This window comes from Eleutherodactylus coqui, chromosome 11 (assembly GCF_035609145.1).
Source record: "Eleutherodactylus coqui strain aEleCoq1 chromosome 11, aEleCoq1.hap1, whole genome shotgun sequence".
Classification (NCBI taxonomy): Eukaryota; Metazoa; Chordata; class Amphibia; order Anura; family Eleutherodactylidae; genus Eleutherodactylus; species Eleutherodactylus coqui.
In genome coordinates this window covers 83,021,333-83,082,000 of record NC_089847.1, presented here as the reverse complement: position 1 = coordinate 83,082,000, position 60,668 = coordinate 83,021,333, and the positions used below count along the sequence as shown (strand labels likewise).

General features: G+C 45.9%; 2 protein-coding genes and 1 non-coding gene across 4 annotated transcripts; 2 read left to right on the top strand and 1 right to left on the bottom strand.

The window, feature by feature from the left end:
- Positions 1-10,612: 10,612 nt before the first annotated feature.
- Positions 10,613-10,772, top strand: LOC136582919 (U1 spliceosomal RNA). The gene has a single exon (XR_010787246.1). It is a non-coding gene; the product is annotated as a U1 spliceosomal RNA (small nuclear RNA).
- Positions 10,773-29,768: 18,996 nt separating this feature from the next.
- On the bottom strand, positions 29,769-39,539 carry TTC9C (tetratricopeptide repeat domain 9C). The gene is made up of 4 exons (XM_066582850.1): positions 39,389-39,539; positions 32,368-32,614; positions 32,103-32,285; positions 29,769-29,928 (listed from the first exon to the last, which is right to left on the bottom strand). The coding sequence occupies exons 1-4, from the start codon at positions 39,398-39,400 to the stop codon at positions 29,834-29,836; spliced, it is 537 nt and encodes a 178-aa protein (XP_066438947.1). The 5' UTR covers positions 39,401-39,539; the 3' UTR covers positions 29,769-29,833.
- Positions 39,540-40,044: 505 nt separating this feature from the next.
- On the top strand, positions 40,045-48,215 carry HNRNPUL2 (heterogeneous nuclear ribonucleoprotein U like 2). Of its 2 annotated transcripts, none has more exons than XM_066582849.1 (14): positions 40,045-40,704; positions 41,343-41,466; positions 42,158-42,228; positions 42,474-42,613; positions 43,225-43,315; positions 43,433-43,545; positions 44,277-44,540; positions 45,257-45,379; positions 45,732-45,860; positions 45,945-46,113; positions 46,515-46,700; positions 47,011-47,120; positions 47,377-47,460; positions 47,707-48,215. In XM_066582849.1, the coding sequence occupies exons 1-14, from the start codon at positions 40,266-40,268 to the stop codon at positions 47,767-47,769; spliced, it is 2,106 nt and encodes a 701-aa protein (XP_066438946.1). In that variant the 5' UTR covers positions 40,045-40,265; the 3' UTR covers positions 47,770-48,215. The 2 variants fall into 2 exon arrangements, with proteins under 2 accessions (XP_066438946.1, XP_066438945.1); XM_066582848.1 differs by having other exon boundaries at positions 40,047-40,704; positions 47,704-48,215.
- The last annotated feature ends 12,453 nt before the right edge of the window (positions 48,216-60,668 follow it).

Below are 60,668 nucleotides of genomic sequence, written 5' to 3'. Positions count from 1 at the left end.
CCAATCAATGCAGCGCTCAATGAACAAATCAGAGCCGTCGCTTTCTGGAGGCGGGATTTATGAATCCCGTAACCAAGAAGTGCTCTTCTGAGGACTGCAAGAAGCGCGTTGGAGCTCCGGAGAGCAGTGGGAGGGACCGAGCCTGCTAGGTAAGTATAATAAGACCTATTGCCTCTTTTGGGGCAAAAAATAATATAAGACAGGGTCTTATTTTCAGGCAAATACTGTAGTACCCTGTTGTACTGCCTCTAGCTTGGATGCAAGATGTGATATAGGCGGGCATGGAGGCACACAGGTTCCATATGGTATCCTGCGGCATATGGGTCCACACTTGCTGTAACTGAACTTCTAGATTGTGCAAACTCAAAGGCTGTCGAAGTTGGTGACCGAGATAGCCCCATAAATGTTCTATTGGCAGTAAGTGTGACAATGTTGTGGAGGCTTCCTGTGACCCACCCGTGTGCGTGTGCGCGCGTACGCGTGTGTGTACGCGTGTGTGTGTGTGCGCGTGCGTGTGTGTGCGCGTACGTGCGTGTGCATTATCCTGCTGGAAAATACCTCTTGGAAGCAGTCATGAGAGGAACATGTGGCTGCAGGATGTCCTGAACATATCGCTGAGCTGTCATTGTCCCTTGTACCACTACTAGGGGCGACCGACTGTCATGTGATGGCCCCCCAGACCATCATACCAGCAGCAGGGGCAGTGTGTCACTCCACAGCAAAGGAAGGATTGAGGTGCCCACCCCATGGTCTCCAGTAGAGATAAGCGGGCACCCAAATGCTCGAGTCTGCATTATTCGAGTCGAGCTTTTCGTAAAATTCGAGAGCATTTTTGTATGTGGGACGCTGGGGGCCGAGCCTCCCCCCCTCCTCGGTTCGTTCGCTCTCTCCCCTGCCAGACAAAAAAATTGCCAATGACGTGCACTGTATTGCGGTGGGGAGGGGCCAAAACAGGCATGTCACAGTGGGGAGGAGCCAAAAACTGGGGCGGGGTCGAACACTGCTTGATGCTTGTTCGAGTAACGAACACCATCGAGTACGCTAATGCTCGAATGAGCATCAAGCTCGGCAGAGTATGTTCGCTCAACTCTAGTCTCCAGACACAAATACAGCCGTTGTGAGCGCCCAAACCAAACCTGGATTCATTGACAACCGGATTCCACTCCATAGCAGTCCACTTTTGTCGTTTATGAAACTACTGCAAATGGAGGCGATTGTGGAAGAGAGCCAAAGGGTGCACATGTAGCTGTCGCAGGGTTACAAATGTCCATAAGCAAAGTGCAAAGAAATGGCTCCGACAGTCACAGGAGCCTGTAACAAAACAGTTGAAGCTGCTTGTGTTTATTGGACGATCCTCTCTACTGGTGATCCCTCTGTGTGCCCTCGTGCATCCACTGGACCCTAAACTTCCCAACAGTCTGGTCAAAATGGCCCAGGTGACAGCCAGCTTGTTGATACAACATCTAGCTTCTCGCATTCCAATCATGCGCCCCCTCTCAAACGCTGGTAATTGGATGAAATCTCTTCTCTGCGTCGTAGAGGTGCTAGTGGACAACAAGCTCTACACAAGGGGAAAAAAAGAGGTCCCTGCACATAAGAAGCCTCTGAGCCTTTTACAGAGGGTGAAACCACTTTAAGGGCGCCCACCCACTGGCGATTTTTTTTCCCTGCGAAATTCGCAGCATTTTTTTCTCTGCAGGGGTCTATGGGACTTGTAATGTTAAAATCGCGATTTCGCGCGATCGCGATTTTAACATTACAAGTCCCATAGCCCCCTGCAGAGAAAAAAATGCTGCGAATTTCGCAAGGAAAAAAAATCGCCAGTGGGTGGGCGCCCTAAGGGTGCATTCACACGAATGTATATCGGCTCGGTTTTCACGCCGAGCCGATAGACGTCCTCCTCATCTGAGGGGGGGGGGAGGATGGAAGAGCTAGGAGCAAGAACTGAGCTCCCGCCCCCTCTCCGCCCCTCTGCACTATTTGCAATGGGGAGAGGCAGGACAGGGGCGGGGCTAATTATCGGAACTTAGCCCCGCCTCCTTTCATTGCAAATAGTGCAGAGGGGGCGGGAGCTCAATTCCTGATCCTGGCTCTTCCACCCCCCCCCCCTGCAGATGAGGACGACATATATCGGCTCGGCGTGAAAACCGAGCCGATATACGTTCATGTGAATGCAGCCTAAAGTCCATTTATATGCAAAGATAATCATTCAAAATTCGTCAAACTAAGAGTTTTGAGCAATCCTTTTGCATTAGGTACCAATGGGCTAATCAGCCCATTATTAGCTAACTAGCTTCATTTGCATGTATTTAGAGAACAGTGGGTGGTCTGTTCTCTAAATACATCATTTTTGTTCTCCCATGCGCTGTTAGTTGGATATAATACTAGCAGCGCTGCCTGCGGAGAACACAGCATGCTGTCACTCTTATCAGGGACAACTGATTTAATGCGGAGCTGAACTTTTCCATGCCTGCGACTTACTATGGCTTGCTCGTGTGGATGGCAATCGCAGAATCCGCAATCCAAATTCAGCCGTGTGATCCTGGCCTAAAGCTGGAGGAAGGATTGTTATCTGGTCATGGAGTAACCAAAATGTTAACCCTCAAAATACTCATTTAAAGCTCTGACATGGTAAATATTTAGGTGTCAGGGAAATTTCTGCGTACAGCACCAATCAGGCCCACCCCAATGCCCAGCTGCTGGCGGTAAAGAAGAGACATCACACACGGAGGTCTGGTATAGTTCCTCACACGGGGACATGACTGCGCACTTTATTACAGATTACATGGGGTCTTATACGCTTTGGTCACATCACTAGGAATGGGTAATGGTCTCATTGGCTCAAATTCACCGCATAACCATATATGTGATGTCCGCATTTCCGCCTGAGACAGTGAAAGTTATATACGTAGTTGAACAGTCGTTATCTAGATACGGCACTTCTGGCAAAAAACAGCCAAGCACATGGCCTTCGTATCCGGTTCTTCCTTGCGGTGTTTAAGATACATTTTGTCTTCGCCTTGCAAGGCCTTTGGAATATCTGATGTAAGGCGACAGATTAAGTTTTTGTCATTTTAGCATTGAATAGAACTTGCATAAAGGTATAAAAGCATAAAAAACATATGGCAATATATACATATACCCTCACAAACCCCCCTAAAAACTTAATATGGAGATCAAGCACCAGACCTTGCACTCTTCCTCGGTCGCCTCTCCCTTGCGTCAGGGTTTCCCCACTGCCCGTAAGGCCCTACTCCTAGGAGGGGGGATCCCTACCTCACCTCAGAAGGAGGCCATGGATTCCCTGGGCTAATTTCCAGGCATCCATACCCTCTATCTGTACAAGTTAACACCCCGAAGAGTGTGCCCTCGCCGGAACCTAAGGTCTTCTGCACTATCCCTAGGCAAATGGGAAGTCCACTGACAATCCATCTTAGGAGATCGGGGTAGGCATAGTACTGGTACATTTCTCCATTCTTCTGGTAACGTACGTGGTTGGCATTATCGGAACTGGCTCTTCATCTTTTTCAAACAAGGGAAACGTTGGTGTCACATTGTCTAGTCCCTTACTCATACTCTTTTTGATCAAAGGGATAATACACGTACAGGAAGTTACATACCCCACCTCTTTCTGCTAAAATCATATCCAGGGCCACTCTATTTTCGAACGCCATGGATGCAGTGGGCCCTAACTGGTCAGCTAACCCTTGCAAAGCATCCCTGGTGTAGTTTACAAACCTCTGCTGATTGTAATAGATATATTTCATCCAATCTACATTATTATTAACAGTGACAATAGCAAATAAGGACTCAAAACCTGCTTTAACCTGATCTCTAGAATTAAATTCATCTGGCACCCCCCTTGGCACTCCTATTGCATCTATGTATACATGTGGATCAAAGTTACCACCTGGAGCGTCAACTTCTTTCTTAGCACGATGCAGTGTTGGATTCTCACCCTCAGTGTAGTCTTCATATTGCACATTTGATTGTATTAATTTGTTCTGATCCCTGAAACAGGGGGCTAGTGTACAGTAGTCAAAGGTGTGTGTGGCTATGGATGTTAGAGGAATTGTACCACAATGTCACTGTGACAGCCACTTCCGCCCAGGTCCCCAACCCTGCCCATAGCCTGTAAAGGATATGCAGGATCATGAGTTCTGTGCTCCGGGACCCAGGGCCTTTTTGCAGTGCGAGGTGTGGATCCAAGTGGGCTTTCCTTCGAGCTTGACTGCAGTTGGGGTGGTGAGCAACACCTGGTAGGGACCTTCAAACCGGGTTTCTCTCTCAATTTTTTTCTCATGGACCCTGTCACCTGGTTTCAGATTGTGACACTCATCTGTAGGACCTGGGAGAAAAGCAGAGACTGCAGAATGCGTTATTGACAATTCCTTTGAGAGGCCTATGACAAAATTAACAAGAGAATCATTTCCCAAACTCGGCTACTGTGGCATGTACCCTCCGGAGAAGAAACTAATGGAAGACACTCAATTCAAAATTTGCCTGTTTCCTCCATTGCCCTTTGTGCCTACTTTCCCACTACTCCGCCGATGGTAGGGTGTGTGAAAAGCCTGGAATATACCCAAAGCAGACATGATGTGTTGCATTATTTCAACTGTGAAGTGTGTACCTTTGTTTGACTCAATCACTTCCGGTACCCCATATTTGCAGATTACCTCATTCATGAGCTTCTGTGCGGTTACCTGCTTATTTACTTTGGTAACAGGGTAGGTCTCCAACCTGAAAAACATCAACAACAACAAGCACATATTCATACTTCCCAACAAGTGGGAGCTGAGTGTAGCCAATTTGCAATCCCTGAAATGGGTAGAGTGGTCCCGGCAAGTGTTATGTGGCAAATTTACTTCTGCCCTGTTGCTTACGGCAAAGATCATGCAAAATTGGACAAATGATGCAGCAGCTACAGAAATCCCAGGAGCCACCCATCCTTGTTCAAGCGTTGACATCATTGCTGCTTTGAGAGGTGCGTCTTTCTGTGCATCAGCTGGGCCATCATGGGGCACAGGGACCGTGGTAGGCAAGTTCTGTTGACTTTTCGCCATACACCGTCCCTTTTTAGTCCATTTTTCCTTTTCTTCCTTTCTGGCTTGTCACTGTAAAGTCTTTAGCATATCAAAGTCCAAAGTTTTTAGTCAAAGTCCAAAGTTATTGTCAAAGTCCAAAGTTATTGTCAAAGTCCAAAGTTATTAAATTCTTCTTTTCTTCCACGGCTTCAGGGCCGCTGCCTTTGCTATGTGGCCTGTGATGGCGTTGTCTCTTGTTTCTCCGGTGTAGGAATTGGTGTGAGCTCTCCACATTGTCAGGTAGAAGTGTGGTCTCCATGAGACTCTGCACCGCTGCACCATTCTTAATTGGCTGTCCTGCTGAGGTAAAAAACTGTCTGGCCTTCCATGTTGGGCCGTAATCATGAGCTATGCCAAATGCATACCGGGAGTCAGTGTAAAGGTTTGCCGTCTTACCTGTGGCCACTCTACACGCCTCAGTGAGGGCCTTTTAGTTCCGCTTCTTGTACTGCGACATGCGGAGGCATTCTGCTTTTAGGACATCTTGTTGTGTGACCACTGCATATCCAGTGTGGAGTCGTCAATCACCCTGGTACCATCTATAAAAAACAACTCAAAATATGCATTGTTAACAAGGGCTTTCAGTAACTTTTTAAAACTTAAATTTTCTTGTTGCATCAATGCTAGACAATCATGCTGATATTCTATTTCAAAAAGATCAGAATCTTGTTGCAAAACATTTAAAAATGGCTGATTTGCAATACCTAGATCACCTATGCCTTCTCCTCCCCCCCCCCCCCCTTTGAACCAGGGTACTCAATTGGAAGAAGAGTAGCTGGGTTCAATGTAGTACAACATTGGAAAAAAATTTGATGGATGCAGATAAGGCTTGTAAGATGTTAGCACCAATAACAGAGACATGAGTTGCATCAGGGCAGAATAATCGACAAACACCTATTAATATTTGAAATGTGATATCCTTTAAGCAAATTCATTATTAATCTGATCCTGCCTGCAATGTCTTATCAAATGTGTGGGGAAAAAAAAACTTTTACTGGCCGCTCAAGATTCTCACCCCCTCCTTTCTGGACAAAAGAAGGATGATCCATTACGCACTTTTACATCATCTAGCTCCACCACCTCGATACTGGCCACTTGCGTCTATTTTCATACCTTCATTCAAACTCCACAGTCTGCCCATCCACATCACAAGCAAGCAAAGTCTTATGCATGGCGGGGAACTTTTATCCCCAGTCAATACCTGCATCACACATTTTCACATTCATCACAGTCTGAACACGGGTCATTAACTCTCATCCATCCATGCGCTCAAGTCTGCCCCGTCACCCTCCATTGAAGGTGTACCAGTACATACAGATGCACAGACAAAAAGTGTGACATACATGCATCAGTTGAAAAACATTGAGGTGAGTGCTATAATGTTATAAAGTACATGATTCTATTGAGATGAGACTGTGAATGAGCGCTATCTTTGACAAATTATGTGAAAAAGTTTGCTGAGTGACTGAGACATTCTCTATTTCTTATTTACTGAAGCTATTATATGATTTATTAAATGCTGATATATCTTAGAATGCGTGGGTATCTTTCAGCCCCCCTTGTGACCCTGAGCTTAGAGTGAAGTCTGAAAGCCCCCACCTTTGCAAAATAACTGTTATCTCTCTGCGAATATGCATTCACCGACTGAACAAAGTTGTTTTAGTTTAACTATTCCCTGCATTTGAACTCATTATTAACACATATGCTGGGACCTTCTGACAGCGCAACATGTTCTTCATTTTCAACCCCTGTATTCTTAAAAGCCCCCACAGGATGTGAGTGGGGTATAACACTGAATACATATGAATTCATGAATGGGTGTGAGTCAGACCTGTCTCTGATTGGCTCAGCACTGAGCCAATCAGGGGGCAGGTCTGACTCACACCCCCTTCACACCCACTGCAGGCCGGCCGCGTGGAACTCCAGCTGCCGGGAGCAGGTGAGTATATATATATTTTTTTTATTTTAACACTTTTCTGGATGAATTGCAGGGAAGGGCTTATATATTTAAGCCCTTCCCGACAATTCATCCCACACTTGCCCGCAGCCCATTGCTTTCAATGGAGCCGGCTGTATTGCCGGCTCCATTGAATGCAATGCGCTGGACAGCTCCGGCCCGTTTCTAATGAAACGCGGCTAGGAGCAGATTTTCGGGCACCGGTCACACGATTTGCGGATGCGCATCCGTCATGCGATCCGCAAATCGCACGAAAAAACGCCCGTCTGACTAAGGCCTAAATAAGGATGCTGCAGGAATATTTGGCTCCAGTGAAGATTTCTTTGAAATCTCCTCCACATGGCTTGTATGCTGTGTGTATGCAGCCTTATACATAGTATGTTAGGCTGAATGAAGACAATGTCCATCTAGTTGAGCCTGTTTTAACCTCCCCTTGTTGGTCCAGAGGAAGGCAAAAAAAAAAAAAAGCAAGCCAATTAGCTCTTATGGAGGAAAAAATTCCTTCCCGACTCCATTATGGCAGCCAGAGTAATCCCTGGATCAACATTTGAGATCAACAACCCCGCTGGTCACCTAATGTCTATATCCTGTAATATCCTTCTGCTCGAGAAAGACATCTAGTCCCCTCTTAAACTCCCCTATGGATTTTGCCATCACCACGTCCTCAGGCAGAGAGTTCCACAGTCTTACTGCTCTTACAGTAAAGAACCCCCTTCTGTGTTGGTGATGAAACCTGCTTTCTTCTAGATGCAGCGGATGCCCTCTTGTTACCGTTGCAGTCCTGGGTATAAACAGATCATGGGAGAGATCCTTGTATTGCCCCCTCATGTATTTATACATAGTTATTTGAGCGCCCCTGTCTTTTCTTCCAGGGTAAATAATTCCAATTTTGATAGCTTCTCTCGGTATTCCAGTCCTCTAATTTAGTTTATTAACGCCTTAGTGACCAATCCTGTTTGCACATTAATGACTAGGCTAAATTTTAGAAATCTGAATGTGTCACTTTAACATAGAATAACGCCGTAAAGGTTTTGCATATCCAAGTGAGTCTGACACTGTTTTTTCACCAAACATTTTACTTCATTTAGGCCTAATTCCCACGGGCGGGTTGCCACGCAGCTATTAGGTTCTATTGAACCTATTAGCACAATGCTCATGGTGCGGAATTCCACTGTAGAATTCCGCCTGGTGAATTCACCTGTAATCACCCGCGGCATGTTCTATGTGCCGCGAGCGTACGCGCGGACGGCTTCCATTGCAGTCATGCGCATGCACGCCGGAGCGTCCTGTGGGACGTCGGGCGGCGGATCTGGAGGTAAGTATGGGGTCTCTGGGGGGGGGGGGGGGGGAATTCCGCTTGCGGAGCCCGTCACGGCCGTGGGCACTAGGCCTTAGGTGGTAAAAATAGACCCATAGAATTTGTGTATATTTATTAAAAGCGTCAAAATTGGGAGCATTTTGAAAAAAAAAAAAAAATGTCATTTTTTTCCCATTTCCAACTGCAATATCTCATAATATAGAAATTTTGAATAAGATATATATTTTCATCTGTTTACTTTATTCTGGCGCACATTTGAAAAAGTTACGTTTTTTTTTAACCATGTAGGAGACATATAAATTGAACATGGATTATCAACATTTTGAGGAACATTTTGTTTTCCTGCACCAAGCCAAGATTGCAAAGGCACATAGGAGTCAGAATGATGGATACCCCCACAAATGACCCCATTTTAAAAACTACACCCCTTAATGTATTCACTGTGGGGGGTCATGAGTATTTTGACGATACAGTTTCTTTTCAGGAATTAATGCAGTTTAGAGGAGAAAAAATATGTCATTTTAAGACAGGATTTTTTTTCTATAGTGCACATGAAAATGAGGATTTGAACCCCAAAATGAATACCCCCGTTCAGAAACATACCCATTGTGGCCCTAATATTATGTCTGGCTGCACAACTGGGCCCAAACCGAACAGAGCATCAAACTTTACATGTCTTTTACATGATCGCCATTACCCATTGAACAACGGCAATCACATGACCGGTGACCGCTTACTGCAGCCCTCAGTTACTGCTCCAGGCTCTTGGCTACCTTTAGTACCTAGGAGCAAGGAGATTTTAAATTACCTAGGCCCTCCTCAGCTTCTGCACTTGTGTCCGCCATTTTGGCAACGGGCGCATACGCCAAAGCTGGGGAAAGGTCCACGAATAAGGATCCCAACGGGGAACATCACCGGAGGCCTTAGGTAAGTAATTTTACCTCCCCTCACGGATTAGATCCGTGATGAGAGGTGAAACTTTAGCTTTTTTTTACTTTTACGTGATCGCCGTTATCCATTGGATAACAGCAATCACGTGACCAAGAAACATGTACTGCGGCCCGCCATGCAATCTCCAGGATCTCGACTACATTTAGTAGCCAGGTGTCGGGAGATTTTAAATTACCCCAGCAATCTATGGCTTTTGCGATGGGTGTGTGCGCAGAAGCTGGGGTAGGGCCTGCAGATAAATCCGCGGGCCTTGGGTACCTAATTTCATCTCCCCTCACGGTTATGATCCATGAGGGGAGATAAAAAAAAAAAAAGAGAAAATTTGTTTCAACTTTTACATGATTGCTGTTATCCATTGGATTACAGCAATCATGTGACGGAGAACCGCATACAGCGGTGCCCGGTGACAGCTCCCTGCTCTCGACTACTCATACTAGCCAGGAGCAGGCAGTTTTTAAATTTTCAGAGCCTCCCAGCCCTCTGCTCGTGACGTAATGCTGTCAGGCACGCAGACGCCGGCGTCAGGTCCTGGACCAATCTATAAGGGAAGCTGAAACTTTAACTTTTATTTATTTTACACTGACTTTAACACGATCACAGGTATCCGGTGGATACCGGCAATCATGTGACTGGGGAAGGGGTCCTGCGGCCCGGCATGACAGCTCCAGCATGTCAGCTACCCTACCTCCCGTATCAGACAGCATGGAGCTGTCACGTCCAGAGCCTGCAAGGATTTTTATTCCCAGAGGAAGCATGTTTTTACGTCCTCTGGGAATAAAGCCCAGCAGGCCAGGACTGAAAAGGCAATGGGCTGGTCACTAAGGGGTTAATTTAGTTGCCCTTCTTTGAACCCCTTCAAGCACTGTAACATCTTTCCTGAGCACCGGTGTCCAGAACTGTACGCAGCATTCCATGTGGGGCCTGACAAGTGCCTTATATAGTGGAAGAATAATGTTCTCGCCCCAATACCCCTTTTAATGCACCCCAAGACTTTATTAGCCTTTGTAGCAGCTGACTAGCATTGGTTACTCCAGTTTAGTCTACAGTCCACTAGTACCCCCATGTCTTTTTCCATATCACTTTTCCCTAGCATTACCCCATTTACTGTATATTGGTGACATCCGTTTCTCCTGCCCATGTGCATAACCTTACATTTATCAATATTAAACTTCATTTGCCATTTTGTACCCAAGCCCCCAGCTTATCCAGGTCCGTTTGTAGCCGCACATTGTCCTCCGTTGTATTAATTATCTTGTATCATCTGCAAATATTGATATTTTACTGTTCAGTCCTTCTATCAGGTCATTGATAAAGGGAGATACCATGATCACTAAGGCGGTTCTCCCAGGGTGAGGCTCATCCATTGCACTCCGGGTGTGCTGACCCCTGCGATTTCCCCAAATGCGGGAAATTCGACTGCATAATTTGTGGTAGTGGGGGACTGCGTTCACGCTTTGCCCTGAAAAAAAAAATGCTGAACAGAATGGGGCCTTGTACTGAACCTTGTGGCACCCCACTAGCGACGGTGGCTCAACCATTTATTGCCACCTTCTGCTTTCTATCTCTGAGCTAGTTTTTTACCCAGATACACACATTTTCACCCAGTCCGAGCTGTCTCATTTTATATATCAGCCTATTATACGGCACGATGTTAAATGCTTTAGAAAAATCCATAGATACAAGATCAATAGACTCTCCCCGGTCCAGCCTAGAAGTTACTTCATTGTAGAAGCTGATCAAATTGGTCTGACATGATGAACCCCTCATGAACCCATGTTGATAAGGAGTTATACCGTTGTTTTCCTTGAGATATTCTAGGATGGCGTCTCTCAGAAACCCCTTGGATAGTTTTCCAATTATTTAAGTGAGACTTACCGGACTGTAGTTACCAGGGTCTCTTTTAGACCCCTTTTTCTAAATTGGAACCACATTGGCAATGCGCCAATCCAGCTGTACAACCCCAGTCCCATAAATATAAGAAATAGCAGTCTAGCTCTCATGTCACATAGTTCCCAGGCCTGGCGATTTATCAATTTTGATCCTCTAGCTGGTTCTGCACTTCCTCCTGTGTTAGGCATGCAATATTTAGCTGGTGGTTCATTTTATTTCCCTGGATGTGGCATTTCATTTTCATTCGTGAATACACGCAAAAAAAACAACTATTTAATAGATTTGCCTTCCTCCCATAGTCTATGGTTTCTCTTGCATTATTTGTTAAAGGGCCACTGCTCTCAGTGCAAATCCTTTTGTTTATATAATTGAAGAATAGTTTAGGGTTATTTTTGCTCTCTTTGGCAATCAGTCTCTCTGCCTCCTCCTTAGCAATTTTGATCTTTTCTTTACATGATTTGTTTTTTTCCTTGTATGATTTTAGCGCTTCTTCGCTGCCTTCTTGTTTTAGTAGTTTAAACGCTTTCTTTTTTCATTTATTGCCCCCCTTACAGTCTTGTCGAGCCACATTGGTTTCCTTCTACTTGTAGCTCTTTTTTTTTTTTTTTAAACTCGTTTTATTGACAGGTTAACATATAAGGTACTGTGAGGGTATATATATATATTGCCATATGTGTTTTTTATGCTTTTATACCTATATGCAAGTTTTATTCAATTCCAAATGAGAAAAAACTTAAATGTCGCCTTACATCAGATATCCCAAGGCTTTGCAAGAAGATGTTCTAGAAATTCAGAGAAGATACCGAACCAGACGCAAGGACGCATGTACTTGGCTGTTTTCCCAGAAGCCCATATCAAGACGTTCAACCATGTACATAATTTTCACTGTCTCAGTCCGCAAATCCGGACTGCCCATATATGGTTATGAGCCCATCACCCCCTAGTGGTGAGAGGGCAGAGGGTATAAGATCTCATGTAATCTGTAATAAAGTGCGCAGTTTTTTCTCCCGTGTGAGGAGCTAGACCAGACTCCTGTGTGTGGTGTCTCTTCTTACGGCCGGCAACGGGGCAAGTGGGGTGGGCCGGATTGGTGTTGCACTTAGAATTTTAACCCTCATAAATGGCGCCCGAACGTGCGGCGGTAAAATCGGAGCTTACATCGCAATTCACCCGGATCCACGCTACTGAGAAACCGTCCTGCTGCAAACCGAGCCTGATCAACTCACTTAGAACTCCAGGTAAGACAAGCATATATTTATGTTGTGTTTTACACTGCGAGTCTTGCAGCAGGACTGACTATCTGTGGTTTGTGACCGGACGGGTTGGGTTAAGAGTTCTACACGGTAACTCGTGTGGGCTCCAGGTTTGCCGTCATGGACCACTGACCGTGATATGCGCACCAATGGCTCACCCAGAAACTAGTCTGTAGTTTATTTGTACTTTGAAGTCCGTAACGTTTTAGCGATAGTGGAGATTGTTTGATTGTTTGTTGTATCTGCAGAATTTTTTTTTTTCCTCTTACTTTTCATTTTGTCTCACAGACGAAGGAACCCTCCGTTTGAGTTTATTTAGTTGTTAATGGTTTAGAGGAGAGGGAAGCACTCTGTAAGACAGGTCCCATTGACGAAGGAACCCTCCGTTTTAGTGTAGTTTAGTTGTTGATGGTTTAGCTGAGGAGAGGGATGTACTCTTTGGGACTGGTTCCATAAGAAGAAGATGCCTTCGGTTGTATTGCCATATATAAGGGGCTGACAATTCGGGTCAGAAGGATTCACTCTATGGAGCGTGTTATTTTTGTTGTTGTAATATGCGTAAGATCTTATTAAAGAAGATAGAGCCCCTCAAGGGCTGCCGCCGTGTGGATGAATCTGTAAAATATAAGAAAACTCTAATGAAAATGTGTGACACCGACCCGCATGGCAGATTACAAAATGGTGTCTGGGAGGAGGTCTTTAGGACCGAGAGGTGCCTTGGAAGATCAAGGTTTGCTAAAGAGAGAGAGACAGTCAGAGAAAGTATATACACATTATTTGTTTAAGAAAGTGTCCGTAAGTGAAATGTTGAAAAGTACAGTAAGTGATCAAGAGGGCGTCAGGAGAGTGTCTATTGAAGGTTATATTGGCAGTTAGGTAGGGGAGAGAAGTACAATGCACGTGATTTGTTGGTAAAGAGATGGAAATGTGTATAATACAAGATAGATAATAGATAATATGTATAATCCATACTAGGTGGATGTATATGTGTATATATATATACTGTATGTGCAAATAGTTAACTGCGATTGCTTGTAGGGGAGAAGAGTCTGTTGACATATAGCTGCGACTCTGTGTAGCCTTCCAAGGTCAGGAAGATAACAGCGAGAGAGAAAATGTAATAACATCCTTGGTTAATATCTTGGCTTGCTTGCAATGAATTGAAATGAATTTAATTAGTTATACTGTCTTAGTAGGCAGGGAAATATAGTAATTTCTAATGTATATTCTTACTTATACAGGGGTTGAAAATGAATGTTGCAAGGTCCCAGCATATGTGTTAATTATGATTTCAAATGTTTTTTCAATAGTTTAAGCTAAAACTTATTTCAGTATGTGTTTCATAGTCGCGGAGAGATAAGAGATTTGTTTTGAAAAGGTGGGGGCTTTCAGATTCACTCTGAGCTCAGGGTCACAAGGGGGGTTGAAAAATACCCAGAGATTCTAAAACACTTCAGCGTTTAATACAGCATATAATAGCTTCAGTAGATAAGAAATATAGAATGTATCAGCAAACTTTTTTTCACATAATTTGTCAAAGATAGCACTCACCTCGGTGTTTTTCAGCTGATGTATGTATGTTTGTCAAACTTTTTTTGTCCGTGCATCTGCATGGACTGGTACACCTTCAAAGGGGGGCGACGGAGCAGACTTGAGAGCATGGATGGATGAGAGTTGGTGACCCGTGTTCGGGCTGTGGTGGAATGTGTGATGTGGAAATTGACTGGGGGTAAAAGTCCTACCCCATGCATGGGACTTTGCTTGGTTGAGATGTGGACGTGTGGACGGTTAAGCTGAAATTAAGTTGAGAAGACGGACGAAATGTGCCAATATCGAAGGGGTGGAGCTAGATGATGTAATAGTACGTAGTAATGTTTCATCCCTCCTCTTGCACGAGGGAGGGGGTGAGGATTTTGAGCAGCTAGTTTTTTGTTTTTTTTTCCTGTTTTGTTTTTTTTCTCCTGTCTGAGATTTTGATAAGAAATTGCAGGCAGGAACAGACTAATAATGAATTCACTTAAAGGGATATCACATTTCAAATATTAGTAGATGTTTTGTAGATTTTTCTGTCCCGATGTAACTCATGTCTGTTATTGGTGCTAACATCTTACAGGCCTTATCTGCATCCATCAAATCTTTTTACAATGTTATAATAACTTAAACCCGGCTACTATTGTTCCAATTGCGTACCCTGGTTTAAAGGGGGGGAGGAGAAGGCATAGGTGATCTAGGTATTGCAAGTCAGCCATTTTAGGTATTGCAAGTCAGCCATTTTAGGTATTGCAATTCAGCCATTTTTAAATTTTTTTTTTTACAAGCCATTTTTTAATTTTTAATTTTTTTGCAACAAGGTTCTGATCTATTTGAAATAGAATACCAGCCTGATTGTTGCATTACTGCTAGACAAGAAAATTTAAGTTTTAAAAAAGTTACTGAAAGCCCTTGTTAATAATGCATATTTTGAGTTGTTTTTTATAGATGGTACCAGGGTGATTGACGACTCCACACTGGATATACGGTGGTTACACAACAAGATGTCCTAAAAAGCAGAATGTCTCCGCATGTCGCAGTACAAGAAGCGGAATTAAAAGCACTCACGGAGGCGTGTAGAGTGGAGGAAGGTAAGACGGCAAACATTTACACTGACTCCCGGTATGCATTTGGCATAGCTCATGATTACGGTCCAACATGGAAGGCCAGACAGTTTTTTACCTCAGCAGGACAGCCAATTAAGAATGATGCATCGGTGCAGTCTCATGGAGGCCCTACTTCTACCTGACAAGGTGGAAAGCTCACACCAATTCCTACACCGGAGAAGCGAGAGGCAACGCCATCACAGACCACACAGCAAAAGCAGCGGCCCTCAAGCCGTGGAAGAAAGAAGAAAAGAAGAATTTAACAATAACTTGGACTTTGATTTGAACTTGAACTTTGATAAAAATCTTGGACTTTGATTATAACTTTGGACTTTGACTAAAACTACAAATGGACTAAAAAGGGACAGCGTATGGTGAACAGTCAACAGCACTTGCTTACCATAGTCCCTGTGCCTCATGATGGCCCAGCTGACGCACGAAAAGACGCACCTCTCAAAGCAGCAATGATGACGACGCTTGAACAAGGACGGGTGGCTCCTTGGTTTTCTGTAGCTGCTGCATCATTTGTCCAGTTTTGCATGATCTTTGCCGTAAAGCAACAGGGCAGAAGTAAAATTTGCCACATAACACTTGCCTAGACCACTCTACCCATTTCAGGGATTGCAAATTGGCTACACTCAGCTACCACTTGTTGGGAAGCATGAATATGTGCTTGTTGTTGATGTCTTTTCAGGTTGGAGACCTACTCTGTTACCAAAGTAAATAAGCAGGTAATCGCACAGAAGCTCATGAATGAGGTAATCCGCAGATATGGGGTACCAGAAGTGATTGAGTCAAACAAAGGTACACACTTCACAGGTGAAATAATGCAACACATTATGTCTGTTTTGGGTATATTCCAGGCTTTTCACACACCCTACCGTCCGCGGAGTAGGGGAAAGTAGATACAAAAGGCAATGAGAAAATGGGCAAATTTTGAATTGAGTGTTTTCCATTAGTTTTTTTTCCTTAGGAGGATACATGCCACAGTGGCAGAGTTTGGGGAATGATTTTTCTTGTTAATGTTGTCATAGGTCTCTCCAAGGAATTGTTAGTAATGTATTCTGTAGTCTCTGCTTTTTTCTCAGGTCCTACAGATGAGTGTCACAATCTAAAACCAGGTGACAGGGTCTATGTGAAAAAGTTTGAGAGAGAAACCCTGTTTGAATGTCCTTACCAGATGTTGTTCACCACCCCAACTGCAGTCAAGCTCGAAGGAAAACCCACTTGGATCCACACTTCGCACTGAAAAAACTAATGATCCTGCATATCCTTTACATGCTATAATGTGGTACAGTTCCTCTAACACACACCTTTGACCACTATACACTAGCCCCCTGTTTCAGAACAAATTAATACAATTAAATGTGCAATATGAAGAGTACACTGAGGGTGAGAATCTAACACCGCATCGTGCTAAGAGAGACATTGACACTCCAGGTGGTAACTTTGACCCACATGTATACATAGATACAATAGGAGTGCCAAGGGGGGTGCCAGATGAATTTAATTCTAGAGATCAGGTTAAAGCAGGTTTTGAGTCCTTATTTGCTATTGTCACTGTTAATAATAATGTAGATTAGATGAATTATATCTATTACAATCAGCAGAGGTTTGTAAACTACACCAGAGATGCTTTACAAGGGTTAGCTGACCAGTTAGGGCCCACTGCATCCATGTCGTTCCAAAATAGAGTGGCCCTGGATATGATTTTAGCAGAAAGAGGTGGGGTATGTAATTTCTTGTATGTGTATTTTCCCTTTGATCAAAAAGAGTATGAGTAAGGGACTGGATAATGTGACCAAAATTTCCCTTGTTTGAAAAAAGATGAAGAGTCAGTTCCGATAGTGCCAACCACGTATGTTACCAGAAGAATGGAGAGATGGACTAGTACTGTGTCTGCCTCAGTCTCATAAGATGGACTGTCAGTGGACTTCCCATTTGCCTAGGGAAAGTGCAGAAGACCTTAGGTTCCGGCGAGGGCACACCCTGTGGGGTGTTAACTTGTACAGATAGAGGGTATGGATGCCCGGAAATAAGCCCAGGGAATCCATGGCCTCCTTCTGAGGTGAGGTAGGGATCCCTCCCTTTTAGGAGTAGGGACTTACGGGCAGTGGAGAAACCCTGACGCAAGGGAGAGACGACCGAGGAAGAGTGCAAAGTCTGATGCTTGATCTCCATATTAAGTTTTTTAGGGGGGTTTGTGAGGGTATATATATATATTGCCATATGTGTTTTTTATGCTTTTATACCTATATGCAAGTTTTATTCAATTCCAAATGAGAAAAAACTTAAATGTCGCCTTACATCAGATATCCCAAGGCTTTGCAAGAAGATGTTCTAGAAATTCAGAGAAGATACCGAACCAGACGCAAGGACGCATGTACTTGGCTGTTTTCCCAGAAGCCCATATCAAGACGTTCAACCATGTACATAATTTTCACTGTCTCAGTCCGCAAATCCGGACTGCCCATATATGGTTATGAGCCCATCACCCCCTAGTGGTGAGAGGGCAGAGGGTATAAGATCTCATGTAATCTGTAATAAAGTGCGCAGTTTTTTCTCCCGTGTGAGGAGCTAGACCAGACTCCTGTGTGTGGTGTCTCTTCTTACGGCCGGCAACGGGGCACGTGGGGTGGGCCGGATTGGTGTTGCACTTAGAATTTTAACCCTCATAGTACAATAACAGAACATCGTGCAGTAAATAATCTTGAGTATGAGGTATAAGCCGGTCGGGCCTGTGCTTTACAGTGTACATCATGTCTGGCGTTTCATTGGTCAGGTGTGATAGGGGGGTTGTTTAGGATTAAAGAAAAGCATAATGACATGGGGTGGGTGGGTATGCGAGGGAGAGTGGAAGTGGTGAGGGGTCTATATAGGAAGATGTAGCCGTGCTGAGGCATATTTTAGAGCATATGTCTGCTATAGGAGTCGCCATAAGTAGACATGTATACCTTTACACCAAATTATAATTATTAACCGGTTATGTTGCGGTACAGAGCCGGGGCCATCAAGGTGAGGAGTCACACCATTGGCCCCACACCTTTTGGAATTTGTCCGGGCATTTGCGGGCTTTGTATATTATATTGTTGTAGGGTATAATCGAGTTTGTGGTTTTCTTCCACATTGTCACGGTCGGGCCTCTCTGGTCCATCCATCTCATTGCGATAACTTTCCTGGCTATGAACAGGACTTCCCGTAGGAATATTCTGTGGTAGTGTTGCCACTGCTCCTCATCAAGGATTCCGAAAAGGCAGATTTCTGGGGTGGCGGGGACCGGGATATCAAGGACCGCAGAGAGCAAGTTTATGACTTCATCCCAATATGATCGGATCCGCGGGCAGCCCCAGATCATATGCCAGAAATCGGCGTATGTGCAGGTGCATCTAATGCAGTGCGTGGAGGGGATCCTGCCCATCTTATGTATTCTCGCCGGGGTGAGGTAGCATTGATGAACTATGTATAGTTGGGTCAATTTATTATTTGCTGAGGGGGAGACAGATAGAGGCGATTCTAATATCTCTTGGAAGGTTTCTTCCGTCAGCGTTGGAATCAAAGATTTCCACTTAGTCAGGGCGGGAGGGATTTCCCTAGCAGCTTTTGAAGTTGTTAGGTGGGCATATAGTGTCGAGATGAGTCCTTGGGGCCCTTGTGATTTTAATATTCCGATTAACGGGTAATGAGATATGGTGCTACTCATTGGCGGGAATTGCGTTTGGAGCGCATGCCGGATCTGTAGGTATTTGTAGAAGTGGGAGCGGGGTATTTGGTATTGGGCCTGGAGTTGCTCGAAGCGTATCAGGATATTAGAGTTATAAAGGTCTCCTAGGTGAGCTATCCCATGCTGTTCCCATACCTCTAGGTCTGTTAATAGCCGCAGTTCCCCTAGCCCTGGGTTCCTCCACAGCAGCATGTCGGCGGCTATGTCAGAAAATCCGCTCGCCTCTCTAGTCTGGCGCCAAACTCGCATTGCCAGCCTATGGATGGGTAGTATTTTGCCCTTCACGGTAGCGGGTAGTTCCAGCAGCGGCCAGAGGCTGGAGGTGTTTAGAGCCTGGGCCAGGTGAGCCTCTGAATTGGCAGTGGGCTGTCATTCAGCCAGCATTTTAAGTGTATCAGTTGACCAGCCAGGTAGTATAGGAATAAATCAGGGAGTGCTGCCCCGGCCTCATCCTTGGGTCTCTGTAGCGTGGAGAGCTTAAGTTTTGGGCGGGAACTTCCCCATATGAAGGAGATCATGAGGGAGTTCATAGTGCGAAAAAACTTCAATCGGGACTGGTACAGAAATATGTTGCAGGGTATAAAGGCACTTTGGTAAGACTATCATTTTAATCAGGTTAATACGACCTGCAACTGATAGGGGGAGTGAGCCCCATATTTTGAATTTGGATCTATAAGGGTCTATTAACGGGTAAACGTTCAGGTCTAGGGTTCGGGAAATTATGTTGGTGATCTGGATACCCAGATATTTGAAGTCTTTAGAGACTCGTAATCCGCACAGTGAGTCCGTGTGTTGTAGGGGATTTTGTGCCGAAACGAACATTAGAGCGGATTTTGACCAGTTGATCTGCAGACCTGAGAAAGTTCCAAATTTATTAATGATGTCTATGGCGCGGGGCAGGGAAGTTGTTGGGTCCGACATGAATAGCATAAGGTCGTCGGCGTATAGCGCCACACGGTCCTCCCGATTTCCTATTTTAATCCCGTGATACAATGGGCACGTCCGTAGCATGATGGCCAGCGGTTCCATGGCCAGGGCGAAGAGAAGCGGGGAGAGAGGGCATCCCTGTCTAGTACCTCTGCACAGGGGGAAGTACGCAGAACAGGTGCCATTCACGGAGATTGCTGCCAGTGGTGTTTTGTAGATTAGGGAGATCCATTGAATGAAACGGTCTCCGAACCCGAATCTCTTCAGCACCTGGAGCAGGAAGGGCCACTCTATGGAATCACGGCTTTAGCTGCGTCTAGTGAAGCCAGGGCCCAGTCCGTTTTGTCTACCGATCCGATTTGTGTTATTGCCTGAACTCTTCGCAGATTTTCTCTTGTAGATTTGCCCGACATGAATCCGGTTTGGTCTGGGTGTATCAGGTCTAGAATAACACCATTGAGGCGTCGAACTAGCATTTTTGTCAAGAGTTTATAGTCCGAGTTAAGGAGGGAGATGGGTCTGTATGAGCCGCAATCTAGAGCGTGTTTTCCCGGTTTTAAAATCAGTACGATTATGGCCTCATAGAAGGATGGGGGCAGAGACTTGTTGTCGTAGGCAGCATTGTACGTATCAAGTAGTGTGGGTAAGAGTGTCTCTTGGTATTTTGCAAATACCTCTATTGGTAGGCCGTCTGGGCCTGGGGCTTTACAGTTGGACATCTCCTGAAGGGCTTCTGAGAGTTCAGTCAGTGTGAATGGGGCATCTACTAGGGCCTGTTGGTCCTGGGAGAGTGTAGGGAAATTGAGGTTAGATAGGAAGCTTGCTAATTCTTGTTGTGTGGCATGGAATCCAGTGGCGTAAAGGTCCTTATAGAAGCGTTGGAATCTTGCTCCTATCGATTTTTTTCATGGAGAATTTCTCCTGTTTCCGATGCGATACGGAGTATCGACGGTGATGCCGAATTTTGATGCACCAGGGTGGCCAGTAGGCTGCTGGATTGGTTGCCTAGTTCAAATAATTGCTGTTTTACAAAGGAGGCTCTACGAGCCTTCTCTTGTAGGTGGGTTAGGTATTGCCTGCCCTGTCTTAGCCACTGCTCCCTACGTTCGTCCGTTGGGTCTGCGATGTAACTTGCCTCCAGGCGTTCATATTGTAACGCCATCTCGCGCTCTAGTTTAGAGGATTCCCTTTTGATATATGATATAGATGATTTTAAAGCGCCTCTTAAAGAAGGCCTTTAATGTCTCCCACAGCACTACCGGGTCGGTGTCCGGCCAGTTAAGTTCTAGGAAAGCGGAGAGTTGGTCGGGGATTCTATCATTTTTTCCGAATAGGTTTAACCAGAATGGGTGTACGCACCAGTTATGCCTATGGGCATGTGTGTCAGGTGTGGAGACTTCTATAAGTATAGGGGAGTGATCTGATATGCCTCTAGGGAGGTAGTTAATATGGGTTATTGCAGTGCATAATCTGGCGTTCCTGAGGCAATAATCTATCCGGGAGAGAGTATTCCTGCCAGCAGAGTGGCAGGAGTATTCGCATGTCGTCGGTCGCCTAACTCTCCAAACGTCTCGCCACCCAACCTCTTGCAAAAATTGCGCCAGAAGTGACGGGTTGGTCTGGGCCGGGTGAGCGTGCGGGGCGCTGAACCTATCCAACTGGGGGTCCAGTACCAGGTTTAGGTCGCCCATGCATATTATAGAGGCATTGGGGTATTGGGTGGCGAATTGGGCCGCCTGGTGTAGAATTGTTATGTTGGCCGGTGGGGGGAGGTATATCCCGATTAGTACGTAGGGCAGGGACTCTATCCATGCCTGGATGAACAAGAATCTGCGCTCTGGGTCTCTAACTGTGCGTCCCGGTTCCCATCGCAGTCGCTTGTGGATTAGTATGGATACTCCTCTGGCGTATGAGGAATAGGTTGAGTGGATAGCTCATTGGACCCATGGTTTCTGTAATTGCCCTGTTTTCTCAGAGATCATATGCGTCTCCTGGAGGCATACTATGTGTGGGTTGTGGTTTCTGATGTAAGAGAAGATCATAGATCTTTTTCTAGGAGCTCCCATCCCTCTCACATTCCAGGAGAGAATATTTATATTGGCCATTTGGTTCGTGTGATTCTATGTTTATGCGGATGGGGGTTCCCCAGTATATCAAGCTGAGCCCGCGCTCGGTCCGCCACCCGGTCCCCCCGAGCAAGGGTCAAGGGATGTGTCCCCCGACTCCGACCGAAACAGGTTCCATATATTGTACTGCAAAAACGTATCCAAAACTTTACAATTGTGATTACATCAATAGCAGGTTGCCAAGGTGTTACAAACATCATAACATTTAACTTAACTTAAACGTGCGTGTGATAACGGGGAAGACTGTGCACCCAATAAACGATGGTAGATCTGGGCACAGTCAGGCAGATTAATTCTGCTTAGAGCTCTAGGCCCCCATTATCCCAGGTACATATGCTTCTCTGCCCGACTGGAGTTTCTTGTGCTTTTTTTTTACCGGTAAGAATTTTTACTAAGTATGTAGCAGGTTCTTTCTATAATTTCTCCTATTCAGTTAAATCCTGCTGCTGAGGAGTGGCACTCAGGGGGATGGAAGGATGGTGGTGGCGGGGAGGGGGGAGAAGGGAGACAGACAGGGAGCAGACGCCGGTGTATGCGTGTACTATCTTAGAGGCCATGGGGGGGGGGCGTTAAATTGGTCGTGGTCTGGCGTCCAGGCCTTTCATCTACCTCCTCTCCCCCAGGCAAGCTTGTTAAGAGGTCGCTGACGTTTAGGTCCGAGGGGGGGGGGGGGAATAGTGGTAGTCAAAAGGGTGAGAGGGGGGGGGGGGCAAACAGGAAACAGGCACAGGTGTATACATTTGCAATCTTGAAAAACATAGGGGATATCATTTTGACCGTAACCGAGCGCCCAAGTCCTTCGTCCCCCTCCCCCCTCCCGGGTGAACCTGTCAGAAGATCATTGACGTCTGGGCGATCTTGGCATGCGGTTGAGCCAGTCCTCAGCTTCCTCTGGAGTGGAGAAGAAGGTGGCTCGTTCATTATGTACCACGCGCAGGCGTGCTGGGTACATCATGGAGTACGGTATGGCCGCCTCTCTCAAACGGCGCTTGACAGCCACAAAGGACGCTCTGGTTTTCTGAAGGGCGGCCGAAAAATCTGGGAAAAGAGAAATGTTAGCATTCTGATATTGGAGGTTCTGCACTCGCCTCGCTGCCTGGAGGGCAATATCTCTATCTTTGCTGCTGAGGAGTCTTGCCAGCATCGGTCTTGGGGGTGCTCCTGGAGGTAGGGGGCGGCCCGGGACCCTGTGGGCCCGCTCAATGGCGAAGGCCGCGGTGAATTTGGCCTCTGGCAAGAGTTCTTTCAGCCAGGTTTCCATGAATGAGCAGGGATCTTGACCCTCGGCGCGTTCCGGTAGTCCTATTATTCGGAGATTGTTTCTGCGCAGCCTGTTTTCCAGGTCGTCTGCTTGCTCGGACCAAGTGTTCACCGCTTTGTCGAGTTCTGTGAGTTTGGCTGGTATTGGAGCCATGGTGTCTTCGAGTTGCGATATACGTGTCTCGCCCTCTCCTACTCTGCTGCTGATGTTGTGCATATCTTGTCGCAACAGTCCTACATCAATTTTAACCTCCTCGATTTTACCGGTTAGGGAGGTAGTGCTGGTTTGTATGGCCTCTAGGAGCTGTGCTGTGACCTGCCTGAGCGTTGGTTCCTTTTCACTCTCTGGGGAGGGGGCGGAGCCTGAGGCCCTGCTCGCATCCTCGTCTGATCTGGGTGATCGACGTGGGGTGTCTGCTGTCGGTTCGAGTGCGTAGGCTTTGAGACGCTCCGTTATCGGTGGAGGGGTATTGCGGCTCATCCTGGAAGACTTGCGGTTGGCCCGATTGCGGGAGGAGAGCGGTGGTGGTATGTTTGCGGTCTTCGTGCACTGGGAGGTCAGTAGAGGATCTTCTTGTGAGCGAGGGTTTGAGATGTATGAATACGCTCCGTTGCGGTGGGGTGGGAAGTTTGGGATTCAGAAATTTCTGAGCTGCTTGCTTTGGCTAGTTGTCATTGGAGTATATTCAATGTTTGCTGTTTGCCACAGCCAGAATTACAGCTGAGGGTCGCGCTGGGTTGTGAAAGTAGCGGCTCTGATGGTCAGAGTTCAGCTGGTGTGGCTGCATTTTCGGGGACGTTGGTATGCCGTCAGTCGTGCCCCAGCACCTCCTTGCAGGGAGAGATGGGTGCACACTAGTTGTTCCGCGTATTATTATTCGCCCGCTTCAGGGGTAGGGTGGCTGCGGGGTCGTCAGCAGACGTTGCGTGTGGCCTGGTGGCAATTGCCCGCTCCGGGCTGGAGTGGTGTCCTAACAGGTGGGGTGCCGCCTTACCCCTTATGCTGGGGTAGTATGGGTTACAGACGGTGCCAGTTGTGTGTTGGTTCCCTGCTTCAGGGGTGCATACGTTGTGGGGTGGCTGGCAATCACCTTGTGTGGTCTGGTGGTGCTCAGAATAGTGCCCAGACGAAGGGGTCCACCCTGCTCCTTATGTTAAGGTGGTGCAGGTTACCAATGGGCCCTATTTAGTTGTGGGGGTGCTTGCTCGTTTTGTCCGTGGGGTACTTTTTTGTGCCGAGCTACTGTTGTGGCTGGGGGGGAGGGGGGGCTGTACTCCCCTCGGTCCCTGTTGTGCAGAGAGGGCAATCTGGTGGCCGCTATGTCGCTTCCCCTCTTTCTTCCAGTACCCCACCGCCTCTCACCGTTGTACCGGGTGCCCTCTGTGTCAGGGTGTCAGGTCTGGAGCCCGGCGCTGGCCGGCCGGTGTCTGTCGCTCTGCGAGGCTCCTCCTCCTTCTCTGTGCCGCGAGGAGCCTCCGGATCTTCAGGGCTGCAAAGTCGCGGCTTTCCTGTGGCTCTCGCCACTCTGCTCGGTCTTCCGGTCCTCCGCTTTGCCGCTGCAGAGGGCTCCGGCGTCCCACCGGGTCTTCTTATGTGGGGGAGCTGTGGAGCGCGCGCCGTCCGCCGCGGCCGGAGTCCAGGGAGCAGGCCCGCGGCCGGTATCTGCCGATTTCGCCATCGGATGCCCGCTGAGTCACTCCTATCCTCGCTGGAGGTGGTCACCTGCGTCCGGGTGAGTTCTTTTGCGGTTTGTTCTCGTCGGGCAGTCAGGATGGGTGCAGGATGGTGGTGATTGTCACGGAGCTCATGCTCTGTGCGTCCTCACAGCATGGCTGCTAGACACGCCGTAGCTCTTATTTTTAAAGGGTATGAACTGCTCACATGAGGTGATTAGGAGGTTTTTAAACTTCTCCCATTTGCCATCTGTACCGTTATTTACGAGGATGTTGTCCCAATTAATGTTACCGATAGAAGTTCTGAGCTGATCAAATTTTGCTTCACTAAAGTTTAGTTTATTTGTCGCTCCCTGATAAGGCTTCTTATTAAATGACAGCTGGAAGTTGATTACATTGTGGTCACTGTTCCCCAAGTACACCTCAACCTGTACCCCCTTTATTCGGTCCGGTTTGTTAGTTAGTACTAGGTCCAGAGTGGCCCTCCCTCTCGTTAGTTCCCGCACTAGTTAGGTAAGGTAGTTTTCTTTAATTGTTCTCAAGAACTTATCACCTTTGTGAGATTTGCAGGTTTCGTCTTCCCATATTATATCTGGATAATTAAAGTCCCCCATGATAATTACTTCGTTGCGGTTTGACACCTTTTCTATTTGCATTAATAATACGATTTCAGTTTCTTCTGTTGCTTTTGGTAGCCTATAGCAAACCCCTATCAGGATTTTATTTTTTCTCCCTGTATTTCTACCCACAGAGATTCCACGCGGTCGTCTCCTACACCTATATCTTCTCGTAATTCGGCATTTAAGTACGATTTAACATAGACATACTCCTCCCCCACGGTCTCTTCTGAAGAGATTATAACCCTGTAAATTCACTGCCCAATTAAACTTATCATCAAGCCATGTTTCCGTTATTCCGACTAGGTCATAATTTTCATCAGTCATTCTCGCTTCAAGCTCACCCACTTTACCGATCAGACTTCTTGCATTTGTTGCCATACCATATAAACGGTTGTTCACGTTCTTTATATTCATTGTGCTACTAATGGTACTATTAGCTATTCTGCCAGTTGTAACTATACTATCCCCACCCCCTGTTCGACACCCGTTTCCATTACTTTGTCCCAGGTCGCTATCTACACTGTCTACCCAGTTTCTCTTTTTACCCTCCCCCCAGTCCCTAGTTTGAACACTCCTCCAGCCTTCTAGCCATCTTCTCCCCTATTACAGCTGCACCCTCCTCATTTAGATGCAGCCAGTCCCTACGGTAGAGTCTGTAGCAGACAGCAAAGTAAGCCTATTTCTCCAGAAACCCAAACCCCTCCTTCTTACACCAACTCCAGAGCCACTTGTTTACCTCCCTCATGTCCCGCTGCCTTTGTAGTGTGGCTTGTGGTGCAGGTACTATTTCCGAGAAAACTACCTTGGAGGTCCTCACCTAAACTTGGTTCCTAGATGCCTGAAATCGTTCTTGAGAGCCCTCAATTGACTTCTAATTTGTTCACTGGTGCCAATGTGCACTATGACCGCTGGATCCTCACCAGCCCCTCCCAGTAATCTGTCACTCCAATCTGTGATGTGTCAAACTCGAGCGCCAGGAAGACAATACACCGTTCTACGATCTCGGTCTTTATGGCAGATTGCCCTATATATCCCCCTTATAATTGAATTCCCCACCACTAGGACCTGTCTAACCTGCCCTACGCTCCCGCTCCCCCTCCCCTTCTCACTGGAGCAGTCATCTCCATTGCGTTCAGAGGGCATGTTGTGCTGCAGCAGTGCTGGCTCTGTAATGGCATCTCCCTCATCTGCCAACTTTGCAAACTTGTCGGGTTGTGCCAGTTCAGGACTAGCCTCTCTGGTTCTCTTCCCTCTACCCCTCCTTCTATTTGTCACCCAGCTAGCTGGCTGCTCCCCCTGTTCTTCTAAACTCCCACCCGCCCCTGCCTTTACCCCAGCGAGTGCCTGCTCATTGAGCAGCAAACTCCTTTCCATGTTGTCAGTGGATCTCAGTGTTGCCAGAAGCTCATTTAGATCCAGGATTTGGGCTTCCAAATGTGCAATGAGTACGCATCTAGTTTTGTTCTGTTCTTTCTCACCACATTTTTCAAGAAGTTCAGAATGAAGTTCCTAAAAAAAAGGACCCATTAAGTATGAATGTGCGTAAAAACTCCAGGCTCTGCATACAAAAAGCCCTTATGTCAAATTCACCAATACGTTTTTCAAACTAATCTTTATCTCTTGAAAAAACAACAAAAAAAAAAGAAACAGTAGCAAATTTAATCATATAGAACATATTAACTAATTGCAACAAAATTATCTAAGGGAAAAGCATTGTACAATGATCGTTTGTGGTGTACTGTTGAATAATATGTAAATCTGCTATTTTGAATCAATAAAAATTTAATAAAGGAAAAAAAAAAAAAAAGAAACAGTTATAAGAAGAAGTGAATAATGCCTTAAGAAGACCCATTTACACAGAGCAATGAGCGCTTAAAAAAAAAAAAAAAAAAAAAAATCACTAAAAACCGATCGTTTGCGCGATCATCGTTGCGTCTAAACCCGCAGCCATTGTGCACTGCTAGCTGATCTTTAAGTTCAGGCCAAACTAAAAATAGTCATTCAGCCTTATCAGCAGTTCTCCACGGGTAGTGCTGATAGCATTGTTTCCCGTCGGAGAACAAAAGGAACTGAAAGCAGATAAGAGCCCTCGAGCTATTAATTGCATTCAGCTAAAGGCTTCATTTGCATACTTAATTGCTATTAAGTAGCTGAGTACTTAATAGTTTATGCAAAATGATCGCTCCGTGTAAATGGGCCTTTAGGCCGCCTGCACAAGAGTGGATTTTGGCAGGCGGGGGGATCCACAGCAAATACCGTCCATAGCATGCTACGGAAAATCGATTCTTCCTGCACACGAGTGGAAATAAATTGCGATTTCCGCTTGCGGAGGAAAATTTCAGCTTGCTCCATTTTTGCGCAGATGGCTTCCACTGAAGTCAATGGAAGCAGTCCGCTTAGCAGCCTGTCTACAATTAACATTGCGGACAAGTCGCAGGTTCTGCGAAAAAATAAACCTGTATTGCACATGACAGATGGCAGCTCACCACAGCCACGCACAGTACAGAAAAAGAGAAAATACAGTTACAGATATGTCCATCACAACAAGGAGGCCTCCCTTCTGAAAAAGGAAAAACCGCATAGAACGTCCAAAAAAACTGCATTTCTTAAAATAAGGCTAAACATTCAAGTGACTTTTCAGAATAAAATGTTGTGTGTACATTCGGAATAGCAGTATTAGTGATCAGTATATGACTATAACGTGCACCTCAGACTTATCACATGTCCGTATGATAGGTGCTAGAAGTCTGGTGGGAGTGTCTCCGCTGAGACCTCCACCAATCCCAAGAAAGGGGTCCCATCTACCCCTCTTCTCTGTGCAGGCTCGCTGCACCTATGTGCATTGGCGTCACATTGAATGGAGTGGTGGTTGGTCGCATATGTGCGGCACCACTCCATTTCAACAGGGCTGATGGAAAAAGTCAAGTTCCATTGAAGATTAATGGAATGGCACCATGCATTAGCGACTGCCACTCCATTCAATTTCCTTCCTCAATGAGATGGGTGGCTTGATCCCGCCTTGAGGAGGAGATGGGAGCAACAGAGCCCCCATTCTTGGGATCAATCAAGGTCTCCGCAGTTGAGACACCCCACCGATCTGACTTATCACCTTTCCTGTGGATAGGTAATAAGTCTATGGTGGTACAATCCCTTCAAGCAGTGTTACCTTCTGCATACTCCATCTCCAATTGTCCGGTTTGCCTGAGCTGGTGGGTAGAGATGAGCAGTTATGATGTCTCTGTACACAAATTAGTGGAGATCCTGCTCCCCCATCTCGCTCATATACACAGAGAAGCAGTAGTATGAAGAACATTACAAAGTACTGAGCAGTGTAGATACAAATCCAGTGGCTGTGAGACAGTAAAACACTTTTAGCCAGAGTATCGTCTCTGCTTCTCTCTCAGTTGCTCCTTCATAGACGCAGCATGTAAATCTGGTCTGACAGTGAGACAAGTCCATCTTAGGCCGCCTGCAGACAGTCGGGTCGGATCCGGCTGCGAGAATTCTCGCAGCAGGACCCGACCCGAGCGCCTGCAGAGAGCAGCACGGAACTCACTCACTCCTGCAGCTCCAGCTCTTTCATGTGAAGGCTGCCGGCGCATGCGCAGAGCGGAGACTGGGGAGTGACGTTTCTGTGCGGGGGGCTCTGTGAGCCCTGCACAGAATTAGATCATGCCGCAGTTTGTTTTCTGCACGTGATTTCGCGCAGACAAACCACGGCCGTCTGCATAAGATTGCGGGTTGTAATGCAATCCTATGCAGGCGTGTGCGGGCGGAAATTCTGCGGGGAATCCCGCCGTGGAATTTCCTCCCGTCTGCAGGCGGCCTTAGTTAGCAAGATGGATTTTTAGCAGTTTTTCAGTGAGTGAACAACATAGAAAGGAAGAGGGGGAGAAAGGAGCCTTATAAGTGGAGAAAGTAATATATCTTATCGAAGAAAATGGATTCTAAGGTTTCTTAGATTTCGCTTTACTATTGATTTATTCAAAAAAAATTCTTGAACGCTCACAACCATAGAAGATTTTTCTACAACGGCCAACCCCTTCACTTTTCATGTTATGTCTACCCATTCAACTCTGCGGATTATTTATTAGCTGCTGTCTTTATTCAGTGTAATGCACAAGGGAAACCCTCACAAAATACGCTGCTGACTTAAGATTCCAGTCCCTTCATCTAGTCTCCAGGCCGAACTTACCATGCTGGTCATAAGCTCAGGTTAGACTATCCAAATTACATCAGGAGCCACTGAGCAGAAATGAAAATAGAAGATCCTCTGAAAGTAAAAAAATACAAAAAAACTCCAGCCACGAGCAGCTGGAGGAACATCAAGAAACCGAATTGTTGTAGCAAATAAAATTTTAACATTTATTTCATTTTCTTTTAGAAGGACAATCCACACTACAAATTTACAAAGCCCTAGTCAAACATGCCTTGATATCGCTGCCTCTCCATTACCCGGAAAGCATCGATGGCGGATTCGGCCAGCTGTAAATAATGTCTGATGCACGGATCTACAAAAAAAATGGATGAGGGGAAAAAATATTTTACAATTGTGAAACTGCGAAAGAATGACATGTTCTTATAACCAGCACAGAAGATCAAGATTCTTTTTTTGGGTGGAATGGGGGATGTTCATATAGGCTGAAATATATGACACAATTTTGAGAGGAAGGAAAATTAAAAGAATTTCAGCACATTTGTTGGAAAGTAAAAATAATAGATATATTGCGCAATATTAGTAATTTAACTGTAAATTTAAAAGGATTTATATAGAAAAAGGATAGCAATAAATGGTAAGGGAACACAAAGGGGTGCCAAGAGGAAGTGGGAAAAGCGAATAGACCAACTGGATGATAATAAATGGAAAAGTGTGCCGACTCTAAAATGTTATATAATCTGTAAATCGATCAGATTCTACTCCTAAGAATGTGACCTTCAAGAGAGGCGGATGCTGGCTGCTCCGGATGTAATAGGCCTGTGGCTGAATCTAGTCATATGTATTGGTTAGGTTATGACATTTTGGATGATGTTGCTCTATGGGTAACAATACCCAATTACTGAGGAACATGGAAGGGGTAGCGGTACCCACTGCTAGAGAAAAACTATTCTTTTTAAGAAAACTTATGATAGCTGGATGATGGATGGCTACTACTTCACCAGTAATAAAGGAATGGAGTGACATGATAAAACTGTCACACGTTTTTAAATTCGGTATAAAAACAAAAAAAGGCTACATTTTGGGACAACTGGGATGCTTATGGCCCCCTGCTCACGGGCGGAAATTCCACAGCGAGATTCCCAGCAGAGTTTCCGCCTGTGCCCGCCTGCATAGGATTGCATTACAAAACGCAATCCTATGCACACAGCCGCGGTTTGTCCGCACGAAAACACACGCGGAAAACAAATCACGGCACGTTCCGTCTCTGTGCGGGTCTCGCAGAGGCCCGCACAGAAATGTCGGTAGTGACGGGCCGGCTCCGATCTGTGCATGCCGGGAGCAGGTGAGCCGCAAGCCTCTGCAGGGGCACTGGTCCGCATCCCGCTGCAAGAAATCTCGCAGCGGGATCCGACTCGGCCATCTGCAAGCGGCCTAAATCTATTAGGAAAAATCATTATAGAGTCTAATACTTAGGTCTAATGCACATGGGTGTATTTGCACTGCGGGATCTGGAGCTCCGGATCCCGCAGCAAATACAGCCCATAGAACATGCATTGAAAAATGCATTTCCATGCCCATGAGTGGAAATCAACTGCGATATTCTGCTCCTGGGGTGGAAATCACAGCATGTCCCATTTCCGTGCGAGCCTCGACCACGTCATTTATAACGCGCCGGCTCTGTGGCAGCCAGCACTTCCACAGCGCAGAGTAAAGACGCCGGACAGGTAAGCCGGAGGTTACTGCAGGGACACAGGGTCGCATCCCATTGCGAGAATCTCGCATTCACAATCCCACCCGGCTGTCTACAGGAGGCCTAAAAGGAAACCTAGGTCACCAGGTCCATGGAGACAGGTATGCACTGAGCCCACGTGTGCGGAAATGCTGCAGTGTTTCAGAATAAACACAACTTAAAGTTTTAACTCAGAATAAAGTTTCAAATCAAAGTAGTGGGCCGCAGCGTTTCAGAAGGACACTTACACGGGGGCTCAGTGCACACCGTCCTGCTTACATGCTGCCCATAGTTTGGGACGCTAATTAATTTGAAGGTTAGTGTTTTTCTGTCTCGCCTCCCTGGTGGCTAAGGGACAGTGTGATGTCTTTTTCATATCTGATCTTTTTTTGTAATTTGCAGTAAAAAATTAAATAAAAACTAGTACAGGAGAAAGATTTCAGCGTACAAACACCATATTTAATGAGTTTGTGATGTGAAGAACACATACTTCTTTTCGAGCAGCCGTAGATGTGCTGATGTTAACCAATATAAATTTTGAACACCACAAGTGTTGACCTACATCTTTCTCTTTAATCCATTCCAAGTTCTATTTCTTACAGTTCAGTAACTCCTCATTGTGACTATTTCCTTTGAACTGGCGCTATGTGATTCATTCTACGTGGAGTTTCAGAAGTCGGGCTCGTGGCTGATGGCTTGCTGGCTTTGTTTGAAGTAGGACTGGTCATTGTGAGACATCTCCTCTTCTGACGGACCTACAAGATAGCCAATATATACAGAACACTGCACCCTCCTACCTTTGGGTTGCTGGGAAGCAGCTTCTGATAAGTAACCATAGGCTGTGGTATAGTCATTCAGGTGATAGCTGGAGACCCCGGCACGATATAACGCCTTCACATTATGCGGCTGGATTTTTAAAGTCTGCAGACTGCATTCATAGACCCGTTCATATTTAGGAGGTTGACTTTGCAGGAGACATGCTAAAATACAGAAACACTGCTTGAGAATGGAGGGTGTTGCATCTTTTACACTTGCCAAGTTTTAGTCAGTTGGATCAAGTACCTGCTAAGTTATTATAGCAGTCAGCTTGCAGCTTTTCCTGCACCTCCAGTTGCTGAGGTGTGAGCTCGGACGAAGAAGGGCCCAGCCCAGGCAGAGGGCTGAGTAGGTGAGGGTCTAGGCTACGGAGCTGGAGGAGAGCGTGGTGATAAAGCTTCACAGCGTCTCGTATGCGATGTTCAGAGTAGCAGACGTTGCCCTGAGACTTGAATAAACTTGCCTGTGAGAGACGCTGTTCAATTACTTCAGCCTAGGGCACAAGAATAATAATAAAAAAATTAAAAAGTATATAAAACATGTTTCATGTACAACAAAGTAACTGCTGGGATGGTGGGCGGAGCTTAGGTTGTCCGACTCGCACGGCAGACGGATGGGGAGGGTTTCTAATGCAATAAGTTAGCTTATCTTCTAAAGCAGAACAAAAGTTGCCCAGATAAAATCCATGCTTCCAGGACTCGGCCAGAATACTCACCGGTCATAGCTCAAGGCTGTGATCATACAAAATGTGAGCGTTTATCATCCTGTGTAAATGGCCCTAATGGCATGGAGGCTCTAGTACCCTGTTGTACCGCCTCTAGTTTGGCAACAAGATGTGATACGGGGGGCATGGAAGCTCTAGTACCCTGTTGTACCGCCTCTAGTTTGGCAACAAGATGTGATACAGGTGGGCATGGAGGCTCTAGTATCCTGTTGTACCGCCTCTAGCTTGGCTACAAGATGTGATACAGGTGGGCATGGAGGCTCTAGTACCCTGTTGGGCCACCTCTAGCTTGGATACAAGATGTGATACAGGCGGGCATGGAGGCTCTAGTACCCTGTTGTACCGCCTCTAGCATTATATTATACTGCGATCTGACAGGCAAGCTACGGAAACCCACAATCTTATCGCAGGGGGCAGTGTAGGACTCCTAAACATTGATCGGTGCATTTAAATGCTGCTGTAAGAACTGATATGGGATTTAAAGGGTTAACAGCTCTGGAGCTGTTGCTGGCTGTAAGAAACAGCTGTCACCCGCATTGTATGGAGTGGGATCGGCATAGCTCACGATTACGGCCCAACATGGAAGGCCAGACAGTTTTTTACCTCACCAGGACAGCCAATTAAGAATGATGAAGCGGTGCAGAGTCTCTTGGAGCCCTACTTCCACCTGACAATGTGGAGAGCTCACACCAATTCCTACACCAGAGAAGCAAGAGGCAACGTCATCACAGACCACACAGCAAAGGCAGCGGCCCTCAAGCCGTGGAAGAAAAGAAGAATTTGACAAAAATCTTGGACATTGACTAAACTTTGGACTTTGATAAAAACTTTGGACTTTGATATGCTAAAGACTTTATAGTTACAAGCCAGCAAGGAAGAAAAAAGACAAATGGACTAAATATGGGAGCAACAGAACAGGGCGGCGTATGGCGGACAGTCAACAGCACTTGCCTACCACAGTCCCTGTGCCCCATGATGGCCCAGCTGACGCACGGAAAGACGCACCTCTCAAAGCAGCAATGATGACGATGCTTGAACAAGGACGGGTGGCTCCTGGGTTTTCTGTAGCTGCTGCATCATTTGTCCAATTTTGCATGATCTTTGCCGTAAGCAACAGGGCAGAAGTAAATTTGCCACATAACACTTGCCTAGACCACTCTTCCCATTTCAGGGATTGCAAATTGGCTACACTCAGCTCCCACTTGTTGGGAAGTATGAATATGTGCTTGTTGTTGTTGATGATGTTTTTCAGGTTGGAGACCCATCCTGTTACCAAAGTAAATAAGCAGGTAACCACACAGATAACCGCTAATGAATGAGGTAATCTGCAGATACGGGGTACCGGAAGTGATTGAGTCAAACAAAGGTACACACTTCACAGGTGAAATAATACAATACATCATGTCTGCTTTGGGTATATTCCAGGCTTTTCACACACCCTACCATCCGCGGAGTTGTGGGAAAGTAGATACAAAAGGCAATGGAGGAAACTGGCAAATTTTGAATTAAAGGGGTTGTCCCGCGGCAGCAAGTGGGTCTATACACTTCTGTATGGCCATATTCTGCTCTCTTCAATGGAGCCGCTCGTGCAGAATGCCGGCTCCGTGTAGCTCCGCCCCGTCACGTGTGCCGATTCCAGCCAATCAGGAGGCTGGAATCGGCAATGGACCGCACAGAAGCCCTGCGGTCCACCGAGGGAGAAGATCCCGGCGGCCATCTTCAACCGGTAAGTAAGAAGTCACCGGAGCGCGGGGATTCAGGTAAGCGCTGTGCGGGTTTTTTTTTTTAAGTGCCTGCATCGGGGTTGTCTCGCGCCGAACGGGGGGAGGGTTCGAAAAAAAAAAAAACCGTTTCGGCGCGGGACAACCCCTTTAAGTGTCTTCCATTAGTTTTTTCTCCGGACGGTACATGCCTCAGTGGCAGAGTTTGGGAAATGATTCTCTTGTTAATTTTGTCATAGGTCTCTCCAAGGAATTGTCAGTAACGCATTCTGCAGTCTCTGCTTTTCTCCCAGGTCCTACAGATGAGTGTCACAATCTGAAACCAGGTGACAGGGTCTATGTGAAAAAATTTGAGAGAAAAAGCCCCGTTTAAAGGTCCCTACCAAATGTTGCTCACCACCCCAACTGCAGTCAAGCTCGAAGGAAAGCCCACTTGGATCCACACCTCACACTGCAAAAAGGCCCTGGGTCCCGGAGCACAGAACTCATGATCCTGCATTTACATGCTATGGGCAGGGTTGGGGACCTGGGCGGAAGTGGCTGTCACAGTGACATTGTGGTACAATTCCTCTAACACACACATGTAGCCATATACACCTTTGACTACTGTACACTAGCCCGTTTCAGGGATCAGAACAAATTAATACAATCAATGACTACACTGAGGGTGAGAATCCAACACCACATCGTACTAAGAGAAATAGACGCTCCAGGTGGCAGGTTTGATCCACATGTATATATATATATATATATATATAGATGCAATAGGAGTGCCAAGGGGGGGTGCCAGATGAGTTCAAGGCCAGACCCCAGGCAATGGCTATATGCCTATAATACAACAGAGCGATTTACCCCTTATGGATCTGTCTCAACAGAAGCAGGGGTGACCACTCTAGTCTCCCAGCCATTAGAATCGAGTAGCATGTGTGTTGTAGATCCCCTCTGTGTCTATTAGGTCTTCGCGTTTAGTTAGTTAGGATTAGTCGTCGGGGAAGGGATTAGCCCTTGGACAGCTGACCAACAATGACAGGTAGGGCATAGATCATAAGCTAGAGATAGGGAAAGCAAACCTTACCCCGTCCTGTAGAAGTTATAAAGTATTGTTTATTTTGAGACAGTTTCTAGGGGGGATTGAGAAAGTACAGGCTCATAAAATGGAAGAATCTGTCTCAAAATGGCCGCTAGATACAAAATGGAGCATTATAAGATGTAAATAAGCTTGTGCATAGTGAAACAATAATTCAAGCAGAAATAACTTTAGAGCAGGATATTCGGTGCAATGTCTAATGATTTGTTTCTGTTCTTTTTCATGAGAACCAAGTCTGGACGCAGTTGTTATTAGAAGAAGCCCTCCCACACCTCCATTCGGAGACTTGGACAAAGGAACTGACTGTGCTACAGCCACTGAATCACAAAGTGAATACAAGGGAGGACCAGGGAGGACCAAGATAACACTGGGAGAAACAGACACTTGAGAACATTACTTATATATTCTCACACTACTCTGATTGCTGGACAATGCATGATTCTTAATGCTTTTCTAACCCAACGAGATTAATGCCGTGACTAATGACGTATTCCTTTTCTGTATTAGAACTATTCCAAGTCAATAAACGCTCAGAGTACGCACGCCTTAAGCAGAGTGAGCTGTATATCTGCCGCGGCTCAACTCTACGTATCTGTGGGAACTGATAACTATCTTTGTATAGTTTTTGGCCTCCTTGATGCATCCAGGTACGAACTAATTTGGACCTCAAGACTTGAAAGGTTATGCGGCCGCGCAGCGGTCCTTAACAGGATCGACCCACGATCCCCCTCAATGCATTTACGTCCTACAGGTTCAGTGTTTGTATAAAGGAGTTAAAACCCCATTTACTTACATTATAGCAGACTTTCTGCCACAATTCCATCCTTGACAGATGTTATAACGGTGCCCAATGTTATATACTGCCCAGCAACATCAACCTGAATGAAGAGTTATGAACGTGACAAAGGAGGGGCTCACATGGCCATATGCGCAATACCCTGAGTTATGCATGGTTTTAATGCGGTGGAGCCGGCCTATCGCCCTGTATGACAGCACTATTCTATTACACCCCGTGTCATGAGCAGTCTTCCAAATTGTTTTGTTTAAATTTCCCACACTGCTGCTTTGCATATATATGCCACGCATACGCAATGTAATAGCGCATAGGTGGCGTTGATTACTCACCCATAGAGAACAATGGCTTCTCTCCTGACGAATACATGGCAAAAAAGAACATGCTGCGTTTTTTGCACCCGTGTATTACACAATGCTTACATGCAAATGTGAGCGAAACGGCGTAAAACAATGTATTTGATTGCCTGCAAATTCTTGTGTATTGCACTCGTAATACACGGTAATCTTATGCCCGCTCGGCCCGAGGCCTCCGGCACGCTGGCGTACCTGGGGTTGTATGCCGTCCGTGTTAATTCATGGCCAGCAGACAACCCCATTACCACCTATGGAGTTATGCAAAGTGACTTTTTTCACACGGCTCGATGGTCCACTTAACTGAAACTCAATGCATGTTCTATTTGTATCCATATGGACAACACGTTGAATCATTTGCAATCCAATTTTGGATTCAGGGTTTCCTAGGGGGTTTTCAATTTCTGCCATTATACAATGGCGCCATCTGCTGGCTAGAGCCAGTACTGCGGTATGGGACATGCTGTAGAGGCCTCTGACAACAGAGCGGCCAGTAATATACAGTAAGAATACCCTGCCGGACGTCTTGAGCTGTACAGCCTTCAATCAGAATGCCTTAAGACGTCAGACAGTGGATTGGAAAGGGTTAACATGCTAATAACTGGCTGCCGGCACACGGACGGATTTGCATTGTAAATATCTGCTATAGCACACTATGAAAGAGCGTTTTTTTTCATACCCACAAGCGGAAATCAAGTGCGATTTTCCACTTGGGGGGGGGGGGGGGGGGGGGGGAAATCGCAGCATTCCCTGTTTCTAAGCGGATTCTGTGCGGGCAGCTTCTCATCAAATCAATTTACGCCAACCGACTCGCGGCCCTTCCGCGATCATCATTGCAGAAAGGCCATGGGATCGCGGCATCGCCTTGCAGCATGATCCGCAGTACAGAATATGGTATCCGCATACAGGTACGTGGGGTCACCGGCCGGGCACAGGGTCAGATTCTGCTGTGGGATTGTGTGCGGGCGGCCTAGATCAAAGAGTATGCGGACGAGCGTCCACGTGCCGTCCGAGGAGGGTTACGCCTGAGCCTCTCGGACACAACATACGCACCTGGACTAAGGGGGCCGTCACACTAGCCAGAAAAATCGCACGTTTCTTGACCGATGCGAGAGCGAGTGAAAACACAGAATTATGAAACCAGTGATTTTCAGCGGTTTCCGTCCCCCTGTGAGGTTTTTACTGATGAGAAAACCTGTGATTTCGCCGCGATACTCTGAAGGCAATATCGCCATCGCCAGTGCGAAGGAGCCCTGAGGCTGGACTCACACAGGCCATTTTGCCACATGAGCTTTAACGAAGGGCTCTTCCACACTTGCGTTTTTTTTGTGCATTTTTTTAAACGTGAATGTTTGTGCTTTGCGGCATTTGTGCGATTGTGTTTTTTTAAAGGGGTTGTCCCGCGAAAGCAAGTGGGGGTATACACTTCTGTATGGCCATATTAATGCACTTTGTAATGTACATTGTGCATTAAATATGAGCCATACAGAAGTTATTCACTTACCTGCTCCGTTGCTAGCGTCCCCGTCTCCATGGATCCGTCTAATTTTCAGCGTCTAATCGCCCAATTAGACGCGCTTGCGCAGTCTGGTCTTCTCCCTTCTGAATGGGGCCGCTCGTGCCAGAGAGCGGCTCCTCGTAGCTCCGCCCCGTCACGTGTGCCGATTCCAGCCAATCAGGAGGCTGGAATCGGCAATGGACCGCACAGAAGACCTGCGGTCCACCGAGGGTGAAGATCCCGGCGGCCATCTTTGCCAGGTAAGTAAGAAGTCACCGGAGCGCGGGGATTCGGGTAAGTACTATCCGTTTCTTTTTTTAAACGTCTGCATCGGGTTTGTCTCGCGCCGAACGGGGGGCTATTGAAAAAAAAAAAACCCGTTTCGGCGCGGGACAACCCCTTTAACATTAGAAAGTCCCATTAACATCCGCATGAAAAAAAAAAAAAACGTGCAAAAAAAAAACAAACAAAAAAACACACGCGTGGAAGAGCCCTAAATCAGAGATAGGCAGAACTTGAATTGGAAAAAAAAAATGTTAAAAATTCATTTAAATGGGTTAATTCACATGTGCGATTTTTCTCTGCGACTAATCTGAGTTTTAAAAATTTCTGCATTTCCTATTTTTGTACATTCCATTCCTTTTCAAGGATTGACCATTATTTTCTATCCGAGTGTAAAAAAAATAAACAGACAAAAAAAACCCCATGCACCACAATTCCATATTATGCGATTGTGATGCGTTTTTAACACGTTACTATGGTTACCATATGAAAACAAAAGTAGGCGCCAAGCTGTGAAAAGTGCAATCAAAAAGCAGTTGCAGCTCATGTGTTAAAAACCGCAAATACATGAAAAGCGCACAGAAAATGGTCAGTTTTCCGCTGCCCACAAGCAGCCAATCACAGCGCAGCTTACATGTGACAAGAGCAGCAAAAGAAGTGAAAGCTGCGCTGTGATTGGCTGCAGTTTAGTTAAGGCGTAAACACAAGTAGTGCCCGGCAGGTGAGCTCAGCCGGTGCCCCCGCCGCCCGCTCACCGGGGACAGCTCAGCGCCGATGCCTGCATAGACAGGTGCGGAACTAAACTCTACCTGCTTAGCCATAGTCCTCCCGCAGCGCCATGCCGCTCCGACACCCCTCTATCTGCAGCCGGTATACAATCACGTGATTTAAATAACTTTATTCATATCTCACAGGGAGGGACGCCAACACGCATCAATAAAACTCCGGCGGTTACATCGAACCTATAATGTGGCTAGGCGGAGCGTATTCTATATTTCATAAGGCCTTATACGTGCATAGGATTGTTGTGTGATAGCGTTACGAATATGTGACGTAATATACCGAAGACTCGACGTCATTTACATCCGCTTTACAACCGTGTAATTATTCACCAGATATAAAATAATCGAACGTATCCAACATGCTGTAATTTTAACAAATGCCGTAAACCCGACCAATCACAGGCCGCCACGTCACTGCACACTGGCCGCCGATCAAGAAATCCTGAGAGAAAAAAAAAGGGCGGGAACACTGGAAACAAGTCACCTGACACTAAGAGCCAATCACAGCCCTAATCAGTTCGCCAATCACAAGTCCTCTCCTTTAGAGAGGCGGGACATCAATTGATTCCACAAATCCAAAGACTTTACGTTTTTGTATTAGCATAAACCGCCCGCTTCAACAAATCAGAGCGCTGAACGTTAATGGCAACGCCCCCTCTACGAAAACTAGCCGTTAATTGTCAATTAATGTCGGCAGAGATCACTACGGACGCTTTGAGGGAGCGTTCACCGTGGTCGGCAGCGGCGCGGTGAGGAATATAGAGCCGGGAGGACACACTGCCAGGGATACTGCCCCCCCACCCGCTTACAGCCCACTTCCGGGGTGTGGTCTCCGGAGCCCAGTCCACTTCCTGTGTGTTCGGAGCACATCCGCCCTGTGTCTTTATCTGTGATCAGCGGCATCATGAGCGGCCTGGACCCGCGCAGGATGAAAGTGACGGAGCTGCGAGCCGAGCTGCAGCGGAGGGGGCTGGATTGCCGGGGGTTGAAGGCGGAACTGAGCGATCGGCTGCAGGAGGCGCTGGACTCCGAGATGCTGGGGGGAGAGGAGGAGAGAGCGCCGGGCAGCATGGAGGAGGAGACGGAGGAAGATCGGGCCTTGGCGCTCGGGGAGGGCGAGGATGAGGACTACGCGGCGGTGGCCGAGGAGCAGTTGGAGGATGAGGACGACGACGCCGCGCACAATGCGCCCGGCACACACGACGAGGAGGCCGACTCTCCTGCAGAGGGCGCCGCTGAGCCGTCGGAGGAGATGGAGGTGGCTCCACCTGCTGGAGAGGATGCGGGAAACCTGAATGGAGCCGCGCAGAAGGAGGGGGCCGGGGGGAAGGAAAAGGCGGGAGGTGAGCAGCGGGGCCTACGGGGCGGGAGGTGCATCCTGGGAGTTGTAGTCCTGCAGGAGGCTGCTGGGCGCATCTGCTCCCACAAGCCTCGTCCCTGGCAGCAGGTCACATGACATTTCTCAATGCCAAATGTTCCAAGGGGAAAACCTGCATTGTGCAGCTTGTCTGCATTCATGCCCTTCTGTATGGCAAATCTGCAGTCCGTGGGAGCGCAGATCTCTGTGCGGTATCCGCAGGCCTCGGATTGTACCAGCGCGGATTTGTCATGTGACACACAAAAAATGGCAAGTTGCTTATTGAATGCAGACTTGGACCATTAAAGGGGTTAATCATCCACGTGCGAATTCACCAACGGGCAAGCAGTTTGTAATCTACCTATCCCACTGCGTGAAGACCCCCACATCATGGTCAGGTGCCCCCTATGCGCTGAATAGGAGAACCTGTATAGAGTATATTCCTTACAGGGTGTGTAGATATGGGCAAGTGCCTCTGTAGTGGGGTGTGTTTACCTGCACCCCCGTGGTGGAGGGCTGTGGTACTACATGTCTAGACTGCAGTACCTGCGATGAATAAGCCCAAGCTCTTCCTCTTTCACTTTTATATTCTTTCTTTGCTTAACTTGTTGTTGTGACTTGTAGACGGCAAGAAGGATAAGCAGTCCAGGAACTCCGGAGCAGCCCGGCAGGGTGTGAAGAGGGTGCGCGAGGAGGAGCAGCGCGGCCGCACGTATCACGAGTACAAGGAAGAAGGCTACTACAGCCGGTGAGATGAGCCGCCTTATCAGTATGACTATATTACAGCCCCCACTTAAACTTTCACCCAGCTCTTCCTGACTGGCGGGATCGCAGTTCCGTGTATCGCTGCGCTACTTGGCGATGGATGCAGTCTGGGAAAAGCTGACCGTGAAAGGAGTTTGGGGTCAACAGAAAACGGGCAAAATGTGGAAATGGCCTAATATAATAGACATGCCTTACTGATGTCCTCTACTGTGTCACGTGACCGCAGCAGCCAATTACTGGCCTTGCTGAGACTCGTGTCTTGATGTGATGTCATTACAGTGGCAGGATCTAAAGGATCATTGCGCTTGTTCCGAATTTTGCCCTGTCCCCCTTGTGTTCTGCAGCCCCCATAATACCGGCCACCCGCGTTCCCACAAGCTGATATCTTATACAGCTTTCTTTGTAGTTGGATAAGATGGCAAGCTGTAACGGCCCAGCGCCCGCAATCTGCGCACCACCCAGCTCCATGACTGCACTGTTGCACCAAGTGTGCCTAATGTGGCGTTGCCTCTTGCAGGGGCTCCTGCTAGTATAGGGGGTTCTGACAAGTTTCTGCAACCCCTGAAACATTGATGCCATTGAATTGAACTTGTTCCCCCTCGCATGTAATGAAGGATGAGACCATTTTAAGGGGTTGTTAAAGTTTTAGTTGTAAGTAACTTCTTCTTCCTTAGGTCCAAATCCCCTGTCCCCACCGAGGAGGCTGCGGAAGAAGTGGAAGACAGCGTTCTGTGTCTTGATAAATGTAAGTTCCTCTACTGTCATGGCTGCACAGATCATGCTCACATGGGTCGTCTTGGCCTTGCACTGATTTCGGGGTAAGCATTGCCTGATAAATAGTGTCAGGAGGATCAGCAGCCGGCATTACGTGGCTGCTGCACACCCTGCATACCAGATGGCATCTGAGGGCTTGTCTACCCTGCCAGGACCTCCTTGTAAGATGTCTCTACTTGTAAGTAGGTGAGCTCATTGTCTTCCTTGTGGTTGTAGCTACCTGCGATCTGCAGTTCAAGATGGATAAGGATCGCTTTGGTGGACGGCCTCTCTTCTCTGAGAAGTTCCCCTCTCTGTGGTCAGGAGCTCGCGCTACCCATGGAGTAACAAAGGGGAAGGCCTATTTTGAAGTTAAGGTGAGCGTTTTTTTTAAATTAATCAAGCTAAGTGGAACTTACTGCCATTTCCAGTAATGTACATGTCCCTGGCATTCTGGCTTGGCGCATAGCGGTGTCCAGTTGTGATCTGCATCCTTTGTTAGGCATTCACATGTATAATGTGTATAACGAGTTGCAAACTAGCGAGTGATTAGATTTTATTTATTTATTTTTTAAATGCCCGAACGATAAGCGAACAAATTACTGTTCGCCGTTCAGTCATTGGCCCTGTTTATACTGATCAACGATTTCTTTTGAATGATAATCATTCCATGTAAAACGGCCCTAAAATACCTACGTTTCACGAAATTGCCTGCTGATAGGATTGAAGTTTGTAGAAAGAATCTTCTTTGGAAATTGAGGAAAGCGTTCTCGTACTTGGATGCTTATTAATCTGGCGTGGATTCATCTGGAGGACCCAACATGTTGCTGCATGAGGTTTATGGCCCATTGATTTGTACAATGCTGCAGTATTCCTTTAGTGCGGGGGGGGGGGTTTGAACAATTGATGACAGATTGGGTGTGAAGCTGCAGTGTATGAATAGCAGCTGTCACTGCTTACAACTAAAGATCGTTCCCTTTTTCTATAGGTGACGGAGAATCTTCCTGTGAAGGAGGGCTGTACGGAGTCTCCTCTGCTCCGCGTGGGCTGGTCTGTGAGCCGCTCTGCTCCTCAGCTGGGTAACCCATCCTGCTTACTCTTTCCTGAGTCCTGTTGCTAGATTTCATTAGTACATTTGTGCCCTTCCTTCTCCATGACATCACACTGCCACTTCTCATATCTTCCATGTCTTACAGGTGAAGATGACTTGTCATTTGCTTATGACGGCCGCGGGCTCAAGGTCACCAGCGCACACTTCGAATCTTATGGGGAAGCATTTGAAGTAAATGATGTGATTGGATGTCTGGCTGTAAGTTACTGATTTATTTTAAAACTGTTCTGGTATTTCTCTAGTACCGTTGAAGTGATGACATTGCCATGAGTGAGAGGCAATAAAGAAAATGCAAAGGAGCGAAAATACTTGAATAGAAAACCCCTTTACACTGAAGCCAAAAATACAGTTGTTAAATCCTAATTATACAGTCAACGGTGGGCGTTGGCGTTAACTTTCAGGTCCGACAATGCAGCCTTGTGAATTGGGTTGCGTTGCAAGTAATGCACTTTCACAATTTGCTCTATTCCTGTCAAGAGGCCATATGGATCAGATGACTGTTAGAGAAATTCTCATTTACTTCACAATAAGCGTGCCCACTTGACTCTCATGTGTGTGCATGTTTGTTTCAGTATGCAGAGGGGAATAAGCCACTGTCGGACTTCTCTAAGAATTTCGGCCTGTTAGATTGTCATTGATTCTTGCTGACACTAGCAGATATGGATGATGTTTATACCTCATGTATATAGCTAGCATATGCAACCTAGTAGATGCGGAGACCTCATATGTTTAATGACACACTGCTTTGGTCTTTATAAAAATAAGTGTATAGATTATATAATCTACATAACATATAAAGTTTTCTGTAAGTGTAATAAGTTTAGTTTTTAACATGACCTAATTACGGCTAGGATGAAGAGTGGTTAAGGCTGAGTGTGGAGGGCTATTTGTTTAATATTTCTCTCTCCTGTTTCATCTCTTCTGTACAGAACCTAGACACTGACCCAGTGGAGATCTCCTTTTCTAAAAATGGCACGGACTTGGGTCAGGCCTTTGTTGTGGATAAAAGTACTTTGGGGGATCAAGCTCTCCTGCCCCATATCTTGTGCAAAGGCTGCACCTTCCAGGTTAACTTTGGACAACGGGAAGAACCCTGGCATCCACCACCAGATGGCTTCTCGTTCCTGGAGGACTTCGAATCCGAGGACCTGACAAGAACACCTCTTCCACCTAACGCTGCAGAAGAGTTTGAGGTATGTAGCGTTAATGTTAGAGGCTGCCATCTATAGATCAGCTGCAAATCATACTGTCCCTTGAGCCGAGGCATAAACTTGCTGACCACGGGGCACCATTCATGGGACATTTTGCTAACTTGACCACACTGACATTTTGCTAAAATCTTATTAGCCTGAATGGTGGCATGTCTAAGCATCATTTTCACATTTGCACAATCTTTGTTTTTAAAGTGGTATTTTCATCTTGACTTATTGCCGAGATGAGAAAATCCAGAAGCTCTGCTCAACAATCCGTTAGAAAGAGCCAAGCGCTTAGTGCTGCGCGCTTTCCATAGCCTCCAGTTGAGATACTGGCAGCCATGGCAGTGTTTTCCCATCTCCATGAAAAGCTGAGATGGGAATACCCCCTTAAGATTGGAAAGATGTGCGATATTTAGCACTTTCACTGGTTTAAAATGTTGCTTGGTTACAGGGAGTCTGTCCACTCCTACGAGCCCCATAAAGTTATGGGCTCATAGGAATGAGGACTAGTCCTCCAATTATAAGAATGTGCCCATGTAGTCTGCAAGATGCTTGCGAGTTGACAGTAGGGGAACTGAGGAAGTTAAAAGGGTTGTCTTTTGTTTTAGAGAACCTCTTCCTAAAGCTTAATGGGTAATTCAGAAATCCGGTCACATGTCTTGTCGGTTATAGTAAATGCATTTCCCATAATTTTTATGTCCCCCTCCCCTCAGGTTCTACTGATGATTGGCCTTCCAGGCACTGGTAAAACCACTTGGGCCAAAAAGTATAGCGAAGACAACCCAGAAAAGCAATTCCAGCACCTTTCTACAGAAGCATTAATCCCACAATTAAAGGTATGTGAAGAAACAAAGTTAAATACTTTTATATGGCTTTTCCAAAAAAATATCTGAACATGAAGTGCTGGATTTCATACAAAAGCTCAGGGTAGAGCGGTCCCTGGTATACATGTACATTCACTTAACACTACGTTTACTGGCAGATGGGGATGAATTGATAGACTACACTTAATTTCACTAAGTAATAGTTGGAGATGGCATCAAATGTCTCTTCTAAGATTGCCAGGCTCCTGTACATCACCAGTCTTGCTGTTCAGATGGGCATCACCACTGTGTTGTGCAACATCTTAAGTGGATTTCCTCCGGTAATGTTATAGTAATCAGCCAGTCGGAATTCTTTTCTCTTCAGACGGCTGGTCCAGATACCCCGGAGCAGGACCAAAAAGCTAAAGATAATCTTGTGCAGTTGGCAACAAAATGTCTCATCAGGCTGGTACCGGTGGCTGCCCGCAGAAAGGGCAATTACATTATTGATCAGGTGAGACAATACTAACCTGTCATTTCAGATGTATTTGGCACTTGCCTTGTGGCTTCTATCTTATTAGTCCATTTTATCTTGCAGTGCACAGTCTATAGCTCCGCTCAGCGCAGGAAGATGCACTGCTTCAAGGGGTTTCAGCGCAAAGCCGTTGTGCTCGTCCTCAAAGATGAGGATTGGAAGAAAAGGTTGGAGGATCGCAAGGAGAAGGAGGAAGAGATTGTTCCTGACTACGTGCTCCTGGAAATGAAAGGTAGCTGATCAACCCAGCATTACTGCTGTACTTACACAGGGACGACTGCTAAGTAAACGACTACACGAGCACTGATGTCACCGCTAAGCTTGTTGGCGCTCGTGCAGAGCGTTTACATGGGCAGATCACTGCTGATTATCGCTGACTTCTCACTCAGCGCTTCACATTCTTTGGGGAGCGTTAACATGCAGCGAGAAGTCAGCAGTGATTTCTATGCTGGTTGAAAGTGAGCGATAATGAAAAGCAAACTGTTTTTGCATTTAGACATGATTATTATCTCTCCCATTTTTGTTCGTTTGAACAAATTTTGCGCGATAATCATTCCCTGTAAATTGCCCTCAACTGCAGTGACAGATGTAGAAGTTGCTGAAATTCTTACATCCTTGTATTCATCTCTGCAGCTAACTTTGTGATACCTGTAAAGAGTGACTTTCTAGAGGATGTTATCTTTGCGGAGCTTGGCCAGGAAGAAGCTGAGACTTTGGTAGCTGAGGCTAAAAAGGAAGCGCGCCAAAAGCTACCTACCAATGACAAGAGGGGAAATCGCATGCAGAAGCGGGCCCGCACTGATCGAGGGCGAGGAACCGGTAAGTAATTAATCATGTAAAGGAATTGTTCCAAGAAACACAACCCCTGTTCATACGCCCTGTTGGGACATATGAACGCTATAAAGCAGGGATTCCCTGCTCGAAAACCCCGTCTGTGGCCACATGGAGGGCGGCCTAGTAAGAAATGCGGCTGCAGGGGAATCCTGTTTGCCTGGGATGTTTGAAGTGGGACCTGAGGCGATCCGTTTTGTCCCAGGTTGCACATTCTGAAAGCCTGTCTGATGTCAACGCCTTTAAGGAGCAAATTCTTTACATAATGACTTGACGGGTCATTTTCTGTCCTTCGCAGGAAACTACCAGCAGCAAAGGAACTTCAACAGTCGTATGTACATGCACCACTCCAGGCCGCAGCCCTATCATCAGCAGCCACCACGACAATACTGGGGACCCCAAAGAGGGGTAAGTGATTAGATGCTGATATACTGTGCATAAACATTTGCCTGGCCTGAGCATTCAATATAATTGATTTGAACTGCTTTGTGAATTGAGTGTGTCAATCTTCAGTATATTAGATGGGAAAACTACATTTGCAGACAGGTGGGCTCTACTTGTTTTCAGAGAACCATATGGTAGACCTCCTGGTAGTCGCTATAGGTCAGATATGAAGCGTGTATAAGTATCTTACACTTTTTTTCCTTCTCCATGACTCTTCCAGGGTTACCAGAATTTCTATGATCGTTATTCTGACCAGCAAAATAGATACTACGGGCAACAGAACTACAGACCACAGAACAGGGGGGTAAGTTGTCTATAGAGCAGAGGTTTGTACTGTTCTGTAGTAATCGGCATTACCTCACCATTTAGGGTCTGTATTACGGATGCTTCGCTCTACAGAACCCTAGGGCGATGTAAATTGGATTCGGCACAGTAAACTGTCCATATATGACTGCTGTGATGCGTCCAGATGCTTGGTCTGGGGATGCGGTACAATTCCTCTGCGGTGCATTAATCTATTGCTCCTTTTCCCCTCTTTGTGTTTCAGCAGTGGCAGAACTACAATGACCGATCACAATATTGGGATTACTATGGCTACCGTGGATATCGGTGAAAGAAGTCCTAATGCAGGGGAAGGCAGTACGGGGGGCTTGGATTGTATATTTCTTTTTGTTTTATTTTTTTTCCCTTTTAATTTTTTTTCTACATTAAAACAAAAAGCAAAAAATCCTTTTGTGAAGAAAGTGCAGCGCATGTAAAGGGTCATAACGGTCATAGACTTGATCTCCTTTCAATGTGTGTGTAATTTTTTTATTTTTATTTTTTTTGGGTCAAGCTTAGAAAACCTTGTGAGGTGTATTTCCGAGATGTCTCCACAGGGTATCTTGTGGCAGACACCTGTGTGAATGTCCAAACAGAGGGCTCCGTCCTGCCCTGCATCCTCCTGCTTAGCTGGGAGTAATATGCAGTAATTTTTACTTGCGTCTCATTATAACCCTGTAACCTTTTTAATTTTTATGCCAAGAAACATTTTTAAGAAATAAAATTTGTGTGATGTCATTTCTGCTCAGTTTTGTTGGGGGGAGGGGGCTGCCCACCACCTGCTTTTTCACACTGCTCTGGCTTCGATGTTATTAATGTAGAAAAACTAGAAAATAAACCCACCGTAATTTGTTGATAAACATTGTCTGTGTGCCCCCATGGAGTCAGGTGTGCTTTACCTTTTTATAACCGATTCTTCCCTTTCTTGATTTGTGACGCTACAGCTCTTCACTGCTTCTGTTAAAGGGAACCTGTCAGCTGGTTCATGCTGTCCCTGCCCACATGTAGGTGGACAGCGCTCCCTGCTGGTGTTGAGGGAGACAGCTGTCAGGCAATGCCTGGCACAGCTCGCCTCGGACTCTGAGCTCAGAGTTGAACTTCTAAGTGTATTTCTGAAGCGCAGCAGCTTCTTGGAATTAAACCTACACGGCCCAAATAAGCAGATCCTGGGTACGTGCTGCCAGTGGTGTGGGCAACATGCACCGCGTAGCAAGTTCCCTTTAATACCTTGGTACTGACTGATCTATTGCTACTGCTGAATGATGCTGCTTCACTGCATATACTATTACCTGATGAGGCCGTCTTCACATGAGTGTATTTGCGCATGCCATACGCAGAGAATGGAACACATATAATTCAATGGGTTCGTTCACACTTCTGTATTTTGCATGTGCATTTAGGTTGGGCAAAAAAAATTCTAAATTTTCTATGTACCCCATAATTGTGTATGGGGGCAAATTTGAATGGAAATATGTGAAATGCTGCAAAGAACACATCTGGAGCTAATTGGCCATTTTGACCAGTGCATTTGCTTGCTGTGCACAAATGAACATGCCTTGTAGGGGCAAAACGTACAGTAAAATATGCCAATTCATAAGCAAAAAAAAAAAAGATTCCGTAAAAACGCTGCACTGAGGCGTGTGCAAATGCACTTGTGCTCGTATGAAGCCGGCTTAAGTCTTAATGAGCTAACACACACTTGCTCTGCAACATTCTCGTGGAATCGCGCAGCTGGCTCAGAGTGTGCGGCGATGCCGGAATCTGCCCAAATGAAGACAAGGAAATCCAGAATTACAGTCTAACACCAATAAAACACGGAACCCCCACCACAGCCATACGTATAAAAAGGCATGCAATATTGCCGATGCATTTCAAGCAGCTATTACTCTTAATTGTAGCCTATGAGGCTAACCCTTCTGTATGCATTACTTTCCAGCAGACCTCTCATTCTTACAGCCAGAGTACAATAAAAGATAACGCCTATAAATACATAATACAGGATCTATCACTCACAATAGAGGGACACAGCTCACCTCCTCCCCCTCTCCATGCAGTGACCGCCATATATCTTACAGTTAATGTTAAACACTTCTCCACACAAGGCAATGCTGGTTCCTGTGTGCTGCAAAGTATAATATTGACAGCAGCCCAGAAACAGACTGCCCCTATAATCCTATGCATAAAATAAATATGAGAAAAAACTTGAAGGCATGTACATTTTTAATGATTTGGAGCCATGACCCTCAGGTGTAAGGGGGGCTTCACACAGCATTCTTGGAAAACACACTAACAGATTAGGTTTTTTTTTTGTTTTTTTTTTTTTTTTTTAAAAAACCTCCATTGAAAATGTAAATTCTGAGTAAACCTTAATCACTGCAAAATGCACATTCAGAGTATTATACTTGATACCTTCTTGGAAACCCTGTTGGAGTGCTCCCCTGTGTCCCTCATCATACAATCGTGCCCGTTCTGTGCTGCAAATGTAATAGTCTCCTTAACCCTTTCCAATCCAATTTGTATCCTGGTTTTCCGAAGGGCCTTACTCTTTTTCTGTCCTTATACAAGGCGCTATATGCTGGCTAAAGCCAGTACTGCATAAGGTGACACGTTGGATAGGCTCCGACAGCAGAGAGGCTGGTAATATGCAGTAAGAGAACCCCAACAGATCTTCCAACATTGGAGCTGTACAGCCTTAAATCATAATGTCTTCACAGGTCAGACAGTGGATTGGAAAGGGTTAAACAAACTGTGCCCCTTCAAAGAAACTGGGCCTTCTCTAGGCCCCCAAAGTAATAGTGCTCCATATTGCCCCAAAAGTAATGTACCCGCTCTGTGTCCCCTTTAAAGCAAATGTGCCCACTCTAGGAATGGAGTTTATGGGATTTGGGCACAATACAGGGAGGGGTATGATCTGGTTAATAATTTGAAAGGAGAGAACTTTAGGGTGGCAGGAATCTCAACAGGGCCCTGATCCATGAATCAGAAGCAGACAGTGACTTAAATCCCCTTATCCTTTTAGTCCATGTTATGGCAAGTAAAAATGTCACTTTGAGGCTGCTTTCACACGGGCTACAAAATCGTGCGACTGTAGCTATGTTATGTCTGATATGTTGCCAGGAAAACAAAAATTAGGGATGCTTCCAGGGATCCTTCCACCTCAGAGTCCAGAAATGCCAAAATGAAAGGGGTATTCTCCTTTAAACACAGGGCTGAATCCAACATTGTGTAGAGTATTTAAAACATTTATTCTAGACAAAACAGGTAGTGTACAGCGGTGGCGTAGCAAGGTCAGGTGCTAACCAGTGCGCAAAATTTTTTTTGTCGCCCTGCCCCAATTTTGAAATTAGTAAAAGAAGGAAAGACAGAATACTTACAGATGCAAGTGTAATTTTCTGGTTTATTTACTTAACATTGTAATCAAAAACACTTAAATCCTTTGTTCTCTAAAAATTTTGAAATCGCATCATCCACATCAATTCCTTTCACTAGTTTGTTTTCAATTGACAAGATGGCTAAGCCAGAGAGCCGAGCCTGACTAATAGTGGACGTAAGATATGGTAGCTCTTGATTAATTTTAGTAATGAAAAACTCCTCTCACACAATGCTAGTGAGACATATAATGTTAACAAGAATCTTAAAGGGGTTGTCCCGCGGCAGCAAGTGGGTCTATACACTTCTGTATGGCCATAATAATGCACTTTGTAATATACATTGTGCATTAATTATGAGCCATACAGAAGTTATAAAAAGTTTTTTACTTACCTGCTCCGTTGCTGGCGTCCTCGTCTCCATGGTGCCGACTAATTTTCGCCCTCCGATGGCCAAATTAGCCGCGCTTGCGCAGTCCGGGTCTTCTGCAGTCTTCTATGGAGCCGCTCGTGCAGAATGCAGGCTCCGTGTAGCTCCGCCCCGTCACGTGCCGATTCCAGCCAATCAGGAGGCTGGAATCGGCAATGGACCGCACAGAAGCCCTGCGGTCCACGGAGACAGAGGATCCCGGCGGCCATCTTCAGCGGTAAGTATTGAAGTCACCGGAGCGCGGGGATTAAGGTAAGCGCTCCGGTAAGCTTTCTTTACCTCCCTGCATCGGGGTTGTCTCGCGCCGACCGGGGGGGGGGGGGGGTTGAAAAAAAAAAAAACCCGTTTCGGCGCGGGACAACCCCTTTAAGGCTAAGGTGATAGTCACAGCTCACCTCCTCCCCCTCCCTGCAGCGGTCACAGTGCATGCTGGAATAGTCTCTAGAAATTAATAGGTCAGCTTCTGTCCACTGCGTGAAAGGCCCATGGGTTCTGCAGTAAAGCATCGCTCTAAATGCTGTGAGCTGCAGTAAAGACAAGATGGCCGCCCGTAGCTGTGTACAGACAACAGAAAAAAAAGAAAATCTATAATCAGAAAATAAAAATAGGGAAAAAAATAGAAAAATGGAATATGTTCCACTATCTGGTTTTCCTTAGTGTAAAAATACAGATGATACATTCCCTTTAAGGCTTCCCTGAATCATCAATTTTTGGGTGATTTTTATTTTTTTTTCCACCCCCAAAAATGGATTTAATAAATGTCAACATTTTTTTAACTGACACAAGAGTTTTTTTACAGGTGTTTTTTGGGTGGTGACTATTTGTTTACTTATGTTTAGCATGCATTTTTTCTGCCATTATTCATGCAGAAGTCTAAGCAAAAACATCAAAAAAAAAAGCCAAAAAATAGACACTGACCCAAAAAACACAAGTGAAAAATGTGCTATTTGTATCATGTTTACTGTTTCCCTGCTGACTTGCAGCTAAGCTCGCGATCCTCTGCTGCGGCTGTGACAGCGGCGATGGGGATTCCCTCTATCCCTGCAGTGATTCGAGGCTGTTTTAACATGAAAACTCCTTGCATCTACAGGGCTTTCACATGGTAGGGAGCTCGATATTGGGCCATGATATCGCGCTCACCCTTGTGAAGGAGCCCTAACCTGGGTATCTCCAGTATACTATGTATCTGGCGGCCACTTTTATGCATGGCCAGAAAATATAGGACAAGTCTTATCTTTTGGCCACAATTAGCCAATGGGAGCTGCCAGCAGGGAGAGGAAGTTTAGCGCGATTGGCTCTGCTAAGCTCCCACCCCCTCCCTTTGCCGGCAGCCAGAAAGCGACGGAGAGGTGGAGGAAGTTTTGCAGAGCTGAACTCTCTCCCCCCGACTGGTAAGAAAACAGGAGATGCAGCCATCCCTTGGTTGTGGCTGCCTCTTGTTCATGCGATTTTCGGCCACGATGTGGGCAGCTGAAAACCGCAGATATGTGTGAATAAAACCTAAGAACCACTTTCTTAATTTGGAGTAATCAAATCCACAGGGAACTATGGAAAATACTGAATGATCAGTGTCTAAACAGAATGAGAAGTGAACGAGCCAATGATGATTTTTATGCCTGCAGAAACTGAACGACAAATGAGAAGCCAACAATTCTCATTCGTCGTTCAGTTGTTGACTCACGTTTGAATCCAATGCATTCTTTCAGATGGCGGCGTATTTACGTGGGTAAATAGCTGCGTATATACGCTCGTGTGGAAGAGCCCTTAGACAGATCGTTCACTTTCATTCAATGCCGACCCGTTTGTGTTAGACCGACCTGATGTCTGACAATCATAGATAACTACAATCTAAATAAACTACCAACAAACTGTTGTACGATTAATGTCTTTTATTGAGCAGATTTGTTCCACTGCACAGAAAAAAAAAATGTCAGTGAAGCCTTCAATTTCATAATCCGTGGATTCCCCTTTAGCAGCAATTAATTCTACCATATGGTTTCTTTAGCTGCAAGATACATTTGTTCAATGTTGAGGGAGATTTTGGACCATTCCTCCCTGCAAATGTCTTTCAGTCTATTAATACTTCTGGGATGCCTTGAAAAAACCCATCACAAGAAAAATCTTCCTTCTTCATCAGATGTAATCCACAAGGAACAACGAAAAAATGGAAGGGTATGTTCTCACGGCAGAATCAGACATAGAATTTTCCATACGGATTCCTCCTGTAGATCTACAGCAGAAATCTGTGGCTATTGTGTTAAAGATCTTTCTTCATCAGATACAATCCACAGGAAACAACGAAAAAGCGGAAAATACCGTCGCGAAAAACCATCTCTCTTTATCCACGAAGAAACATCTTCAGATGGAATCCACAGGGAACCATTTTCCTTCTTCAACTGATGTAATCCACGGAGAAACATCTTCCTTCTTCAGCAGATGTAATCCACAGGGAACAACGAAAAAGTGGAAAATATCGTCGTGAAAAAACATCTTCCTTCTTTATCAGATATAATCCGAGGAGAAACATCTTCCTTCTTCATCAGATGTAATCCACAGGGAACAACGAAAAAACGGAAAATACTTTCACAAAAAAACATCTTCCTCCTTTATCAGATGTAATCCACATGACTGTGAGAGCCCTGTGTTGACTAACAGCTGGACTCCTGCTTTAATGGCCGAGATCAGAGTAAACTCCAATACCTGGTTGTTTATTGCCCTAGATGCCATGGTCAATAGCGACCACAGCATCTGGGTGGTTAGACAGAGGGAGGAGATACTATATAAGAGCCAAATAATATTATTACAACATGATCACATATTACTGCCACATAGTGATGGAATAATACATCATTGTGTTACTGGGACCAAATGACTCCACTCTATGTCCTCATAGTACCGCTATACTCTTACTGAAAAAAACACTGTAAAAAAGACTAATATTACCCCCATACAACAACCAGCTCTACACAAGCAACCTGTAGACTATGTAAGTGATTACATACAACCAAATGAAACAGAAAAAAACAGCGTTCAGGGGCTTGTAGCTAAATATCAAAACATACAGCACCAATATCAGTATGACTTACTTGGATTAGGGGTTAAAGGTGTTGTCCCGCGCCGAAACGGGTTTTGTTTTTTTTTGCATAGGCCCCTCGTTCAGCGCAGGACAAACCCAAGAGATGTGTTGAAATAAAAAAAATTAATTTTACTTACCCGAATCCCCTCTCTGCAACTTCTTCCTTCTTTTCCTCCAAGATGGCCGCCGGGATCTTCACCCACGATGCACCGCGGGTCTTCTCCCATGGTGCACCGTGGGCTCTGTGCGGTCCATTGCCTATGCATCATCACGTAGCTCCGCCCCATCACGTGTGCCGATTCCAGCCAATCAGGAGGCTGGAATCGGCACACGTGATGGGGCGGAGCTACGTGATGATGCGTAGAAGGGGGCGGGGCCAAAACACCACTCCTGCCCGGACCGACCAGAAGGGAGAAGACCCTTCTGCGCAAGCGCGTCTAATCGGGCGATTAGACGCTGAAATTAGACGGCACCATGGAGACGGGGACGCCAGCGCAGGGAAGGTGAGTATATAACTTCTGTATGGCACATATTTCATGCACGATGTATATTACAAAGTGCATGTATATGGCCATACAGAAGTGTTTAACTTAATTTGTCATCGCGGGACAACCCCTTTAATGGCCTCATCAACTACCCCCTTCCAGGTTACCTCATCAATAGCCAGATTCCATACATCAATTTCCCAAAACCATGAGATGTCCAACTGTCATAGGTAAAAGGATTGTGTATTTATTTAGCCAGAAGAAAAAGATATAATATGTTTCGGAGGTGCTACTTTCCCTCCTTTCGCAAGTATAAAAAGGCATTGACAAGTCACATATTTATATGTTATATATGTCACTTGTTATATTTGTCAGTGTGACATGTATAATATGTACATTACACCCCCACTCAGTTATAGTGCTCCTTCCTATGCCCCATTCTGTAATAATGCTTTCCCTATGCCACATGAGTATAAAACTGCTTATTACCTCTTCAGTAATAGTGCGCCCCCTATTACCCTATCAGTCCATCTGTAATAATGCTCCATACATTGCCCCATCAGTAATAATGCCCCCCCCCCCTTATTCATAATAATCTCCCTTATTGCCCCCATCATCTTCAAGTTTTGCCAATCCTACCAGACTCCCAGGTTGTACGGTCACACATGACTGTTGTGGCCAATACCTAGCTTCAGATATTGAGGCTTGGGATTGGCTGCAGCAGTCATGTGCCGTAGTATGGGACAGTGCAACTGGACGTCAGGCAGAACTGGACTAGAGAAAAGCACCAGAAAAAGTGAAGGAGGTGAGCATATGATTTATGAAAACTCATGCGCCTACATTTTGGTCTATAATGCGACTTTTTTAGTTTAAGTGACATGTGCCAGAATTATAAAAGCTGTGAGACTATTTTTTATTATTTACGATTGGTCACTTTATTTTACTTTTAATCTAAATTTATGGGCATGATTTAGGCGGTGCAATGGATTAAACCTGATAATTTAACATGTGGCTTAGTAAAAAAGCTTCTCCATATTGCCCATATTGGTAATAATGCTCCCCTTTATTGCCCTATTAATCATAATGTTCTCCCTTATTGCCCCCAACAATAAAAATGCTCCCCCAATCCACCTTATGCTGTAAACTAAAAAACAATGTATTGTACTTGCCTCCTTCGCTCTTCAAGTTGGGCCAATCCTTCCTGACTCCCAGGTTGTGCGGTCACACATGACTGCTGCGGCCAATCCCTGGCTTTAGATATTGAGGGTGGGATTGGTTGCAGCAGTCACGTGCCGTAGTATGGGATAGTGCAACTGGACATCAGGCAGAACTGAACCAGAGGAAAGCAACAGAGAAAGAGAAGGAGGTGAGTATATGATTTATGAAAACTCATGTGCCTAGAATGCGACTTCTTTCTCTAAAGGAAAATCTGTCTTTGTTGCCAAAGCATCCATTATACAACTTCACACTATGCCTCACACTCATCATCACCATAGCATCTACAGGTTGATCAATGGGAAAGTCGTCCAGGCACCACACTCTTCTGAAAGCTCTCTAAAAGAAAATCTGTCTTTGTTGCCTGTAGCAGCCAATCACAGAGCAGCTTTCATCTCTTCTACTGCTGAGGTGAAATTAAAGCTGTGCTGTGATTGGTTGCTAGGGGAACAAAGACAGATTTTCTCTTTCGTAAGAGCGTGCTTCCAGCAAGCCTGCATTGTAAAATATACACTTTTTCATCAATCATCTGCAAAGTTCCAGGATGAAGCTTTCACAAAGTGGCAAAATCTTGATTTCCTGAGATGGGCTTTTGGTTAGTTAATTCATATTGGCACTGCTAACGGTTTTTATCTTATAGAATATGGCTCCTAAGGAGGGGAACCGTACAAACCTGATTCCCTAGAAGACTGTCAAGCTTCTACAAATGTCTCCACCACACCATAGAGTACAAATCTGTCAGTGGGTTTGGTCAAATGGATAACTTACATCCCATCTCTGAGCATCTATCGCTTCCTAAAGATTTTGAAGTGCCCCTACAAATGCGTACATTTCTTTTTTAAACTCTTTTTTATTGTCTTTTTTTCTATAATAACAATATAAAATAATTGAAAATAAAATATCGCATATTGACGTGCAGAACAATTGATTTACATTCTTGCACAAGGAAATCCGTACATTTTACTGAAATAACCATCCATATACTTCACTGGACATACAAAATAGGTCTGAATTAATTGAACACATGCGCAAAAGCCGCATTGATATCAACCAAGCAAGGGAATCATATTAATATTGGCCAGGCAAGGGGACCCATACCACGGCTTGTTTTTACAACAATGAACATAAAGTGAGACCACAAGCAAATCCTATTGCAACACCCCAGAGGGGTAACCCGAACACCTGACTAACGTGTGGAGCTGGAAGGGTAAATTGTTGGCTTGTCCTGGCGGCACTTACCAGGCTCTGGTCCCCAAGGGATAACACACAGCCAAGGCCAGAGCTAGATTGCAGGCCACCTTCAACACCCCTAGGATAGGGAATGCTAATAAACAGGATGATGGGGGTAGTAGCTATCACTTGTGACTCCACCATTCCCACACACCAGTTATTGTACAGAGAAGAAATACAGACACTTGTGTATAGTACCTCGGGTCCTGAGGAACGGTATAACTTTACTTATAATAAACTTGGGCAAACAATTATTCACAGTAATGCAGGTACAATTCTTCACAGAGAAAGTAGAACAGAGATCAGGGAGGATACACAGGATGACACCGGTCCTACAGTCCGCGTTATCTGTCAGGTACCGCTCCTGGATTGGGAGCACTCTGGAGAAGGAAAGGGGGTAAGGGTCACTCCACAGACACTCTGATAGCAATTATTTACTTATAAGCCTAGCTCTGACACCCTGCATGGGAGACGTGTGGGTGTGACCTGTAGCGTACTTCTATGTGGTGATCCTAACTTTGGACAGCTGCGCAGGAACAACTTGCAGTTTGGAATTGGTACCTCTACGATGAATCTCTCTATACAGAATTACTTGTAAATGCTCTCTCTTACGGGTTTTTGGGACTCACTCCACACACATCCAGATTCCAATCGCTACAGGATATCTCTCCTCTTGCTCCATCTTCACCACGAGGAATCTGAAGGTGCTTCCATGTGACTCTGTGTTAGAACTCTGTATGAAGACAAGATGGAAGACCCTTTTCCGCTCTCAATCACTCCTATTTAAACCTTCACTTATACCACATGACATGACAGGCAGACTCTGATTTCAGTGAGGTCAACCCCTCAAGCGGCGCAGCTGTGCAACACACACACTGGAAATGACAAGACAAGCTTCGCACAGTGCATCTACATAAGACAAACATGTATGACATTTATGAAGGGAACCAGGATGGTGTTCTGGGCCACTACAGTTCCCCCCCTACTTAAGAATAAGCCACCCCTAGCACCTCTAAAACAGAGTGTATACATCTGGAGTCGGGCCATCTTAAGTGTGTTACTTTCATCCCATTTAAGAACACACTGCTCAGTCATGGAGTGTACAAGGCGAAACCTGTAAACACAACTCCTACCCCTGGTCACCTATGTATTAGGATTCACCCACCCCCAGTGTACTGTGACTAAAAGAAGTGTCATTTCTATGTGTGGCATTTTATTTATGACAGCATGTAAAGGACTATGATTTGTAAGTACACGAGAGGAAAATATACTAGGCTGGACAGAATCCAAAAGGTATTAGTATTGCTATGGAACTTCTTTCATTACTTTACTCCAAAGGCTAGTATTGTAAGATCAGTGGAATGAACGTTACTGTTTCTTAAGGAGAGAAAAACACACTATTACCATGCACAAAAATATGAAAGGGTGACTGGCAGAAAAAAGAGAAAGCCTAGCTCCACCAGTTTTGCCGTGGTCGCTTCTGCAGTGTGAGCGGATGCGCTGTCTTGCAGGAACAAGATTCCTTTCGACAACTGCCGCACCTTTTGGCCTTCAGAGCTGCCTACAATTGGTCCAAAAGTTCAATGTAATAGCTTGCATTGATGGTGGAACCATTTTGAACGTAGTCCACTAGCAGCACGCCTTCCTTATCCCAGACGCCATCACCTTAGTAGCTGATTTTTGCACCCTGAACTTCTTTGGGCGAGGAGAACCACTGTGCCTTCACTCTTTTGACTGCTCCTTGGTTTCAGGGTCATACAAATAAATCCAGGTCTCATCCATAGTGACCAGTCGATCCAGGAAGTTCTTATCAGTCCTGAAACGCTGACAAATGGACCGGGAAGTATTCACTCACATGCTTTCTGATCTGCTGTCAAACATTTGGGGACCCATCTTGCAGATAGCGTCTTCATGTTCAAATGTTCATGGATAGTGACACAAACACGTTCACGAGAAATCCCCATGATGTCCACTATTCCTTTAACTGAAATTGTCTGATTCTCCAGTATGAGGTTGTGCGCAGCATCGACGATCTCCGGAACAACCACCTCTCTCGGTCGTCCAGGACGTTCCTCATCATTGGTGCTGAAGTGGCCCGTTTTAAGTTTGGCAACCCAGTTCTTAACTGTAGAATATGAAGGGCACTGATCTCCCAATGTCTGCGACATATCACCATGAATATCGCCTTAGACTCCGCCATTTTGTTTTCCTGCGTGTCTAGATCACTGTTGCCATAAGCTACAAACACAAAATTTTGAAAACATATATCAGACACATAAGGCTTTCATGTGATGTAACATTCATTACCATAGAAACAAAAAAAGAACACAAAGCTAAAGACCTATCAGCAGCCCCTCGTACATTGTCATCACCGGAAGCTAGGGGTGTGACAGGGCTTGCATGGAGGAACGCCCCTGTCATGCCCCTAGCTCCCGATTGGCTGAATTCCTAAAGGTCTTTGAAGGTCCTAGCAGCGTCTATATGGATTTTTGCATGGCATGGAGGGTTTGGCTTCGATTTTCTGTTAGGCTTACATTATTAGCTGTAAATGCTTCCATGTTACAGGGGTAACATGAAAGCATTTAGAGGTAATAATCTAAGCCTAACAGGAAAACTAACCCTAACCCTCCAGCCCAGCCAAAAATCAATACAGATGCTACTGCTGCTGTTATCACTGTCCCCAGAGAAGGCATCCCCCTTCCATCTTCCCTGGGCAACCGCTACCCAGCACCCGTACATAGTGGCAAGGCAGCTGACCGCTGGGGGTGCACAGTGTGCTCAGCAGAAGAGCAGTGCACTTTGCCAAGCGAGGAGCGGAGGAGTTTCACGATCAGCAGCGAGACGGATGGCCGCAGCACACGGCACTTTGGCAAGCGAGGGGCGGACCACAGGACTACAGCTTATTACAAACTGAGCAGAAGAAGTGCAGTGCAGCACTTCGCCCATCAGCTGTGAGACGGACGCCACTTGCAGTTCCTGGGGCCATGTAATAAGCGCAGGTGAGCAGCCCGGTGTCTTCACTCTGTTCAGCAGAGGACCGCTGCACTTGGGCAGCGCGCCCAGCCAAGGTAGCTTCCCAGCCGGCCGCCGCTGCTAGCTGGCCGGACAACAATACAGCCAATCGGGAGCTAGGGGCGTGACATGGGCGTTCCACCATGTAAGGGCTGTCAAACCCCTAGCTTCCGGTGGTGACAAGATACAATAATACCAACTGGTCCTTGGTCTTCCTAAAAGTTTGAAAAAAAAAAACTTTCTCCAGTTCCTGATTTTGTTGACCAGCCAGAAGGGGACAGCATGGTCTCCCTAGTGATCCCTAGTGATGCCATGGACGAGGAAGTATCTGGACTGTGGTGCTGTCTCTCCATTTTTCTAGGTGGCGTGGCTGGC

Bases quoted from the DNA above. Each gene is read 5' to 3' on its own strand.
- TTC9C (XM_066582850.1), bottom strand. The intron at 32,286-32,367 runs GTACTTGATCCA...TCTGTATTTTAG, and splicing joins CTGCTATAATAACTTAGCAG to CATGTCTCCTGCAAAGTCAA. The intron at 29,929-32,102 runs GTAGGAGGGTGC...TTTTTTTTGTAG, and splicing joins TGCTTCCCAGCAACCCAAAG to ATCCGTGCATCAGACATTAT.
- HNRNPUL2 (XM_066582848.1), top strand. From the start codon at position 40,266: ATGAGCGGCCTGGACCCGCGCAGGATGAAAGTGACGGAGCTGCGAGCC. The intron at 42,229-42,473 runs GTAAGTTCCTCT...TTGTGGTTGTAG, and splicing joins CGTTCTGTGTCTTGATAAAT to CTACCTGCGATCTGCAGTTC. The intron at 46,114-46,514 runs GTAGCTGATCAA...TCATCTCTGCAG, and splicing joins CGTGCTCCTGGAAATGAAAG to CTAACTTTGTGATACCTGTA.